The sequence below is a fragment of the Triticum aestivum genome, chromosome 5D (genome assembly GCF_018294505.1).
Source record: "Triticum aestivum cultivar Chinese Spring chromosome 5D, IWGSC CS RefSeq v2.1, whole genome shotgun sequence".
NCBI lineage: Eukaryota > Viridiplantae > Streptophyta > Magnoliopsida > Poales > Poaceae > Triticum > Triticum aestivum.
Genome location: NC_057808.1, coordinates 470,931,037 through 471,003,125, shown reverse-complemented (window position 1 = coordinate 471,003,125; position 72,089 = coordinate 470,931,037).

The window sequence follows — 72,089 nt, the reverse complement described above, 5'->3', positions numbered from 1 at the left end:
CTCCTACATGGCCTCTCACCGCTACCTTTACCAAATCGTGTTCACACACTTAGCTCTCAACAGTAGGACATGTTCACCATATTCCAATTCATTCCCGATGAATCAGACCTGACACAACTCTAAGCAATAGCAGGCATGACAAACAAGCATGAATGAGTAGGCACATCAGGGCTCAAACAACTCCTACTCATGCTAGTGGGTTTCATCTATTTACTATGGCAATGACAGGTCATGCAGAGGAAAGGGGTTCAACTACCGCAGCATGTAACAGTTGAAACGTTGTTGTCCTAATGCAGTAAAAGAGAGCAGGAGCGAGAGAGTGGGATTGTATCGGAATGGGCAAGGGGGTTTTGCTTGCCTGGCACTTCTGAAGATAGCATTGAGTCTTCATTAGTGTCAACGATCACAACGCCGGAACATCGTCTACCGAGAGGGGACAAATACCGGCAAACAGAGAAGAACACGATCAATGCAATGCACAATATGATGCATGCTATGACATGGCAATATGCTGTGGTTTGGGCTAATGCAACTAGCAGCAAGTTAAATGGAGTTGGCTTGAATCAAAGATTCAAATTCAAACTCCATATGTGGAAATTCAAATGCCATTTACATGATTTGTCCTAAACAGTAGTCATAAGTTGTTCTAACATGCATGGAAATGGTACAGATGGATAGATTGGATTTTTCTGATCATTTTTCATATATAAATTATTTCATTTGGAGTTACGGTTGATTTTCTATGATTTTTAGAAGTTTATAGGATTTTCTGGAATTTTCTGTATAAGAATAAATCCAGAAAATGATTTATAGCGTCAGCATTACATCACAGCGACGTCAGCAGGTCAACTGGGCGGTCCAGGTCAAACCTGGACGGTGGGGTCCGCACGTCAGTGTCACTGTTAATTAACTAACCAATTTAGAGTTAATTAAAGGTAAACCCAGGTTAATTATCAGGCGGCCCCACTTGTCATTGACTCAGGGGAGGGGGTCAGCCTGGTCAAACGAGGTCAACTCACCGACGTTTAGCCGCCGGCGAGGCCAGACGCGGCGGCGAGCCGCGGGTTTGCCCTACGGGGCGCCGTTTGGCGCGCGGAGCACAGCTACGGGATGAGGGCGGAGTTGCGCATCCAACGGTGGCGGTTGCGGGCGCTGGGGTGGCCGGGAGCAGCGCCGGCGACGAGGTTTGCGGCGGCCGGAGTTCGGGTCTCGGCGGTTTCGGTGTGGCGAAGCACGGCAGGAGCAGTGGGTGAGTGCTAGGGACTCCTGACGGCGTGCTGAGCATGGTGACACGCTCAGTTGCGGCTATAGGTGACGGTGACCACGGCGGCGACATGGCCGGCGGCGAAGAGCTCTCGGCTCCGACGGGCATCGATGTTAGAGGAAGAAAACGAGCAAGGGGAGAGGGGGAAACGACACAGAAGCTCACAGCGGGTGCAGCGGTGGCCTCGGCGAGCTCGGGGAGGCACCGGAGCGAGCAGAGCATCGAGGGGGATCTCCGGCGGCCGGCGGTGGAAACGAAGACGGTGGCGTCGTTTCAGGCGTCCCGCGGGTGCGTCCTTCGGCTTGGTGAAGCGGTGATCGACGGCGGACCAGTGGGACACGGCAACGGGGCTCGGCGAGGGCAGTAGCTACGGCGACGGCGAGCGGCGTTCGGGCGGTGCAGGGGAGAGAATCAGAGAGGGGATGGGGACGAGGCAGTGAGCGAGGGGGGTTCCAAGGGGTGCGGGGTGACGAGGAGGAGCTCATCCACGCGTCCAGCGGCTCGGCGGCAAGCAGGTGACGGCGTGGCTCCTCGCGCGCGCTGTCTCCCTCCTCTGCCTACTTGCAGAGGTAGGCGATGACTGGCACCAGGCCAGTGGGCTGGGCTGGCCAGGTAAGTGGCCCAGGTAACTCTCTTCCTCTCTTTTCTCTAATTTAGTTTCTGTTTTCTATTTTATTATTTTGTTCTGGGCTTTGTTAAAAATGCCAGGGCATTTCCAAAAATCATGAAACTAATCATGGCTATTGTTTAGAATATATCCAACAGTAGACATTTTAGTTTATGATTATTTGAGCATTTAAAATATTTAATAGCATTTAAATGCCCAAATGCAAATACTATATGATTTAATTCAGAGCCCAAATATGTCATGGAAAAATGTGCGACACGTCTGGTTATTGCTTCCAGCATTTCCCAGAAATGATGAACATTTTTGAAAGCCATTTGGAGTCACTGAGAATATTTTAGTTGAACCTAGTGAATTCCTTTAATGCTAGGGTTTAGGCAATCCCCATTTCAAATTCATTTGAAACTTAAACATGATGCACACCTGACTAGCTAGCCTAGAGCAAACCAGAACTAGGGATGTGACATGGTTATTGACCGGAGACGTGTCTCGGTCATGTCTACATAGTTCTCGAACCCGTAGGGTCCGCACGCTTAACGTTCGGTGACGATCGGTATTATGAGTTTATGTGTTTTGGTGTACCGAAGATAGTTCGGAGTCCCAGATGTGATCACAGACATGACGATGAGTCTCGAAATGGTCGAGACATAAAGATTGATATATTGGATGACCATATTCGGACACCGGATGAGTTCCGGGGGTCACCGGAAAATTATCGGAGTGCCGGGGGGTTATCGGAACCCCCGGGGGAACTAATGGGCCAACATGGGCCTTGTGAGAGAGAGCGGAGGGGGCCTTAGGGCTGGCTGCGCGCCCCCTTGGGGAGTCCGAATTGGACAAGGAGGGGGGCGGCGCCCCTCTTGCCCTCCCTCTCTCCCTCTCCTTCCTTCCCCCTTCCTCCTCCTCGTTGGACTAGGAAAGGGGGAGTCCTACTCCTACTAGGAGGAGGACTCCTCCCCTCCTTTATATATGGGGGAGGGGGCACCCCATCGAGACACACAAGTTGATCATGATCTGTTAGCCGTGTGCAGTGCCCCCCTCCACCATAATCCACCTCGGTCATATCGTTGCAGTGCTTAGGCGAAGCCCTGCGCCGGTAGCTTCATCATCACCGTCATCACGCCGTCGTGCTGACAAAGCTCTCCCTCGACACTCAGCTGGATCGAGAGTTCGTGGGACGTCACCGAGCCAACCGTGTGCAGATCGCGGAGGTGCCGTACTTTCGGTACTAGGATCGGTCGGATCGTGAAGACGTACGACTACATCAACCGTGTTGTCATAACGCTTCCGCTTACGGTCTACGAGGGTACGTAGACAACACTCTCCCCTCTCGTTGCTACGCATCACCATGATCTTGCGTGTGCGTAGGAATTTTTTTGAAATTACTACGTTCCCCAACAGTGGCATCCCAGCCCGGTTTATGCGTAGATGTTATATGCACGAGTAGAACACAAATGAGTTGTGGGCGATAATAGTCATACTGCTTATCAGCATGTGATACTTTGATTCGGCGGTATTGTTGGATGAAGCGGCCCGGACCGACATTACGCGTACGCTTATGCGAGACTGGTTCTACCGACGTGCTTCACACACAGGTGGCTGGCGGGTGTCAGTTTCTCCAACTTTAGTTGAATCGAGTGTGGCTACGCCCGGTCCTTGTTGAAGGTTAAAACAACACATACTTGACGAAAAATCGTTGTGGTTTTGATGCGTAGGTAAGAACGGTTCTTGCTCAGCCCGTAGCAGCCACGTAAAACTTGCAACAACAAAGTAGAGGACGTCTAACTTGTTTTTGCAGGGCATGTTGTGATATGGTCAAGACATGATGTTAAATTTTATTGTATAAGATGATCATGTTTTGTAACAGAGTTATCGGCTACTGGCAGGAGCCATATGGTTGTCGTTTTATTGTATGAAATGTAATCGCCATGTAATTGTTTTACTTTATCACTAAGCAGTAGCGATAGTCATAGAAGCAATAGTTGGCGAGACGACAACGATGCTACGATGGAGATCAAGGTGTCGTGCCGGTGACGATGGTGATCATGACGGTGTTTTGGAGATGGAGATCAAAGGCACAAGATGATGATGGCCATATCATATCACTTATATTGATTGCATGTGATGTTATCCTTTATGCATCTTATTTTGCTTAGTTCGGCGGTAGCATTATAAGATGATCTCTCACTAAATTTCAAGGTACTAGTGTTCTCCCTGAGTATGCACCGTTGCGAAAGTTCGTCGTGCCGAAACACCACGTGATGATCGGGTGTGATAAGCTCTATGTTCACATACAACGGGTGCAAGCCAGTTTTGCACACACAGAATACTCGGGTTAAACTTGACGAGCCTAGCATATGCAGATATGGCCTCGGAACACTGAGACCGAAAGGTCGAGCGTGAATCTTATAGTAGATATGATCAACATAGTGATGTTCACCATTGAAAACTACCCCATCTCACGTGATGATCGGACATGGTTTAGTTGATTTGGATCACGTGATCACTTAGATGATTAGAGGGATGTCTATCTAAGTGGGAGTTCTTAAGTAATTTGATTAATTGAACTTTAATTTATCATAAAAAAACTTAGTACCTGATAGTATTTTGCATCTCTATGTTCTTCTAGATAGATGGCCCGTGTTGTTGTTCCGTTGAATTTTAATGCGTTCCTAGAGAAAGCTAAGTTGAAATATGATGGTAGCAACTACACGGACTGGGTCCATAACTTGAGGATTATCCTCATTGCTGCACAGAAGAATTACGTCCTGGAAGCACCGCTAGGTGCCAAACCCGCTGCAGGAGGAACACCAGATGTTATGAACGTCTGGTAGAGCAAAGCTGGTGACTACTCGATAGTTCAGTGTGCCATGCTTTACGGCCTAGAACCGGGACTTCAACGACGTTTTGAATGTCATGGAGCATATGAGATGTTCCAGGAGTTGAAGTTAATATTTCAAGCAAATGCCCAGATTGAGAGATATGAAGTCTCCAATAAGTTCTACAGCTGCAAGATGGAGGAGAATAGTTCTGTCAGTGAGCATATACTCAAAATGTCTGGTATAACAATCACTTGATTCAACTGGGAGTTAATCTTCCTGATGATAGTGTCATTGACAGAATTCTTCAATCATTGCCACCAAGCTACAAGAGCTTCGTGATGAACTATAATATGCAAGGGATGGATAAGACAATTCTCGAGCTCTTCGCAATGCTAAAGGCTGCGGAGGTAGAAATCAAGAAGGAGCATCAAGTGTTGATGGTCAACAAGACCACCAGTTTCAAGAAAAAGGGTAAAGGGAAGAAGGGGAACTTCAAGAAGAATGACACGCAAGTTGCTGCTCAAGTGAAGAAGCCCAAGTCTGGACCTAAGCCTGAGACTAAGTGCTTCTACTGCAAAGGCACTGGTCACTGGAAGCGGAACTGCCCCAAGTATTTGGCGGATAAGAAGGATGGAAAGGTGAACAAAGGTATATGTGATATACATGTTATTGTTGTGTACCTTACTAATGCTCGCAGTAGCACCTGGGTATTTGATACTGGTTCTGTTGCTAATATTTGCAACTGGAAACAGGGACTATGGATTAAGCGAAGATTGGCTAAGGACGAGGTGACGATGCGCGTGGGAAATGGTTCCAAAGTCGATGTGATCGCGGTCGGCACGCTACCTCTACATCTACCTTCGGGATTAGTTTTAGACCTGAGTAATTGTTATTTGGTGCCAGCGTTAAGCATGAACATTATATCTGGATCTTATTTGATACGAGATGGTTATTCATTTAAATCAGAGAATAATGGTTGTTCTATTTATATGAGTAATATCTTTTATGGTCATGCACCCTTGAAGAGTGGTCTATTCTTGTTGAATCTCGATAGTAGTGACACACATATTCATAATATTGAAGCCAAAAGATGTAGAGTTGATAATGATAGTGCAACATATTTGTGGCACTGCCGTTTAGGTCATATTGGTGTAAAGCGCATGAAGAAACTCCATTCTGATGGACTTTTGGAATCACTTGATTATGAATCACTTGGTACTTGCGAACCATGCCTCATGGGCAAGATGACTAAAACTCCGTTCTCCGGAACAATGGAGCGAGCAACAGATTTGTTGGAAATCATACATACTGATGTATGTGGTCCGATGAATGTTGAGGCTCGCGGAGGGTATCATTATTTTCTCACCCTCACAGATGATTTGAGCAGATATGGGTATATCTACTTGATGAAACATAAGTCTAAAACACTTGAAAAGTTCAAAGAATTTCAGAGTGAAGTGGAAAATCATCGTAACAAGAAAATAAAGTTTCTACGATCTGATCGTGGAGGAGAATATTTGAGTTATGAGTTTGGTCTTCATTTGAAACAATGCGGAATAGTTTCGCAACTCACGCCACCCGGAACACCACAACGTAATGGTGTGTCCGAACGTCGTAATCGTACTTTACTAGATATGGTGCGATCTATGATGTCTCTTACTGATTTACCGCTATCGTTTTGGGGTTATGCTTTAGAGACGGCTGCATTCACGTTAAATAGGGCACCATCTAAATCCGTTGAGATGACACCTTATGAACCGTTTGTCGTTTCTTAAGTTTGGGGCTGCGATGCTTATGTGAACCGGAGGCCCAACCCAAATTGTTGTTTTCTTGCCTATTTCAGTGTTTCAAAGAAAAGGAATATCAAACGGAGTCCAAATGGAATGAAACCTTCGGGAGAGTTATTTTTGGAACGGAAGCAATCCAGGAGACTTGGAGTAGACGTCAGGGAAGCTTCGAGGAAGCCACAAGGCAGGGAGGCACGCCCTACCCCCCTGGGTGCACCCCCACCCTCGTGGGCCCCTCGTGGCTCCCCTGACCGACTTTCTTTCGCCTATATATATCCATATACCCTAAAAACATCGGAGAACATAATAGATCGGGAGTTCCGCCGCCGCAAGCCTCTGTAGCCACCAAAAACCAATCGGGACCCTGTTCCGGCACCCTGCCGGAGGGGGGATCCATCACCGGCGGCCATCTTCATCATCCCATCGCTCTTCATGACGAGGAGGGAGTAGTTCACCCTCGGGGCTGAGGGTATGTACCAGTAGCTATGTGTTTGATCTCTCTCTCCCGTGTTCTTGAGGTGGTACGATCTTGATGTATCGCGAGCTTTGCTATTATAGTTGGATCTTATGATATTTCTCCCCCTCTACTCTCTTGTAATGGATTGAGTTTTCCCTTTGAAGTTATCTTATCGGATGGAGTCTTTAAGGATTTGAGAACACTTGATGTATGTCTTGCATGTGCTTATCTGTGGTGACAATGGGATATCACATGATCTACTTGATGTATGTTTTGGTGATCAACTTGCGGGTTCCGTGACCTCGTGAACTTATGCATAGGGGTTGGCACACGTTTTCGTCTTGGCTCTCCGGTAGAAACTTTGGGGCACTCTTTGAAGTACTTTGTGTTGGTTTGAATAGATGAATCTGAGATTGTGTGATGCATATAGTATAATCTTACCCATGGATACTTGAGGTGGCATTGGAGTATCTAGGTGACATTAGGGTTTTGGTTGATATGTGTCTTAAGGTGTTATTCTAGTACGAACTCTTGAATAGATCGATCCGAAAGAATAACTTTAAGGTGGTTTCGTACCCTACAATAATCTCTTCGTTTGTTCTCCGCTATTAGTGACTTTGGAGTGACTCTTTGTTGCATGTTGAGGGATAGTTATATGATCCAATTATGTTATTATTGTTGAGAGAACTTGCACTAGTGAAAGTATGAACCCTAGGCCTTGTTTCAACGCATTGCAATACCGTTCGTGCTCACTTTTATTATTAGTTACCTTGCTGTTTTTATATTTTCAGATTACAAAAACCTATATCTACCATCCATATTGCACTTGTATCACCATCTCTTCGCCGAACTAGTGCACCTATACAATTTACCATTGTATTGGGTGTGTTGGGGACACAAGAGACTCTTTGTTATTTGGTTGCAGGGTTGCTTGAGAGAGACCATCTTCATCCTATGCCTCCCACGGATTGATAAACCTTAGGTCATCCACTTGAGGGAAATTTGCCACTGTCCTACAAACCTCTGCACTTGGAGGCCCAACAACGTCTACAAGAAGAAGGTTGTGTAGTAGACATCAAGCAGTTTCTAGCGCCGTTGTCGGGGAGGTGAGTGCTTGAAGGTATATCTTTAGATCTTGCAATTGAATCTTTTAGTTTCTTGTTTTATCACTAGTTTAGTTTATAAAAGAAAAATACAAAAAAAATGGAATTGAGTTTGCCTCATACGCTTCATCTTTTTAATATCTTTCGTGAGAATGATGGAAAGGAAAATTGTGCTCAAGTGCTAGAAGAAGAAGTCTATAAAATGTTTGGCACTAAATCTTTGAATGATGAGCATGATTGCAATGTTGTTAGTATGAACTCCTTGAATATCCATATTACTAATGATGATTGCACTAGTCATGATGAAAATGTCTCTTATAAGCATGTCAATTTCTGTGGAGTGCATAGAGCTTGCAAGTACACACCAAATAGGGAAAAGAGATTTTGCAAGAGGCATAAGTATTTGGAAACTAAATGGTTGCAAGAAAGGCTAGATGTTTGTGCTGAGAATTTAAACTTTCTTTGCCGTCCTTGTGAACTTTGCAATGAACATGATAATTTCAATACCAATGCAAATTGTTTCATGATCGTATCGTGTCCAAAGATTGTGATGACTTGATTTCCCTTGCACATCATAATGAAATTAGTTTGCTTTTGGGTTATGAAGAAATGAAACGTATAACTAAGGATCTTCCAGAATTTGTCCTTGATAAAGTTCTTGGTTTTGATCTAGAAGAAATTTTTATGTATTGCACGGTGAATTGCATTGAAAATCCTTATATTGCCAATTACATAAAGACAAGAAAACAAATGGAAGATGAAGAAAATACTAATGAAAGGGAAGATACTTCCCAATATCCTCCTATTATTTCTTATGATGAATCAGGTAGCGAGGAGGAGCCTTCTATCCAACCAATCTCATCAATAAGTAGCTCAAAAAAGAGGGTTAAACCCACACATGATGTGAAGAAGAAAAAAAAAAGACGGAGGAGCAAAGGTAGAAAGGTATCCCTCCCAAATGATGTTGCTCCTATTACTCATTGTGATGATGATAATTGCTATACTATTGGTGCTATCCATACTATTAATGATGAGAGTGATTATGCTTATGATATGAAAAGGCCCAAGCTTGGGGATGCTATGTTTGAGAATATATTTTCTGCAATTAATGTTTGTCCCAATCTTGGGGATGCTATGTTTAATGAAGATGATATTTTTAGCCTCCCAAGTTTTGATGAGCAAATTTATTATGATGATAGCATGCCTCCTGCTTATGATGATTATATTGATGAAAGTGGGTTTGGAAGAGTGTCAACTTTAGGAAGTAATGATCCCACTATTTTGGAGGGTGTTGAATCTTATAATATTTATGAAAGTGGATTTGGAGAGGTCATGACTTTATTTAGTGATGAATCCACTATTTCGGAAGAGGTTTCAATTGATTATGATGAGAACAAAGTTGCTACTTATGATGATTATTGTGATGAAACTTATGCTATAAAAAGTAGTGATGATTATATTTATAAAACTTGTCATGATTATGATTACCCTTTTTCTGAAGATTACTCTTTCAATATGGAAACAATTTATAGTATTCGAGTTTCTTATGATACTCCCACTATTCCGAATGAGAAGAATTTTGCTTATGTGGAGAGTAATAAAATTTCTATGCTTGTGGATCATGAAAAGAATTCTTTATGTGATGGTTATATTGTTGAATTCATTCATGATGCTACTGAAAATTATTATGAGGGAGGAATATATGCTTGTAGGAATTGCAATAATATCAAGTTTCCTCTCTATGTGCTTAAAGTTTTGAAGCTATGCTTGTTTTGCCTTCCTATGCTAGTTGATTATTGTTCCCATAAGTTGTTTGCTCACAAAATCCCTATGCATAGGAAGTGGGTTAGAATTAAATGTGCTAGTCATATTCTTCATGATGCTCTCTTTATATTTCAATTCTTATCTTTTAGGTGAGCATCATCGAAATCATCATGCCTAGCTAGGGGGCGTTAAACGTTAGCGCTTGTTGGGAGGCAACCCAATTTTATTTTTGTTTCTTGCTTTTTGGTTCTGTTTAGTAATAAATAATTCATCTAGCTTCTGTTAAGATGTGTTCTCGTGTTTAAATTAGTGTTTGTACCAAGTAGAACCTTTGGGAAGACTTGGGTGAAGTCTTTTTGATCTTGCTGTAAAAAATAGAAACTTTAGCGCTCACGAGATTAGCTACAACTTTTTACTGTAGAGTGCTATTTAGTTTATTGTTTTTGCAGACGATTAATAGACAAATTCCTCAGGTCCACAAATTTATTTTAGAATTTTTGGAGTTCCAGAAGTATACGTTTGATACAGATTACTACAGACTGTTCTGTTTTTGACAGATTCTGTTTTCTATGTGTTGTTTGCTTATTTTGATGAATCTATGAGTAGTATCAGAGGGTATGAACCATAGAGAAGTTGGAATACAATAGATATTACACCAATATGAATTTAGAATGAGTTCACAACAGTACCTAAGTGGTAATTTATTTTCTTATACTAACGGAGCTTACAAGTTTTCTGTTAAGTTTTGTGTTGTGAAGTTTTCAAGTTTTGGGTAAAGATTCGATGGACTATGGAATAAGGAGTGGCAAGAGCCTAATCTTGGGGACTCCCAAGGCACCCCAAGGTAATATTCAAGGACAACCAAGAGCCTAAGCTTGGGGATGCCCCGGAAGGCATCCCCTCTTTCGTCTTCGTTCATCGGTAACTTTACTTGGAGCTATATTTTTATTCACCACATGATGTGTGTTTTGCTTGGAGCGTCATTTTATTTTGTTAGTATTTGCTTGATGTTATTTAGAATAATGTTTTGCATCTCTATTTTCAATGAGAATGTCAAGGATAGCTTTTACCATGCTTATTTTGCAAGTCTACATGTTGCTGTTTGAAAACTTAAAGTTTACCACTGTTGCAAAAATTCCCTAGAAAAGTCAGAATGTGATAAAATGTTGAAACCTTTTGCATAATAAGCTCTGATAAATTTACTACAGTGGGAATTTTCTTTCATAATGGTTGGAGCTAGGGAAGTATGGATCTTGCTGCATTCTTTACAGACTATCCTGTTTAGGCAGATTGCTGTTATGTTTGCATTGTTTGCATATGTTTGCTTCTTTAATGATTCTATTTGAGGATAGGACTATTAAATATGCAGAGGCATTTAGTATTCAATGTTGAATAATAATTTTAGTGATTTGCTACAGTATAATATGATAAGGTTTTTGCATTGGTTTATACTAACTTATCTCACGAGTCCTCGTTGAGTTTTGTGTGGATGAAGCTTTTGAGATTTAGGGAGACCGTGATATGAGAGGAATTAAGGAGACACAAAAGTTCAAGCTTGTGGATGCCCAAGGCATCCCAAGATAATATTTCAAGAAGTCTCAAGCGTCTAAGCTTGGGGATGCCCCGGTTGGCATCCCACCTTTCTTCTTCGACAACTATCGGTTAGTATCGGTTGATCCTAAGTTTTTCTTCTTCACATGATGTTTGCTATTCTTAGATGTCATTTTATTTTGTTTGGCTTGCTGTTTGAATAAAGTATCAAGATCTAAAATTATTAAATGGGAGAGTCTTCACATAGCTAAATAATTATTTAACTGCTCATTGATCTTCACTTATATCTTTTTGGAGTAGTTTGTCATTTACTCGTGTGCTTCACTTATATCCTATGAGTAAATAGTTGAATGATTTGAATATCATAAATCTGAAATTATATATGTTTTATATGCTTATCCCATGGGGAGTAATGACTTCACATATAAGAAGTAGAGGTGGTAAATTTATTGAAGGTTAGCAAACATTGTATTGGTCACTTGAACAATTCATGAAAAAATGTTGAGGGAAGAGAGATTTCACATATAAATATACTATCTTGGACATCTTTTATGATTGTGAGCACTCATTAAAATATGACATGCTAAAAGGTTGATGTTGACAAGGAAGACAACGTAATGGGTTATGTTTTCTTATATCCGAAATAAAGTATATTGTCATGGATCATTCAACATGTTGAGCTTGCCTTTCCCCCTCATGCTAGCCAAATTATTTTGCACCAAGTAGAGATACTACTTGTGCTTCCAAACATCCCTTAAACCAGTATTGCCATGAAAGTCCACCATACCTACCTATGGATTGAGTAAGATCCTTCAAGTAAGTTGTCATCGGTGCATGCAATAAAAATTGCTCTCTAAATATGTATGATCTTTTAGGGTGGAGAAAATAAGCTTTATACGATCTTGTGATATGGAAGCAATAAAAGCGACGGACTGCATAATAAAGGTCCCTATCACAAGTGGCAATATAAAGTGACATTCTTTCACACAAAGATTTTGTGCATCCAACTATAAAAGCGCATGACAACCTCTGCTTCCCTCTGCGAAGGGCCTATCTTTTATTCTTGTCTTATACCTTATGCAAGAGTCATGGTGATCTTCACCTTTCCTTTTACATTTTATCCTTTGGCAAGCACATTGCGTTGGAAAGATCCTGATATATATATCTAATTGGATGTAAGGCATCATGAACTATTATTGTTGACATTACCCTTGAGGTAAAAGGTTGGGAGGCGAATCTATAAGCCCCTATCTTTCTCTGTGTCTGATTAAAACTTTGAACCCATAAATATCGCGTGAGTGTTAGCAATTGTGAAAGACTAAATGATAGTTGAGTATGTGAAGTTTGCTGAATCAAAGCTCTGACATAGACTCTTCCTGAAAATAAGATGAATTGTAATTGTTTGATGACTAATGACACAGTTTGTTAGTTTTCAAGAAAGTTTATGATCTATACTTTAACATGTGAATAGTTTGTTACTTGATCATGAAAAGTTTTATGAGATGAGCTACTGTTATGACATATGATGATGCTAGAAAAGGTGATTGAAATTATCATTGATCAAACTTGTGCACCTGCTAGCATTCACACTTCATAAATTATTTCTTTTATCATTTACCTACTTGAGGACGAGCAGGAATTAAGCTTGGGGATGCTGATACGTCTCCAACGTGTCTATAATTTATGAAGTATTCATGCTATTATATTATCTGTTTTGGATGTTTATGGGCTTTACTAAACACTTTTATATTATTTTTGGGACTAACCTATTAACCGGAGGCCCAGCCCAAATTGTTGTTTTCTTGCCTATTTCAGTGTTTCGAAGAAAAGGAATATCAAACAGAGTCCAAACGGAATGAAACCTTCGGGAGAGTTATTTTTGGAACGGAAGCAATCCAGGAGACTTGGAGTAGACGTCAGGGAAGCTTCGAGGAAGCCACGAGGCAGGGAGGCGCGCCCTACCCCCTGGGCGCACCCCCACCCTCGTGGGCCCCTCGTGGCTCCCCTGACCGACTTCTTTCGCCTATATATATCCATATACCCTAAAAACATCGGTGAACAGAATAGATCGGGAGTTCCGCCGCCGCAAGCCTCTGTAGCCACCAAAAACCAATCGGGACCCTGTTCCGGCACCCTGCCGGAGGGGGGATCCATCACCGGTGGCCATCTTCATCATCCCGACGCTCTTCATGACGAGGAGGGAGTAGTTCACCCTCGGGGCTGAGGGTATGTACCAGTAGCTATGTGTTTGATCTCTCTCTCCCGTGTTCTTGAGGTGGTACGATCTTGATGTATCGCGAGCTTTGCTATTATAGTTGGATCTTATGATGTTTCTCCCCCTCTACTCTCTTGTAATGGATTGAGTTTTCCCTTTGAAGTTATCTTATCGGATTGAGTCTTTAAGGATTTGAGAACACTTGATGTATGTCTTGCATGTGCTTATCTGTGGTGACAATGGGATATCACATGATCTACTTGATGTATGTTTTGGTGATCAACTTGCGGGTTCCGTGACCTCGTGAACTTATGCATAGGGGTTGGCACACGTTTTCGTCTTGACTCTCCGGTAGAAACTTTGGGGCACTCTTTGAAGTACTTTGTGTTGGTTTGAATAGATGAATATGAGATTGTGTGATGCATATCGTATAATCTTACCCATGGATACTTGAGGTGACATTGGAGTATCTAGGTGACATTAGGGTTTTGGTTGATATGTGTCTTAAGGTGTTATTCTAGTACAAACTCTTGAATAGATCGTTCCGAAAGAATAACTTTGAGGTGGTTTCGTACCCTACAATAATCTCTTCGTTTGTTCTCCGCTATTAGTGACTTTGGAGTGACTCTTTGTTGCATGTTGAGGGATAGTTATATGATCCAATTATGTTATTATTGTTGAGAGAACTTGCACTAGTGAAAGTATGAACCCTAGGCCTTGTTTCAACGCATTGCAATACCGTTCGTGCTCACTTTTATTATTAGTTACCTTGCTGTTTTTATATTTTCAGATTACAAAAACCTATATCTACCATCCATATTGCACTTGTATCACCATCTCTTCGCCGAACTAGTGCACCTATACAATTTACCATTGTATTGGGTGTGTTGGGGACACAAGAGACTCTTTGTTATTTGGTTGCAGGGTTGCTTGAGAGAGACCATCTTCATCCTACGCCTCCCACGGATTGATAAACCTTAGGTCATCCACTTGAGGGAAATTTGCTACTGTCCTACAAACCTCTGCACTTGGAGGCCCAACAACGTCTACAAGAAGAAGGTTGTGTAGTAGACATCACTAAGCAAAGCGTCGTGGCAGGATCTACGTGTGAAGCGGAGTACATAGCTGCTTCGGAAGCAGCAAATGAAGGAGTCTGGATGAAGGAGTTCATACCCGATCTAGGTGTCATACCTAGTGCATCGGGTCCAATGAAAATCTTTTGTGACAATACTGGTGCAATTGCCTTGGCAAAGGAATCCAGATTTCACAAGAGAACCAAGCACATCAAGAGACGCTTCAATTCCATCTGTGATCAAGTCAAGGAGGGAGACATAGAGATTTGCAAGATACATACGGATCTGAATGTTGCAGACCCGTTAACTAAGCCTCTCTCACGAGCAAAACATGATCATCACCAAGACTCCATGGGTGTTAGAATCATTACTGTGTAATCTAGATTATTGACTCTAGTGCAAGTGGGAGACTGAAGGAAATATGCCCTAGAGGCAATAATAAAGTTGTTACTTATATTTCCTTATATCATGATAAATGTTTATTATTCATGCTAGAATTGTATTAACCGGAAACTTAGTACATGTGTGAATACATAGACAAACAGAGTGTCACTAGTATGCCTCTACTTGACTAGCTCGTTGAATCAAAGATGGTTAAGTTTCCTAGCCATAGACATGAGTTGTCATTTGATTAACGGGATCACATCATTAGAGAATCATGTGATTGACTTGACCCATTCCGTTAGCTTAGCACTTGATCGTTTAGTATGTTGCTAGTGCTTTCTTCATGACTTATACATATTCCTATGACTATGAGATTATGCAACTCCCGAATACAGGAGGAACACTTTGTGTGCTACCGAACATCACAACGTAACTGGGTGATTATAAAGGTGCTCTAAAGGTGTCTCCGATGGTACTTGTTGAGTGGGCATAGATCGAGATTAGGATTTGTCACTCCGATTGTCGGAGAGGTATCTCTGGGCCCTCTCGGTATGCACGTCACTATAAGCCTTGCAAGCAATGTGACTAATGAGTTAGTTGCGGGATGATGCATTACGGAACGAGTAAAGAGACTTGCCGGTAACGAGATTGAACTAGGTATTGAGATACCGACGATCGAATCTCGGGCAAGTAACTGCTACCTCTTGAGCACTTCGTTGGTTTTCCCTTGAAAAGGAAAGGGTGATGCAGTAAAGTAGCGTAAGTATTTCCCTCAATTTTTGAGAACCAAGGTATCAATCCAGTAGGAGGCCACGCACGAGTCCCTCGCACCTACACAAACAAATAAAAGCCTCGCAACCAACGCAATAAAGGGGTTGTCAATCCCTTCACGGTCACTTACGAAACTGAGATCTGATAGATATGATAAGATAATATTTTTGGTATTTTTATGATAAAGATGCAAAGTAAAATAAAAGGCAATAAAAATAACTAAGTGTTGGAAGATTAATATGATGGAAAATATACCCGGGGGCCATAGGTTCCACTAGTGGCTTCTCTCAAGAGCATAAGTATTACGGTGGGTGAACAAATTACTGTTGAGCAATTGATAGAATTGAGCATAGTTATGAGAATATCTAGGTATGTTCATATATATAGGCATCACGTCCGCGACAAGTAGACTGACTCCTGCCTGCATCTACTACTATTACTCCACACATCGACCGCTATCCAGCATGCATCTAGAGTATTAAGTTCAAGAGAACAGAGTAACGCTTTAAGTAAGATGACATGATGTAGAGGGATAAACTCATGCAATATGATATAAACCCCATCTTGTTATCCTCGATGGCCACAATACAATACATGCCTTGCTGCCCCCGCTGTCACTGGGAAAGGACACCGCAAGATTGAACCCAAAGCTAAGCACTTCTCCCATTGCAAGAAAGATCAATCTAGTAGGCCAAACCAAACTGATAATTCGAAGAGACTTGCAAAGATAACCAATCATACATAAAAGAATTCAGAGAAGATTCAAATATAGTTCATAGATAAACTTGATCATAAACCCACAATTCATTGGTCTCAACAAACACACGCAAAAGAAGATTACATCGAATAGATCTCCACGAGAATCGTGGAGAACTTTGTATTGAGATCCAAAGATGGAGAAGAAGCCATCTAGCTAATAACTATGGACCCGAAGGTCTGAGGTAAACTACTCACACATCATCGGAGAGGCTATGGTGTTGATGTAGAAGCCCTCCGTGATCAATGCCCCCTCTGGCGGAGCGCTGGAAAAGGCCCCAAGATGGGATCTCACGGGTACAGAAGGTTGCGGCGGTGGAATTAGGTTTTTGGCTCCGTATCTGGTAGTTTGGGGGTACGTAGGTATATATATGAGGAAGAAGTACGTCGGTGGAGCAACGTGGGCCCCACGAGGGTGGAGGGCGCGCCCAGGGGGGGTAGGCGCGCCCCCCTACCTCGTGCCTTCCTGGTTGCTTTCTTGACGTAGGGTCCAAGTCCTCTGGATCACGTTTGTTCCAAAAATCACGCTCCTGAAGGTTTCATTCCGTTTGGACTCCGTTTGATATTCTTTTTCTGCGAAACTCTGAAATAGGCAAAAAACAACAATTCTGGGCTGGGCCTCCGGTTAATAGGTTAGTCCCAAAAATAATATAAAAGTGTATAATAAAGCCCATTAAACATCCAAAACAAAATATAACATAGCATGGAACAATCAAAAATTATAGATACGTTGGAGACGTGTCAAGCATCCCCAAGCTTAATTCCTGCTCGTCCTCGAGTAGGTAAATGATAAAAATAGAATTTTTGATGTGGAATGCTACTTAGCATAATTTCAATGTAATCTTCTTATTGTGGCACGAATGTTCAGATTTGATATGATTCAAGATAAAAGTTTAATGTTGACATAAAAACAATAATACTTCAAGCATGCTAACCAAGCAATTATGTCTTATCAAAACAACATAGCCAAAGCAAGCTATCCCTACAAAATCATATAGTCTGGCTATGCTCCATCTTCCCCACACAAAATATTCATATCATGTACAACCCTGGTTTTAGCCAAGCAATTGGTTCATACTTTTTAACGCGCTTCAACCTTTTCAACTTTTACGCAATACATGAGCGCAAGCCATGGATATAGCACTATGGTGGAATAAGGTATAATGATAGGGGTTATGTGGGAAGATAAAAAAGGAGAAGATCTCACATCAACGAGGCTAATCAACGGGCTATGGAGATGCCCATCAATTGATGTCAATGCAAGGAGTAGGGATTGCCATGCAACGGATGCACTTAGAGCTATAAGTGTACGAAAGCTCAAACAACAGAAACTAAGTGGGTGTGTATCCAACTTGCTTGCTCACGAAGACCTCGGGCATTTGAGGAAGCCCATCATTGGAATATACAAGCCAAGTTCTATAATGAAATTTCCCACTTAGTATATGAAAGTGACAAAATGAGAGACTCTCTATCATGAAGATCACGGTGCTACTTTGAAGCACAAGTGTGGTAAAAGGATAGTAACATTGTCCCTTCTCTCTTTTTCTCTCATTTTTTATATTTTTTTATTTGGGCCTTTTTTTATGGCCTCTTTTTTTTAGTCCGGAGTCTCATCCCGACTTGTGGGGGAATCATAGTCTCCATCATCCTTTCCTCACTTGGGACAATGCTCTAATAATGATGATCATCACACTTTTATTTACTTACAACTCATGAATTACAACTCAATACTTAGAACAAAATATGACTCTATGTGGATGCCTCCGGCGGTGTACTGGGATATGCAATGAATCAAGAGCGACATGTATGAAAGAATTATGAACGGTGGCTTTGCCGCAAATACAATGTCAACTACATGATCATGCAAAGCAATATGACAATGATGGAGCATGTCATGATAAACGAAACGGTGGAAAGTTGCATGGCAATATATCTTGGAATGGCTATGGAAATGCCATAATAGGTAGGTATGGTGGCTGTTTTGAGGAAGATATAAGGAGTTTTATGTGTGATAGAGCGTATCTTATCATGAGGTATGGATGCACCGCCGAAGTTTGCACCAACTCTCAAGGTGAGAAAGGGCAATGCACGGTACCGAAGAGGCTAGAAAATTGCGGAAAGGTAAGTGTGCGTATAATCCATGGACTCACATTAGTCATAAAGAACTCATATACTTATTGCAAAAATTTATTAGCCCTCGAAGCAAAGTACTACTACGCATGCTCATAGGGGAAGGGTTGGTAGGAGTTAACCATCGCGCGATCCCGACCGCCACACAAAGGATGACAATCAATAAATACTGTTGGGAATCGTAGCATAATTTTAAAATTTTCCTACGCTCACCAAGATGCATCTATGGAGTATACTAGCAACGAGGGGAAAGGAGTGCATCTACATACCCTTGTAGATCGCGAGCGGAAGCGTTCCAATGAACGTGGATGACGGAGTCGTACTCGCCGTGATTCAAATCACCGATGACCGAGTGCCGAACGGACGGCACCTCCGCGTTCAACACACGTACGGTGCAGCGACATCTTCTAAGCCGGCACGGACGGGAGCCGTGTAGCACCACGCTGGTAGACGGTGCCACCCTCCTCCTCAAGATCAGTCGGCTCCCCGCCATCATCAGCATGGCCACTCGGCTCATCGGGCTGATCCGGCCAGGTACCCCATCCGGACGTGTGCTCCTCCGGGGTCTCGTGGGCCGAACTCTCGTGGGCCGAAGGCCAGTCGACCCGAGGCTCGTGGGCCCAAGACCCGTAGACCGGAGGCTCGTGGACCGGAGTCCGTGTAGCCTCCTCCTCGGACGAGTCCACCCTAGCAGTCACGTGCTCGGGTGAAACAGCTGGGGGTGGCGGCGAGGAAGGCGCCGTAGCAGTCACCCTACCTCCTCTCCCGCGACCACGTGCCCCACCTCCTCTCTTCCTACCTCGTCCCCTGCTGGGCACCGCGGTCGACGAAGAAGGGCCCGGCGGTGTGGACATACTGTCCAGCAACGCTCGGCGGAGAGGTACGTCTGGAATCGAAGACCTCAGACCACGCGCCGACGAAGAAGGGGCCTTGGCGCGCTCCCGACCAGCGCCCACCATCTTTCAACACCTGCCATGACAAACAGTAAACGAAATTAGTACAACATAAAAAAAAGACCGACATGAATAATAATATGTGTATCACTTAAGTGTATCATCATCAAGTACAACATTAAAAAATTTAATACCTGACACTACTAATAATCTCGATCAGTATCATCAATAAATGCATAATCATCATCATCACTATAATCAATGACGGGCTCATAGGGTTCAGTGGCATCAACATGTGCAAGGCCACCTTGACGTAATCGGTCAAGCAATGACAGGTCATCCGCAGCAGTAACCTCTTCTTGTTCCGGCTCTTCTTGTTCCTCCTCTGGGGTGATGTCGGATTCACTGTCGCTGTCTACTTCAATGTTTTGGGGTGAAGTATAGCGGTTCTTGAAACGCTTTTTGGAAAGACGTGTCTCTTGGAAGAATTCTCCTTCATATGTGCCTGGGTTAATGTGAGGTTCATAATCCTCTTCCTTTGGGGGAGATAGTCTAGCACGTGGCGGCACTTCATAAACGACATCCCAACCTTTCAGATTTGGATTAGTTTGGCAGGCCCACGGTAGATAGAATACTTGGGTCGCCTGTTCAGCCGTAATATAGACATCAGGAACATCTAAATGGGTGCTTTGGTTGATTTCAACTAGCCCTATATGTTCATGAGTCCTTCTAGTCTCCTTCGGCTGAAACCAATAACATTTGAAGACTACGACATTCGGTGGGTTTTCACCATAGAATAGAAGTTCATAAATTGCTTCAACTCTCCCATAATACTCGGTACCTCCTTCGCCGATAGCAGATACACAACAATTTGTAGACTTTCGGTCGGCCATAGATAGCTCTTTGCCATAGGTACGAAAGCGATACCCGTTGATGTCGTATTTGTCAAATGAACGGACCTTATAGTCAAAACCATTAGCGACTTGTCTCAATTCGGCGTCCATAGACTCTGAATTAGCCTACAAGTTTAATATGAAAGGATTGTTGCATTACGCACAAATTAGCGAATGAAACCGGGATAGCCGCCTACAAATTAGCCCACAAGTCTAATAGAAATTACCGTTTGTTTGAACCAAGAGATGAAACCGGGATAGCCGCCTCCTTGCTTTGCGAGAAGCTCATACTCTTCGACAGAATCCTTTTGGATCACCGCTCCATACGAGAATAAGGCGACATATCGACTGTATGAAATATCCAGGAATAAGAGCAGTTCAAAGGAAATAGAAGTTGTGAAACTATGTACCGAGAACTTACTCGATGTACGGCCGCACTTCTATCAGGTTGTTGAAGATATACAACGAAATGGTCCGCCATTGTTCGTTATCCAAAGATACTGGATTTGAAACACTGGCTGGTGCGAGATTCCCTTTGAATAGGCTGAGGTTGGATCCACCCTTTTTAGGGTCGTCAGCATTGTACCGAGGCTTCGGATTATGCAAATGACGATTTTTGGCTTCGTAGTGTGCTGTCACGAAGTTTGCCGCCTCCTCAGTGATGAATGCCTCAGCCATCGATGCTTCAATTCTACGTTTATTTTTACATTTTTGTCGAAGCGTCTTCTGCATCCTCTCAGTTGGGTAGCACCAACGATTTTGCACGGGCCCCCCCAATCTTGCCTCGGTCGGGAGATGCAAAATCAAATGTTGCATTGGATTAAGGAAGCCCGGTGGAAAGATCTACTCTAACTTGCAGATCAACTCCGGCGCCAACTCTTCCATTTCTTCTAGCACGCCAGGCGATAGTTCTTTCGCACAAAGAACACGGAAGAAATAGCTGAGTTCTGCCAGTACTAGCCATTCATCCTCAGGGATGAAGCCACGCAACATCACCGGCATTACCCGCTCAATCCATATGTGCCAATCATGACTCTTGAGACTAAATATCTTCAATTTATCAAGACTGGCTCCCCTCTGTAGATTCGCTGCATACCCATCGGGGAACATCAACTACATTTTCACCCACAAGATAATTTCCCTCATAGCTGGCCTTCCAAGATTGAACCATGCCTTTGGCTTCGTCCAGTTCTGCTTTCCTTTCGGTTCTTTCATGTTTTGTAACGGCCTATCACATAGCGCCTCCAGATCGACTCTAGCCTTAGTATTATCCTTTGACTTCCCATCTATGCCGAACAATGTACCAAAAAGTGCCTCGGCGATATTCTTCTCAGTGTGCATCACGTCGATGTTGTGTGGGCAAAGGAGGTCTTTGAAGTAAGGCAGATCCCATAAGCATGTTTTGTGAGTCCAGGCGTGCTTAGAATTATACCCCTTGAAGTACCCTGGACGCTCTGGATCTGGCTCGAGAGCGTTTAACTGATCCAGGGTCTGTTGGCCTGCCAATGCATGTGGTGCAGAGTTTTTGACAACTCTACCTCTGATGAAGTTCTTCTTGTCTTTCCTGAACTTATGGCGAGGATTCAGGAACTGTCTATGCATGTCGAAGCAAGAAAACTTGCGACCGGCCTGAAGCCAACGAAACTCAAGAGCTCCCTTGCATGTGGGGCACGGGAACCTTCCATGCACACACCAGCCAACGAATAGCGCATACGCCGGCAAGTCATGCGTCGAGTACATGTACCAGACACGCATTATGAAGTTCCGTTTGCTATAGGCATCGTATGTCTTGAACCCATTATCCCAGGCTTCTTGCAATTCGTCCTTAAGCGGTTGCATGTACACATTCATATTTTTCCCCGGATAGTTGGGCCCTGGAATTATCAACGTTAGGAAAATGTTCTTTCTTTGCATAATCTGTCCGGGGGGGAGATTGAGTGGAAAGACAAATACGGGCCAACAACTGTATTGGGCTGCCGTCATACCAAACACACTGAACCCATCCGTGCTGATGCCGACTCGAGGATGCCTCGGATCTGCCGCTTTGTCACCATGTAATTCATCAAACTTTTTCCACGCAACACCATCCGATGTGTGTACAATCATCAGATTCCCATCTGCATCTAGTTCGGTTCTTTTGCCCGTTTTGTGCCATGTCATCTGTCTGGCCGTCTCTTCGACCATGAAAAGACGTTGAAGTCTTGGTACGATTGGCATATACCGAAGAACACTAACGGGGATTTTGGTCTGTGTCTTCTCACCCATACCGTTGTCTACCACAACATACCTGGAAGACTTGCAAATGGGACAATAGTTCAAGTCCGCATAGTCAAGCCTAAACAAGACACATCCTTTCTCACAGGCATGTATCTTATCATAGGGCATCTTCAGTGCACGGAGGATTTTGTCCGACTGGTACAGGTTTGCAGGCATTACATGGCCTTTGGGTAGAAAGCGTCCAAATACTGTCATCATTGCATCGTAGCATTCTCTGCCCAAGTTGAACTGAGCCTTCAGAGCCATTACTTGTGAGATGGCATCCAACTGACAAAGCTCAGTGTGCTCATGGAGCGGACGTTTTGAAGACTCCAACATTTCATTGAAGGCCTTTGCAGATTCCTCCATCTCCTCGTCCGAATCCCGAGCATCATCAAAGTCTTGCACCATGTTTTCCATCCCGGTACCATGCTCGTCGGTGCGACGACGATCCACCTCAGCTCGGTCACGTTGGGCAGACTCACCATGAAATGTCCACACAGTATAATCGGGCGTAAAACCACTCTTCTGCAGGTGTTTGCCCATTTCAGCCTCTGTCCTCTTTTCCCAATTGCCGCACCGTAAACAGGGGCACCAGGTTTTCCTCTGGCCATTTGCAAATGCGGCTCGCACAAACCCCTTGGTTTTTGTGAACCATTCAGTGCTCCATTTGTTCTGACCAGTGTGACCGGTGTACATCCACGCACGATCACTCATCTTGACTTTCAGAGCTACTACACACAACAAATATATATATATATATATATATATAATTCACCATGTATGTATTCATCAGTTGATCTACTTTGTCAATTTTATTACGTCCATGCAACCTACACTCTAATAGGTAATGATAGGTCCTAATCCCACCCGAGTATGTTTAGATTGGGTTCATTTTCCCATGCTATGCCCCGGATCCTACGCAAAATTTCGGCAGCACCTCCCCACTGTTCTCCTGATACACGTCTCTGCAATAAACAGAGAGGATGTGTACCCGGAGAACAACAGGGGAGGCACTGACGAAATTTATGCGTCGGATCCGGAGCAAAGCATATGGGAAAACGAACCCAATCTAAACATACTCGGGCTGTCCATGGATAGCGTTGGACAATTCAAAAGAATCAAGGTTATAAATATGCAAATGCATGCATATTTATAACTATGACGCTTTCGAACGGGAGACACATATTGGTTACGCATACTGATGATTCAAGACACATATATATCTAGCTATCAAGTTTCATCGGAATAGATCAAATAATTAATGGGGGAGGAGGACATGTCATTTGTGCTCACCCACGAACGAAGGGGCAGAGCTCATCAAACGCACGGCGAGGTCGTCGAACACCAAACCTCGCAGCGATGAAACAACTGCACATTTAAAACTACCTGATCAACACAATTATATATGATGTTTTTCATAACAAAATCGAAAGATATATGACCTAACTAATAATTCACAAATATATGACCCCGTCGGCTTCTGGAAGGCCAAAGAACACCTTTTCAGGAGGTGTCGGGGGTCGGGGTGTCGTGTCGGTCTCGGGGTGCCGTGTCGGGGTCGGGGTCTCGGGGTCGGGGTGTCGGGTCGGGGTGCCGGGTCGGGGTCGGGGTGCCGTGTCGGTGTCGGGGTCGGGGTGTCGAGTCAGGCTCGGGGTCGGGGTGTCGGGGTCGGGGTCGGGGTCGGGGTCGGGGTCTCGGGGTCGGGGTGTCGGGGGTGTCGTGTCGGGGGTCGGGGTGTCGTGTCGGTGTCGGGGTGCCGTGTCGGGGTCGGGGTGCTGTTTCGGGGTCGGGGTGTCGTGTCGGGGTCAGGGGGTTAGGGGGTCGGGGGGTCGGGGTGTCGTGTCGGGGTCAGGGGGTTAGGGGGTCGGGTGTCGGGGTGGAGTCGGGGTCGGGTGTCGGGGTGTGGTGTCGGGGTTGGGGGGTCAGGGGGTCTTCTCATTCTTCTACTACTTCTACTTCTTCTCATTCTTCTACTTCTTCTCATCCCCCGTCTTCTTCTTCTTCTTTCTCCTCCTCCTCCTCCTCCTCCTCCTCCTCCTCTTCTTCTTCGTCTTCTTCTTCTTCTTCTTCTTCTTCTTTCTCCTCCTCCTCCTCCTCCTCCTCCTCCTCCTCCTCTTCTTCTTCTTCTTCTTCTTCTTCTTCTTCTTCTTCCCCCTTCTACTTAACCTAAACCTAAACTAAAAACCTAAACTAATTAAAACTAAACTATTTAAACTAATTAAACCTAAACTAATTAAACTAAATAACCTAAACTAATTAATTCTAAACTAAAAAAACTTAAACTAAAAAACCTTATCTAAACAGAAAAGAAAAACAAAAAAACAGAAAAAAATGGGAGGGGCTCACTGTGGGGGGCGGCGACGGGTCGGGGAGGGGCCGGCGATGGGGGGCCGGGGCGGGGCGGTGGAGGAGGCGGGGCGGCGGGGGCCCGGCCGGCGGGGGGCCCGGGCGGCGGGGGGCCCGGGCGGCGGGGGGCCGGGGCGGGGCGGTGGAGGAGGCGGGCGGCGGGGGGGGCCGGGCGGCGGGGGGCCGGGGCGGCGGGGGGCCGGGGCTGGGGGGGCGACGGGGCGGTGGGGCGGCGGGGAGCCGGGGCGGTGGGGCGACGGGGCGGCGGCGCGCGGCGGCGGCGGCGGCGGGGTGGGAGGAGAAGGGCGAGGAGGAAGTGAGTAACGGGCGGGGGGTACCTGCCGTTAGTCAAGTGCCCTCTTTGCCGTCCGCCTTTTTGCCTCTTTGCCGTCTGCTAGCGGACGGCAAAGAGGTGGGCCGTTAAGATTTTTTTAAACGAGCGGGGGGTGGGGGCCACCACACTCTTTGCCGTCTGCTGGTAGACGGCAAAGAGCTGGCAGATGGCAAAGAGCTTCTTTGCCGTCTGCTTTTGGGTAGCTGATGGCAAAGAGCTTCTTTGCCGTCAGCTAGCAGACGGCAAAGAGCTGGCAGATGGCAAATTAGCTGATTCCAGTAGTGATGGCGTTATTCAATGACACGCAGGTCATACAAAATAATAAAGACAACTCCTATGGCTCCTGCCGGTTGTCATACTCATCGACATGCAAGTCGTGATTCCTATTACAAGAATATGATCAATCTCATACATCACATATATCATTCATCACATCTTCTGGCCATATCACATCACATAGCACTTGCTGCAAAAACAAGTTAGACGTCTTCTAATTGTTGTTGCAAGTTTTTACGTGGTTTGTCGGTTTCTAGCAAGAACGTTTTCTTACCTACGTATGACCACAACGTGATTTGCCAATTTCTATTTACCCTTCATAAGGACCCTTTTCATCGAATCCGTTCCGACTAAAGTAGGAGAGACAGACACCCGCTAGCCACCTTATGCAACTAGTGCATGTCAATCGGTGGAACCTGTCTCACGTAAGCGTACGTGTAAGGTCGGTCCGGGCCGCTTCATCCTACAATGCCGCCGAAACAAGAAACGGCTAGTAGCGGCAAGAAGAATTGGCAAACTCAACGCCCACAACTGCTTTGTGTTCTACTCGTGCATAGTAACTACGCATAGGCCTGGCTCATGATGCCACTGTTGGGAATCGTAGCATAATTTTAAAATTTTCCTACGCTCACCAAGATGCATCTATGGAGTATACTAGCAACGAGGGGAAAGGAGTGCATCTACATACCCTTGTAGATCGCGAGCGGAAGCGTTCCAATGAACGTGGATGACGGAGTCGTACTCGCCGTGATTCAAATCACCGATAACCGAGTGCCGAACGGACGGCACCTCCGCGTTCAACACACGTACGGTGCAGCGACGTCTCCTCCTTCTTGATCCAGCAAGGGGGAAGGAGAGGTTGATGAAGATCCAGCAGCACGACGGCGTGATGGTGGATGTAGCGGGATGCCGGCAGGGCTTCGCCGAGCATATACGAGAGAGAGAGAGGTGTAGCAGGGGAGAGGGAGGCGCCCAAGGCTGTGATATTCTGCCCTCCCTCCCCCCCACTTTATATAGGCCCCCTGGGAAGGGGGGGCGCCGGCCACAACCCATCTAGGGCAAGGGGCGGCGGCCAAGGGGGGAACTTGCCCCCCAAGGCAAGTGGGGCGCCCCCCACCCTAGGGTTTCCAACCCTAGGCGCAGGGGGAAGGCCCATGGGGGGCGCCCCAGCCCACTAGGGGCTGGTTACCCTCCCACTTCAGCCCATGGGGCCCTCCGGGATAGGTGGCCCCACCCGGTGGACCCCCGGGACCCTTCCGGTGGTCCCGGTACAATACCGGTAACCCCCGAAACTTTCCCGGTGGCCGAAACTTGACTTCCTATATATAATTCTTCACCCCCGGACCATTCCGGAACTCCTCGTGACGTCCGGGATCTCATCCGGGACTCCGAACAACTTTCGGGTTTCCGCATACACATATCTCTACAACCCTAGCGTCACCGAACCTTAAGTGTGTAGACCCTACGGGTTCGGGAGACATGCAGACATGACCGAGACGCCTCTCCGGTCAATAACCAACAGCGGGATCTGGATACCCATGTTGGCTCCCACATGTTCCACGATGATCTCATCGGATGAACCATGGTGTCGAGGATTCAATCAATCCCGTATGCAATTCCCTTTGTCAATCGGTATGTTACTTGCCCGAGATTCGATCGTCGGTATCCCAATACCTTGTTCAATCTCGTTACCGGAAAGTCTCTTTACTCGTACCGCAATGCATGATCCCGTGACTAACGCCTTAGTCACATAGAGCTCAATATGATGATGCATTACCGAGTGGGCCCAGAGATACCTCTCCGTCATACGGAGTGACAAATCCCAGTCTCGATCCGTGCCAACCCAACAGACACTTTCGGAGATACCCGTAGTGCACCTTTATAGTCACCCAGTTACGTTGTGACGTTTGGCACACCCAAAGCACTCCTACGGTATCCGGGAGTTGCACGATCTCATGGTCTAAGGAAAAGATACTTGACATTGGAAAAGCTCTAGCAAACGAAACTACACGATCTTTTATGCTATGCTTAGGATTGGGTCTTGTCCATCACATCATTCTCCTAATGATGTGATCCCGTTATCAATGACATCCAATGTCCATAGTCAGGAAACCATGACTATCTGTTGATCAACGAGCTAGTCAACTAGAGGCTTACTAGGGACACGTTGTGGTCTATGTATTCACACATGTATTATGATTTCCGGACAATACAATTATAGCATGAATAATAGACAATTACCATGAACAAAGAAATATAATAATAACCATTTATTATTGCCTCTAGGGCATATTTCCAACAAATACCTCATGCTCCAACTTCGTTACATAACAGTTCACCATACGTGCATGCTATGGGAATCACAAACTCCAACACAAGTATTTCTCAATTTCACAATTACTCAACTAGCACAACTATGATATTACCACCTTTATATCTCAAAACAATTATCAAGCATCAAATTTCTCATGATATTATAATTAAAGCAAATTTCCATGCTGTTTTAAGACTCTCAAAATAATATAAGTGAAGCATGAGAGATCAATAATTTCTATAAAACAAATCCACCGCCGTGCTCTAAAATATATAAGTGAAGCACTAGAGCAAAACTATATAGCTCAAAAAATATAAGTGAAGCACATAGAGTATTCTAATAAATTCCAATTTATGTGTGTCTCTCTGAAAAGGTGTGTACAGCAAGGATGATTGTGGTAAACTAAAAAGCAAAGACTCAAATCATACAAGACGCTCCAAGCAAAACACATATCATGTGGTGAATAAAAATATAGCTCCAAGTAAAGTTACTGATGGAAGTAGACGAAAGAGGGGATGCCTTCCGGGGCATCGCCAAGCTTTGGCTTTTTGGTGTCCTTAGATTATCTTGGGGTGCCATGGGCATCCCCAAGCTTAGGCTCTTGCCACTCCTTGTTCCATAATCCATCAAATCTTTTACCCAAAACTTGAAAACTTCACAACACAAAACTTAACAGAAAATCTCGTGAGCTCCGTTAGCGAAAGAAAACAAAACACCACTTCAAGGTACTGTAATAAACTCATTATTTATTTATATTTGTGTTAAACCTACTGTATTCCAACTTATCTATGGTTTATAAACTCTTTTACTAGCCATAGATTCATCAAAATAAGCAAACAACACACGAAAAACAGAACAGTCTGTAGTAATCTGTAACTAACGCAAACTTCTGGAACTCCAAAAAATCTACCAAAATAGGACGACCTAGACAATTTTTTATTGATCAGAAGAAATTGGAATCAATATTTTATCACGTTATGGTGATTTTTAACAATTGTTTTCGTGAACAGAAAGTTTCTGGAATTTTCAGCAAGATCAAATAACTATCATCCAAGAAGATCCTATAGGTTTAACTTGGCACACACACTAATTAAAACATAAAAACAAATCTAACCAGAGGCTAGATCAAATATTTATTCCTAAATAGAAGCAAAAAAGCAAAAAACTAAAAATAAAATTGGGTTGCCTCCCAACAAGCGCTATCGTTTAACGCCCCTAGCTAGGCATAAAAGCAAGGATAGATCTAGGTATTGCCATCTTTGGTGGGCAATTTCTTAATTGAGTTATGCTCGGTGATCCTTTGATCTAAAGCATCCAGCCGCTTGTGACAAAGTGTAATCAGGTTATTCATGCGGTTGATATTCCCACCAATATTCTTAAGAAGTTCTACAATTTTCTGCAATTCACATAATTTCTCTAGGATTTGAGTTCCTTCTTGGGTAAGGGATGATTCTTTTTGTAGGGGGAGTACTCCCACTATTCCTTCTATAATTTCATAAGCGAAACCGGGATCAATATCAATAAAACTGCCTTTTGCGGAAAAATCGAGGAGTTGTCTATGGGACAAAGTTAGCCCAACATAAAAATTGCGAAGCAAAATTTTGAAATCTCCCTCTATATTGCAACTATGATAAGATTCTAGCATCCTAAACCAAGCATCTTTTAAGATTTCCCTTGTCTTTGCTTGAAGTGCAGGACTTCAAAGTCGGGAGACGAAGGGATAAAGACCGAGCTGGCCATAGCAACGAGCACACACAAGAGGCGAGCGAAAAAGAGGCGAACGAAAAGAGAGGGCGAATAAAACGGCAAGGGTGAAGTGGGGGAGAGGAAAATGAGAGGCAAATGGCAAATAATGTAATGCGGGAGATAAGAGTTTGTGATGGGTACTTGGTATGTTGACTTTTGCGTAGACTCCCCGGCAATGGCGCCAGAAATCCTTCTTGCTACCTCTTGAGCACTACGTTGGTTTTCCCTTGAAGAGGAAAGGGTGATGCAATAAAGTAGCGTAAGTATTTCCCTCAGTTTTTGAGAACCAAGGTATCAATCCAGTAGGAGGCCATGCACGAGTCCCTCGCACCTACACAAACAAATAAAAGCCTCGCAACCAACGCAATAAAGGGGTTGTCAATCCCTTCACGGTCACTTACGAAAGTGAGATATGATAGATATGATAAGATAATATTTTTGGTATTTTTATGATAAAGATGCAAAGTAAAATAAAAGGCAATAAAAATAACTAAGTGTTGGAAGATTAATATGATGGAAAATAGACCCGGGGGCCATAGGTTTCACTAGTGGCTTCTCTCAAGAGCATAAGTATTACGGTGGGTGAACAAATTACTGTTGAGCAATTGATAGAATTGAGCATAGTTATGAGAATATCTAGGTATGATCATGTATATAGGCATCACATCAGCGACAAGTAGACCGACTCCTGCCTGCATCTATTACTATTACTCCACACATCGACCGCTATCCAGCATGCATCTAGAGTATTAAGTTCAAGAGAACAGAGTAACGCTTTAAGTAAGATGACATGATGTAGAGGGATAAACTCATGCAATATGATATAAACCCCATCTTATTATCCTTGATGGCAACAATACAATACGTGCCTTGCTGCCCCTGCTGTCACTGGGAAAGGGCATCGCAAGATTGAACCCAAAGCTAAGCACTTCTCCCATTGCAAGAAAGATCAATCTAGTAGGGCAAACCAAACTGATAATTCGAAGAGACTTGCAAAGATAACCAATCATACATAAAAGAATTCAGAGAAGATTCAAATATTGTTCATAGATAATCTTGATCATAAACCCACAATTCATCGGTCTCAACAAACACACCGCAAAAAGAAGATTACATCGAATAGATCTCCACGAGAGAGGGGGAGAACATTGTATTGAGATCCAAAAAGAGAGAAGAAGCCATCTAGCTACTAATTATGGACCCGAAGGTCTGAGGTAAACTACTCACACTTCATCGGAGAGGCTATGGTGATGATGTAGAAGCCCTCCGTGATGGATGCCCCCTCCGGGGAGCTCCGGAACAGGCCCCAAGATGGGATCTCGTGGGTACAGAAGGTTGTGGCAGTGGAATTAGGTTTTTGGCTCCGTATCTGGTAGTTTGGGGGTACGTAGGTATATATAGGAGGATGAAATACGTCCGTGGAGCAACATGGGCCCCATGAGGGTGGAGGGCGTGCCCAGGGGGGTAGGCGCGCCCCTACCTCATGGCTTCCTGGTTGCTTTCTTGACGTAGGATCCAAGTCCTCTGGATCACGTTTGTTCCAAAAATCACGTTCCCGAAGGTTTCATTTCGTTTGGACTCCGTTTGATATTCTTTTTCTGCGAAACTCTGAAATAGGCAAAAAATAGCAGTTCTGGGCCGGGCCTCCGGTTAATAGGTTAGTCCCAAAATTAATATAAAAGTGTATAATAAAGCCCATTAAACATCCAAAACAGAATATAACATAGCATGGAACAATCAAAAATTAAAGATACGTTGGAGACGTATCAGTAACATACCGATGACAAAGGGAACAACGTATGTTGTTATGCGATTTGACCGATAAAGATCTTCGTAGAATATGTGGGAGCCAATATGAGCATCCAGGTTCCACTATTGGTTATTGACCGGAGACGTGTCTCGGTCATGTCTACATAGCTCTCGAACCCGTAGGGTCCGCACGCTTAACGTTCAGTGACGATCGGTATTATGAGTTTATGTGTTTTGATGTACCGTAGATAATTCGGAGTCCCGGATGTGATCACGGACATGACAAGGAGTCTCGAAATGGTCGAGACATAAATATTGATATATTTGATGACTATATCCAGACACCGGATGAGTTCCGGGGGTCACCGAATAATTATTGGAGTGCCGGGGGGTTATCGGAACCCCCCGGGGAACTAATGGGCCAACATGGGCCTTGTGTGTGAGAGAGAGAGGAGGGGGCCTTAGGTCTGGCCGCGCCCCCTCCCCCCCTTGGGGAGTCCGAATTGGACAAGGAGGGGGGGCGACGCCCCTCTTTCCCTCACTCTCTCCCTCTCCTTCCTTCCCCCTTCCTCCTCCTAGTTGGACTAGGAAAGGGGAAGTCCTACTCCTACTAGGAGAAGGACTCCTCCCCTCCCTTGGCGCGCCCCTAGAGCCGGCCGGCCTCCTCCTCCCCTCCTTTATATACGGGGGAGGGGGCACCATAGAGACACACAAGTTGATCATTGATCTCTTAGTCGTGTGCGGTACCCCCTCCACCATAATCCACCTCGGTCATATCGTTGCAGTGCTTAGGCGAAGCCCTGCGCTGGTAGCTTCATCATCACCGTCATCACGCCATCGTGCTTACGAAGCTCTCCCTCGACACTCAGCTGGATCAAGTGTTCGTGGGACGTCACCGAGCCGAACGTGTGCAGATCGCGGAGGTGCCGTACTTTCGGTACTAGGATCGGTCGGATCATGAAGACGTACGACTACATCAACCGCATTTTCATAACGCTTCCGCTTACGGTCTACGAGGGTACGTAGACAACACTCTCCCCTCTCGTTGATATGCATCAGCATGATCTTGCGTGTGCGTAGGATTTTTTTTGAAATTACTACGTTCCCCAACACTTGGCATCGTCCGCCTCGCGAGGCTTGGCCACTTGCGAGGGTCTTGTCTTGCTGGTGCTGAAGATGGGTCGTACCAGGCCGTCGATGGAGCCACGCCATGGGCCGCATGCAGGCAAGTCTGGGTATCCCGGTTCCCAGAACGCCGACAAGGTGAATTCCATCGAGGGTGATTCTTTGGATTCCCCCGTGGTGTTTTGGACACACGTTACTTTGAATTTACCATAGAACCATGTTGAAGTCGGGTCGGCCCTGAGGGGTACCCACGAGTTGATGTGTAGAAGGGTTGACCTGGAGGGGCGATGGGGTCACATGATCGTGAGTCTCTGCTCGTTACCGCGTGCTCCCAATACACTAATGGATTTGGGTATTTGATCTGAGTTGGCCACTGGCCTATACGCAATAACCACCACGCGGGAACAGATATGGGCACTAGGCATCGTAGTATCAGCCGAAGCTCTTCAGACGTCAGTGTGGAGCGGCGCGCGCCGGCTTGGAGTGGTTATGTCTGCCCTTGTATAAGGGGGCTAGGTCTGCTCACTAGCCGTCCTCACAACGCGCAGGAGTGCAAAGGGCAATGGGCCCAAGACCCCTGAGCGCTTAGGATGTAGACCAACGTGCTAGCCTCTCTGTTGCCTAGGTAGGGCTACGACGTGTTGATCTTCCGAGGCCGGGCAACACCCAGGAAAGTGTGCCCGGCCAGAGTGATCGAGCGTGTTGGGTAATGTGGTGCACCCCTACAGGGAAGTTTATCTATTCGAATAGCCGTGTCCACGGTAACACGATGGCTTGGAGTTGTATCCCAATCTTTACAACTAGAACTGGATACTGAGATGTGGATTGGATATGATGGCTCCGGGATTGCTTTCTCGCAGGGAGTCAAGAAAGGATCTCTGGGCGTTAGTGCTACAGCATGCTTGCTAATTATAAAATGCTATTCTATACTCTTTTAAATGCTGCAAGATGGTGGCTTCAAGAAGATGCTAGTCTTCGATAGGCTATGCTTTCCCCTCTATTCTGGTATTTTGCAGTATAGTCCACATATACAGCCCCTTCCTTTTGATACCATTCCATATGTAGTGTTGATCCAGTCTTGCGAGTAATTTGGATGAGTACTCACGGTTGTTTTGCTACCTTTTCCCCCTTTTCCATTCTTCTTGGTTGCTGCGACCAGATGACGGATCCCAGTAGCCAGATGCCACCACCGACGACTACTACTATCCCGATGGAGCCTACTACTACATGGAGGCCGCTGACGACCAGGAGTAGTTAGGAGGCTCCCAGGCAGGAGGCCATGCCTTATCGATCTATATCCCTATTTGTGTTAGCCTTCTTAAGGCAGTCTTGTTTAACTTATGTTTGTACTCAGATATTGTTGATTTCGTTGACTCATTTGTATTTGAGCTTATGTATTCGAGCCTTTGAGGCCCCTGGCTTGTAATATAAAGCTTGTTTTATTTTGATTTGTGTCTATAGTTGTGTTGTGATATCTTCCCGTGAGTCCCTGATCTTGATCGTACACATTTGCGTGTATGATTAGTGTACGATTGAATTGGGGGCGTCACAGCCAGCTTAGCGTACTACTTGATGAAGATTAGTTTTTTAACTAGCTAGTCCATCTTATTAGTTGATGACGATCGAGTAACTAGAGTACTTGAACAGCAACTTTTGTAAAGTTTAATTAACTTGTTAAGTTCATGAGCGTCTTCTGTTAATGATTATCTATTAAGTATTTAGCTAGTGTTGATAAGTATATTGTGTTAATGAGTATCTATTAAGTAAGTAGCTAGTGTAATGAGAAATTTTTTTATTACCAAAAAAACATTTCCTGGCGTTGGCCAAGGAGGCACGCCAGAGGTAAGATGAACTTACTGCTGGCATTGGAAAGGTGAGACGCCAGCATCACATAGGATACCGCTGACGTGTTCTCCAACGCCACCACTACTTTTTAGCAATGGTGCCATATATTAGTGGCGTCATGTGTCCACACCAGCAGGGCTATTTTTGGCACGCCATAGCTAAGGCTTTTCTGCACTAGTGGTTTGAGTATCCCATTTAAGCTTTCGAAGGGGAACATATTGTGGAGGAATAGTGGACGAGGCCTATGATTTCTCCAATAACGTGGACAAGCAGATGCACTATGATATCAAAAAATGAGGACGGGGAGTACACCGAAAGCTCACATAGTATGAAAACAATCTCTTCTTGTAGTTTTTGGCAAGGCTCAACGTTGATCGGTTTATGAGAGATGACGTCAAAAAAGTTACACCGGTCTTGGAGTGTCTTTCTGACATGCGGTTCCATTATTCCTCTAATTGCAACCGGTGATATCTGTGTAATCATCACATGACAGTCATGCGACTTCATGCTAGACAAAGTTTCTTTCTCATGTAACAAATATTTGTGTATGTTTGATGAGTGCCTTGAACTGACTCAAACATTAGCAAGGCAGTTGAATATCTTATCAAGCTCCTTTGGAGACAGACTGTAGCCAACGAGTTTGAATTTTGACACTATTTTCTTAGCCTCGCCAGCGTCGCTTTCCTCCACATCAACCCACAAAGTATGTTTTTTCTTGTCTGGGGTGTTCAATATGGTAGCAACCAAACTCTCCCATACATTCTTTGCGATATGCATGACATCGATATAATGGGGTGTGGAGAGATACTTTCAATATTTCAAGTCCTAAAATGAACTCCCCATTTTCGTTTAAGAGTGGCTCCACTCTCTTCTGCTTCTTTCTAGGCTCTGAACACTCTTCCTAGTTGCTCAACATTTATAAGATTTCTACTCCACTCCTCTTGCGTGGCTTCCCTCGCTTTTCTTATGTATTATCAAACAAATCTTCTATGTTTCTCCATTCATGCCCCATGTAAACTATTTTATGAGAGGCCTTCAGACATAGAGAATGAGTTTCATACATACACCTAACACATGCACAGTTCCCATGGCAAACCTGACCCGAATTATAATAGTTTGACGGGTAGTCTTGCACCGTCGTGAGCAGCACAACTTTCATAGGGAAATATTTACCCGTTAAAGCGCCATATGTCCACATCCCTTCATCTGACAATAAAATATCTATCCTCTCCTTAAGTAGCCGCATATACAGGTTCAGATCACTACCCGGTTGGCTTGGCCCTTGAATTAGCATGACCATGTGTAGATGCATTCGCTTCTTGCCACCCACGGGGGGAGGTTGTAGATGCATACAACCACGAACCCAGGTGTTGTGCATGTTGTTTTGGTTGCTAAAGGGATTCAGACCGTCCATGCTATAGCCTAGCCTGACATTCCTATCATCTCCACGGAAATGAGGGAACTCATCATCGATTGCTTTCAACTGGCGACCATCCGCAACGTGTCTAATCACTCGGTCATCCTTGTTCTTTCACGTAGAATGCCAAAGCATAAGCTTTGCCTACTTCTTGTTTGCTTACAAACGCCTTAGGCGTGGAATGATTGGAAAGTACCATACAACCTTATAAGGAGTACTGCTAGTGGGTGCTCTATCATCATCATCATTGTCTTCCCGACTGTTATTTCCCAGCTTGAATCGGGGAAAATTGCATGTTGTACACTTTGTTAGCTTGGAGTGCTCGTTCCGGTAAATGATGCAGTCATTTTTGCATGCATGATATTTTATCGACTCCATATCAAGAGGACACAATACCTTCCTTGCATCATCGATACTTTTTGGCAACACATTTCCTTCAGGAAGAACATCATGCAAAATACTTCAAGTTCATATCGACGGAAGTGTCTGTGCTATTGCTTTTTGCCTTAATGTCCAAAAGATTCATCATGACACTTAGTCAGGTGTGTTTTGGTTTGCAACCATCGTATAATGGAGTTGTTGAGTCTTTCACGAGAGTTGCCAGCTTGGCAGCCTCTCTACGAGAAGCTATCTTGATGCTAGTCTCTTCCACGATCAACTCTTGCATGTATTCGCCGTGCACCATTCCCGCCAATTTGCCCCCCCCCGATGATTGCCTCATTCACTTCGGCCTCTTCAGTTTCGTCGGATTCTTCACTCGACTTGTCAACTTCATCATTGTCGGACTGTTTAGCATGTCCATCCATCATCCATTCTTATTCCTCGTCATGTTTTGCTCCTTCACATGACATCCCATCCTCACCATGACTTGTCCATGTCGTATAACTGAGCATGAAACCACTAGCCAACAAGTGCTTATGCAACTCTCCCGATTCAATTGTGTACATAACATCATTCTCACAAATAACACATGGACATTATATTTTCTTCCAACCCTTTTTTCTCACATATTCCTTTGCAAACTCTAAGAACTACATCAAACCATTAACAAAATCATTGGACCCCCGTTGTATGGAGTACATCCAACTACGATCCATCATGCAACGCCAAAACCTGCAAGATACATACATAACGTAATCGATTACTATTCGTTCCAAGAATATGAAAAATTCAAAAAAATTGGCATGACCTTTGCTAAAAATGGGACACATTGAGTGACATCAACTCGACGAAACGAAAATTAATCAACATTTCGACGAGATTCGACACTCATTTGTACTCCCTGAAAAATGCAACAAAGCATGCGACCAACCGAATGTTGAATCGCCCTCACGTCCATCGCGCCACACCAACAATCAACTACGCATGCATGCTCATACAATGATATATACTACTCAAATTTAAGCCTATAGAGATACAATTTAGAAAACAATTCTCACCTAAAACGTGTCTCCTTCGTCTCTCCCAATGTCGTGTCCGATCTGATGAAAGCAAGAAGAGAGAGATGTGGTGGTTGGAGGTGTTTAATTTCGTGCGCCTACTTCTAGAGGGCTAGAGTGGGTGGTGGAGTCGACGAATGCTAATTAATTAGGGTGGAGGTGGGTCCGGGGAGTAAATATGCCATGAAAAGTGGGTCCCATAAGGCTAAGACTACCCACAATGGGAGTAACATAGGTGATAGCATTATACATCTCTAGAAAAAACAGATGATGTGGCGAGTAATCTTCTATTATATAATTAAGAGAAGAGTCAAATAAGCCATCACGTTAGATCCACACAGATTAAATTATCTCGACCATGAATGTTTAGATATAAACGGCTGAGATTTAAAGACATAACGTTACATACAAATATTATGTGCACGTAAAAGCGCTACATCATGTCACGTTAGTCCCTTTTTTTCTTGAAAAGAAGATTAGTCCTTTTTTAGGGGCACGTAAGAGTAGTCTGACCAAGATTTCCAACTTTTGGGAAGAGCGGGCCTGGATTTTTTTTTAGAAAGAGCGTGACCAAGTTTCCTGCTTTTAGACATAAAAACGACAAGTTTTTTTCCAATTAATACAGCTTGCATACGTGGAACAATGTCTCCATGATTTCTTTTGAATGAAATCTCTGGACAAGATTAAAGTATCTTGAGTCCGATTCAAGTCAGATCCTTGCATGGACTTTTTTTTTACGGGATTGCACAGGCCTTTAAAAAAAGAACCTTGCGGTTGCGGTACTACAGTATGTTACAGAAAATACTAATTGGAAGGTGTACTACAGTATGTGGAATCCCCTGTTTGCTCAAGGACACCATCGCCAACCCAAGTAATTCGTGTTTTCAAACCACGGTCATGCATGCAGTGATGATGTCAACAATGAGTTTCCACTGATCGGAATACTGAAACACATGTTTATATTTGATTTTCTGTAGATGTATTTTCCGGCTTATAACAAAAGGGATAGAATTCAGAAGAATAAGGCGTGAACACACAAAGTTAACTCCCGGCAAAAGAAACACAAAGTTAACTGTATATTACAATTATTTGACAGAATACCTTTAATAAATTATGTATTAGTGTCTCAATGCTACTTCACCAAAAAAAAAATCAAAGTTACTGTGATCAATGATGAGACATGTGCTTCCGCAAAAAAATGTGACATGTGCAGACAGAAAAAACAAGTTCTAAATACAAGTCGTCCTTTAGATTGAATTCTTGGAAAACAATTATAATAATTAAGAAATTAAGCATGAGTTGTTATTTGGATTAAAACCCCAAGAATTATGTTATATCAAAATTTATAGGTAACTTACCCGCAAAAAAAATTATAGGTAACTCGGATAGACACCTAGCAATAAATTTGTCGAAGACAAAAATTCTCAGACCTTATTGATACATTAGCAATCTAATTTTTATGTGTAGCATAAAAGGGATAAAACTCATTTTTAATTATTTCTCATTGATGATATATCAATTATTATGTAACTTTAAACTAAATAAACGAAGTAAAAAATGGTCATTGCATAAAGAGAGAAATAAATCTTGATGTGGAAGTATCCAAGTCACCTATACAAGTCTATTTTCAAAAGCCGTAGTAAATCTAGGCTTAAATGTATCAGCATGCATATTATATTATTAAGCCATCACGTTCGTTCACATAGATTAAATTATCTTGACCGTCAATATTAGAAATTAACGGTTGAGATATAAAAGATATAGGTATAGCATTACATACAAAAATATTATCGCGTACAAACAGTTTAACACGTCCCGTCTCACGTACCAAAAGTCCACCATAAGGAAAAGTACCGAAGCCATATAATGAAGAGTCATTTTTGAAAAAAAAGAACATAAAATAGTCACGTACGAACAGGTCCACCATTGGCACATGTCCAACATGAGCATGTGCAGAGTAAATTGCACAAAACCATCACTTTAAAGGCTAGGTTTGCAAAAAACACTACGATACATTTTTTTGCAAAAAACACCGTGTCTACCGTAATCTTTTTGCAAATAACACTGATCGGCGGATTTGCCTCCGTTGAGTGTGTTTATGACAGATGGGGCCCGTTAGTCAGGCTGACGTGGCACAAATTTCTCACACCGTTGAATTGAATCGTTTTGCTGGACATGGGACCCGCTTGTTAGTGTAACACTCTCTATTGAGAATTTCATCGAGCAGTTTGCATGCAGCACACATGCCATTCTCGTTGCACCCACTGCACTGGACCGTCTCCTTCCGCTCGTCGTCGAGGCGCACCTTGCGGCTGCCGTTGCAGTCCCTGCACATGACGAATCCCACGCCGGCGCAGCTCGCGAGTCCGCGATTGCCCGTGGAGTAGGGCCTTGAGCTTCCCCTCCTCCATCCTCGTCACCTCGGGCGCGCCGCCGATGTGCTTGCCCCGAACAACTGCAACTCCTCCCGGTAGTGGATTCATCCCGCTTGATGGCCGTTAGGCGGCTAGGGCACGTCGGGCGTCGCCATTGCCGTGCGTGCACGCCATCAACGGAGCCGAGTAGGGGCTTCCCTGCTCAATGATGCGCTGGCCTATGCCTCGGCCGGGAGCGGGGCGCGCTGTGGCGTCTGGTGCGGTGCGCGTGAGTAGCAGCAAAGGCGGAGGTGCGCTAGCAGCAGCAGCAGGGGCGCAGGTGCGTGCGAGCAGTAGCAGGTTCAGCTCCTGGTGGTGTTGCATGTGCAGGCGCTGGAGCTTGCAGTCGCGGCCGGCAAGCCCATCTGCTAGCCCCACTTCCATGAGCACCCTTGCGCAGCCTACCCTCTCCAGCACCGACGTGGGTGGAAAGCGTCCGCCGAGCACCGAAGGCGACCGCGACCACTGAGGGAGTCCTGGACTAAGGGGTCCTCGGGCGTCCGGCCTATTATCAATGGGCCGGACTGGTGGGTTGTGAAGACATGAAGGCCGAAGACTGTACCCGTGTCCGGATTGGACTCTCCTTGGCGTGGAAGGCAAGCTTGGCGACCAACTATGAAGATTCCTTCTTATGTAACCGACTCTATGTAACCCTAGATCTCCCCGGTGTCTATATAAACTGGAGGGTGTAGTCCGGAAAGGATATACTCATTACCATAGTCATACAGGCTAGGCTTCTAGGGTTTAGCCATTACAATCTCGTGGTAGATCAACTCTTGTAATACTCATATTCATCAAGATCAATCAAGCAGGAAGTAGGGTATTACCTCCATAGAGAGGGCCCGAACCTGGGTAAACATCATGTCCCCTGTCTCCTGTAACCATCGACCTTAGACGCATAGTTCGGGACCCCCTACCCGAGATCCTCCGATTTTGACACCGACATTGGTGCTTTCATTGAGAGTTCCACTGTGACATCGATGAAAGGTTCGATGGCTCGCCTTGTCCTTAAAGACAACATCACCTCCGGGGGAGTCCTGGCCCCAGGCCAAATCCTCCGGCTGGGCGGCTTTACCATGATCGCCCGTTCGGCCGTTGAGCCGACGATGACCTCTCGGGCCATCGAAAACCCCCTTCGCATCAACTCCGAACACTCCAAGCAGATGGATCCGGCAGAGTTTTCGTCCTTGAACGAGCTCCTAGATCGCATCGCCGCTTTGGGAATCGCCACAAATTACGATCGGATCGGGCCTAAAACCGATCAAGGACAAATCAAAACTCCACCGGTTACCAACCAGATAGCAGTAGTCGAGGAGCGGGACGGCGAGTCTTCTTTTATATCGAAGACGGATTATGTTCGGGTCGCCGATCAGGAAGAACCGGATACCCACCAGCGAAAGGATGCGACCAGCCCTCCGAACATAGAATCGGATGGCAGTCCTAAACAATCAAAAGATACTCCGGAGCCCGGACTGTTGAGTCTGGAAGGTCTTCAGACTCTGGATAATCGGTCAAGTCAGGGTTCGGATTTAATTCCACCCACCCACCCGGACATAGACGCTCTCATGAGCATAAAACAGCAGTCTCAGGAAACGGTCCACCACTTCTGGGCCAGATTCCTCCTTGTCAAAGACAAGGTAAAAGATTGCCGCGACGAGGACGCGATATCAGTGTTCTGCAACAATTGCGCGGACGAAGGAATCCTCAACGCCATCAATCGCCGCCGCATACTGAAGTTCGCTGACTTAGCAACTATCATACAAAAGTACAGCGCGATGGAAAGCGCCTGGAAAACTCAGGCAGCTTGCTGGGAACCGTCGGTCCCAACTCAAATCCTCCTATAGGCGAAGAGGGCGCACCCCCGTGGCACGCCCAGTCCAATAGTCAAGAAACATAAACCCATTACGCGGCACGGCGCCGTTCTGGAGGGATGGCTCGATGGACCATGCAAAATACACACGACACCAGATACCGTGGCAACCCACAGCCTTAAAGCATGTTGGATACTCCGGCAGGTAGCCAAGAGCGGCGAGGACATCCTTATCAAGGACACCCCAGAACAGCACCCTCCAGAAAATGACGACACAAGAGTATTGACGGTCTTCGAGACATTCGCTTCAAACAACAAGCGCAAAAGGGCACTTCGCGACCTCGCCGAAGTCTGCCAAATTGCTGCAATAAACCCTTGGAACGACACGGCTATAACATTTAATGCCGGTGACGAACCGACGTATAGGACAGTCCGAGTGCCAGCCGCATTAGTCCTCAGTCCCATCGTGGACGGGTTTCGACTTACCAAGGTCCTCATGGACGGCGACCGCGGACTAAACCTCATTTATGAGGACACTCCACAAAATGGAAATAGACAGGAGCCGCATCAAGCAAAGTAGCACAACCTTCCGAGGAATCATTCCCAGTCGAGAGGCGCGATGCGTGGGAGAAATCACACTTGACGTGGTATTCGGCACGCCGGAGAATTATCGGTCCGAAGAAATCACCTTCCAAGTGGCCCCTTTCAGCAGCGGATACCACACCCTGTTGGGGCGGGACGCTTTCACACGCTTCCAAGCTATACCTCATCTACTGGTCATGGTGGACAAATTCACTAAGTGGATAGAGGCTAAACCGGTCAAAACGGCTGAGTCCGGCCCGGTGATAGAATTCATATCCGGTGTTGTGCACCGTTATGCTGTCCCACACAGCATCATCACCGACAATGGCTCTAATTTCACAGCCGACGAGGTAAAAACCTGGTGTACTAATCTTGGCATTAAACTCGATTACGCCTCCGTCTACCACCCGCAAACCAACGGTCAAGTCGAACGAGCCAATGGTCTTATTATGAGCGGCATCAAGCCCAGACTAGTGCGGTCTTTGAGAGAATCAGACAAGCACTAGGTTGAGGATCTCGACTCCGTACTCTGGGGGTTGCGGACCACGCCCAACCGTACTACCGGATACACACCTTTCTTCATGGTGTATGGCGCGGAGGCTATATTGCCCTGCGATATTATCCACGACTCACCTCGAGTGCATATGTACGAAGAGAGAGAAGCTGAGCTTGATCGGCAGGACAACCTAGATGCCCTGGAAGAGGAGCGCGATGTCGCAAAAGCCCGTTCAGCATTTTACCAACAGCAGGCTCGAAGATATCAAAGCAGAGAAGTACGGGCCAAGACCTACAACATTGGCGAACTCGTTCTACGCCTGCCGGAGAAGAAAAAGGAGAAACTCAAGCCCAAATGGGAGGGTCCCTTCATAATTGACAAAGTTCTCACCGGAGGGGCGTACCGTCTTTGCGATGCATCAGACAATCGCCTCGAGCCGAACCCCTGGAACGCGGCCAGACTCCGAAGATTCTATGCCTAGCGCCGAACTCCTTGTTCGTCTCTTTCTCCCGTGTAGTTTCCATTAATTTTTCTCTCTTTTCTGATTACTTTTTTCTTTCTCGCTTTAAAGCTTTCGTACGGCTAGATCGCACACCCCTGAGGCATACATCTTTAAATATGTACGTCCATTATACCTAGGGGCTTCTTGGACAGAAGCTTTTTATTATTATTCCTTGAGCATCAAGCTCTTCACATATGAGTTCTTCCATATGTACCTTTTCTTCGCCACTATATGCATCGATATGACTTAAGTTTTGGCCAAGCTGGGTTGCCTGGATCCTGTGCTTATGCCCTACGTTTCCGTTAGTTCGGCTAGGGCATAAAGGGAGCACCTCTGCGATTGTTACTGCCGGGTCATCCAGATGTGTACCTCAGACTGGGTGAAGCCGAAAGCTAGCGTTCTTAAGGGAATATTCGGTCGGTGAATTAAAGATGTTTTTTGCACTCACTCCATTGTGAACCCCCAGAAGCTATACACACTGTGATTTTCACATCACAATTCAGACATGCACACTAATGCATGCACACCCAGGGAAAGGAACCCTTAACGGAACTATTCTCTCTGGAAGATGTTTCTTACAATCTCAATGTAATATAACATAGCTAGCCGGATACAACTTGTTTGTTCAAGCAACTATGACCCCTACGCCTAGTTTCCGCGCATACCCCGGTCTATTCGGCCGTGCGGGTATTCGGAAACACTCCACACCTTTGGGTCCGGAGGTTGAAGTGAAAAGGTCTGCCATGACAAATGCTATACAATTCAGCTAGAGTTAAATATATCAAGGAAAGTACATAGTCACTTGGACTCAAACACTTCCTCCTCTACACCGTCCAAAAGGCGGTCTAACTTACAATCCTGTTGGAAATATTTCGCGGCCACCTCTACTTGGTCATATACTAAACTAACGGAAATTTCTTCCCCATTCGACCCTAGCGGTCCGACACGGGCCATGTGATTAGGATCCAGCTTGGTATATCGCGTCTTCACCATGGCCCAGGCCTCTCGCGCACCCTCTCGGCAGGCCGATATCTTCCATAGTCGGATACGCCGCCGCGCTCCTGTGAACAGCTCTACAAGGTCCTCCATACTTCCCGGAGGGGAGGCGGATGGCCATAGGGCCTTGGCAACACTCCGCATCGCCAGCCGAGCCTGTTCGTGCACTTGCGACAGCCCTTGCAGCAGATCACTTGATGATCCGGACACCTCCTCTTCAGGACGACCCGTCAATATACTTGCAATCATAACTATATCAGTTCCATTTATCTCTGAACTACTTTAAAAATAGTTCAGACACATACTGAATATGCCGCCCCGCAGCTTCTTGTTCTCCTTCACGGAGTCGGCTAGCTGGGCTCGCACATCTTTCAATTCTTCACCCAATGTAGTGTTGGAATCCTGTAGCTTGTTTTTCTCCCCTCTGACTCGGGTCAGCACACGCTTGCCTGCGGCGTGTAGCCTTTTCGCCTCCTTTTCTCCCTCTTGGGCGATCTTCAACTTCTCTTCAAGTTGATCGGGCGATCCTATTATGCGATCAACAACAGTATTAGTACAGTTGGTATACAATTATTGTTCCTCGATGGAGGGGAATTTTACCAAAAGACGCCTTCTTGAAGTTTTCCAGTTCGGCGGTAGCAGCATTTAGCTGCGCCCGACACTGCTCCAGCTCTTGGGCTAGCAGGCCATTCTTCTCTGTAAGGACCTGGTTATACAATGATTTTTAAATCAGTTGTACAAACTGCTTTCAGTCTCGGGGGCTACGGGCATATGGTTATCCTTTTCGGACAAAGAAAAACTTACCTACACATCTGTCAAATGTTTCTTTGTGGATTTTCTAAGCCCATCTCGAGCAGCTTGGATGTATGCGTCAGCTGAGCTGAAGGCATTGAATGCCTCTCCCGAGAACTTGGGGTCTCATAAGACAGCCCTGCAGTGCCAATGATTCATGGCGCTCTCTACTTCCGAGTTGGTAACGGACATGTCTTCTGAACCCTCGGCCGAAGGACAGTCCGGCGTTGTCCCCATAGCGGCCCCCACCTTTCCGGTGGGATCTAAATCCCGGTTGTTGGGAGTGCGACCAGCCGAATCCCCGGACATAGTCCGGCGGACCTTTTTCCTGATACAGGACCAACATAACAATCACGGTTGGGTACGACTGCCAAAGCATACCTTCAAATCCATACCTCTTCGACGAAGGACCGGCCTTGTCTTCGCCGACCTTCCTTTTTGAGGCCTTGCTCGGCGCGGGAGCCGCTCTTCTTGGAGTCATCCCCGGCGTAGCATGACGTGCCGAACGCCTCCCCTTTGAAGCATGAGACAGTGCGGTGGGTGAGGCAGTGCGAGGAAACTCTTTCGAGGGGGATTTCTCCTGATTACTTACGTGGGAAGCTGGAAGAAGACCAGGATAATCGGCAATGATGGCCACTTCTGTGCCGTCATAGCTCGCCTGGTAAAACACCCCTTCCGCGAGTACCACGAATATATCCGGGTCCTCTTCGAACCCAGGATCAAGCTCCCGGTCGTGGTTCTCCGGCTGTGGGGCAGGGCTATTAAGCCCCTCGGTTACCTTCCGCCAGTGCTGTTTCAAAATAGACGGATTGGGAATTCGTTAAAGATGGCTAAGAGAGCGGAGTGAATAAAAGCAAAGGGGTTAGGACTTACCCAGCTGGGAGGGTTGTACATGGAGTACCCGTCTCTGCGATTGATGCGGAGAAATTCTTCTTACTCCCATTTAAACAGCTCGGCCAGTATCTTGGCTAGAGCGGCGGGGGTGTCCGGACCTTTCCGACCACAACGAGAGGCATCATCCTCCCCATTGTAGTGCCACATTGGGAGCCCTCTGTATTGAAGTGGCTGAACCCCTCGCACTATGGAGGTCGCCATTACCTCTACTATTGTAAAACCAGACTGGACAAGCATCCTTATCTTGCCCAGGAGCTGACAAACCTCCGCACTGTCCTCCTCTTCAAGACTTCGGGGACGCCAGCTGTGACGTTTCTTCAACGGAACGCTTGCAAATTCTGGGAGACCCTTGCGGACTGGGTCGGGAAGAGCGACGTCTTCTATATAGAACCATTCGGAAGGCCATTCTTCAGATGCCTTCCTTGGTGTGCCGGACAGGTATCCGGTATCGGCGACGCGCCATACTTCGGCTCCGCCCACTTCAAATATTGACCCCTGGTGGTTGCGCGGGACAAGACAGAACAACTTTCTCCACAGTTCGAAATGGGCCTCAATGCCCAGGAACAGTTCGCACAAAGCGACGTAGCCCGCAATATGTAGAATGGAGGCGGGAGTAAAGTTATGCAGCTGAAGGCCATAGTATTCCAGAAGCCCCCGGAGGAACGGATGGATTGGAAACCCAACGCCCCTTAGCAGATAAGGGACGAAACAAACTCGCTCCCTCCCGGATGGATTGGGAAAATCCTCCGCCTGGGTCTCACCGTTAAGGGAAGCTTGCCCTGCTCGAACAGGGACCAGATCTGCAGGGGGAGGAATCCCTGCGTTTGCAGCTTCTCTAATTGGCTATGGGCCACTGAGCACCTCTCCCACTCGCCTCTCTCTGAGTCAGAGGAGGAACTGGGAATGCTAGCCATGTTGGAATGGCTTCTCCTAGTAGTCTTTGGGGATTTTTCTCCACGAGATATTGAATGGATCTAAGATCCGATCTCTTTAAATAGGCGCTCTTCCTGGCCTGAACGGGGTGTTATTTGCAAAAATATTCTGACCCCCCGGCATTCGCTCGACACGTGGAAGATGAGGCTATTAACGCGCAGAAGCCGAGGGGAGACACTGAATATACAGCCGAATACACTACTTGAAAATCATTAAAGGAGGAACCCGCCTTGCAATGCCGAGGACAATTTGTGTGCCGAACACCTCGCTATTGAAGACTGATTCGGGGGCTACTGAGGGAGTCCTGGACTAAGGGGTCGTCGGGCGTCCGGCCTATTATCAATGGGCCGGACTGGTGGGCTGTGAAGACATGAAGGCCGAAGACTGTACCCGTGTCTGGATTGGACTCTCCTTGGCGTGGAAGGCAAGTTTGGCGACCAACTATGAAGATTCCTTCTTATGTAACCAACTCTATGTAACCCTAGATCCCCCGATGTCTATATAAACCAGAGGGTGTAGTCCGGAAAGGATATACTCATTACCATAGTCATACAGGCTAGGCTTCTAGGGTTTAGCCATTACGATCTCGTGGTAGATCAACTCTTGTAATACTCATATTCATCAAGATCAATCAAGCAGGAAGTAGGGTATTACCTCCATAGAGAGGGCCCGAACCTGGGTAAACATCGTCTCCCCTGTCTCCTGTAACCATCAACCTTAGACGCACAGTTCGGGACCCCCTACCCGAGATCCGCCGGTTTTGACACCGACAACCACGTCGGAGCAGCAGCCGGACGGGGACGGATCTCGCCGGATCCGGTGTCTGGTGGGGCAGGTGAGGTGGGTATGGCCGGATCCAGCGTGCGGCACGACGGCGGCGGCGGCGGGAGCACCGGAGGAGCGGTGGCGGCGCTGGGATTTTGAGGGATTTTCTTTATGCACTGGAGAGGAAGATAACACGAGCATGAACCATTTTTAAATTTTTTTCTTCCAATGACAGGTGGACCCCATACAGCCACACATGCTGACAACGTTAGCCAACCTCGCCGTTACATGTGGGATGTTAAATGGTGCCATGTCATCCTGACTAGCGGGCCCCATCTGTCATAAACACACTCAACGGAGGCAAATTTGCCGATCAGTGTTATTTGGAAAAAGATTACGGTAGACACGCCGTTTTTTGTTAAAAAAAATGTATTGTAGTGTTTTATGCAAATCTAGCCTTCAAAGTGGTGGTTTTGTGCAATTTACTTGTACGTGCAAGATCATGCCACATACATATTATGAATAAAAGGAAACATGCGGGTTGCTCTTTCCAGGAAAAATAATATGCATAAACTGGTAAAGTACAAGAAAAGATAAAGGAAAGTCTAGCGCCCTCTCTTTCCTAAAAAAGATAGTCACGCTCTCCCTCAACAAAGAAAGTCTCAAGTTGCACCTATATATGCATGAGCTAAACGATGCGATCGTTATGACGTTTTGAAGACTCTTGGAGCATGGCTTGGTTGGCACAAAGTTAAATTGGGTGGGAGTGCTCGCCGGAGATCTGGGATGGCAGGACTGCAGGAAGAAGCATGGTGCTAGCACGACACCAACGTAACTTGTGACAAGGCTCATCACGGAAGCCGTCGACATCGTGGTCGCAAGCACGAAGAAAACACCAGGTTGTCGGCATTGTCGGCCATCCGTACAGTCAATTCAAAAAATTGCGCTAGCGCTCGATATCAAGGTCGCAAGCATGAAGACTCGGCTAGGTTGTCGGCCACGGCCAGATAGTCACTTGCATAGCAGCATAGATTGTGCCGTCGAGACCGTAATGGGGTGATGCACCAGTCCGATCAAGGAGTTTTCCTTCTCTTGATGATGAGGCGCTTCCTCGGCCTCTGTGACCGCGGACAAGACTATGGGTAGAACGAGATGCTACTCTGCCAGTCTATGTACTACGACATGTCGACGCCCTTGGGATTGCAGTGCACTCCACAGGTGAGAAGCAGCGATGGGTGCATTGCAGGACATTCAGGTAGCTACACATTCTTGATTGCTTCACACGTACTTCCACAAAGTCTTCTCATCCTAGGAAACATTGCACGTATAATCTACAACCACCTGTTTGAATTTGAATGCATAAAAGACATGTGTATACGTACATGTGTACCCGGACTGGGCGACGCAAATCTACGACAAGCAACGGCGGCTTACGAAATAAAACTACAAGAACATTACCTAAATTGGAGCTTCAGATACATGCATGTCAAGAAGGCAAATTTGACAATTTTGACCTCTGGACGAAATCAATTCACAGAATGAACTGCCCATGAAACTATTTCACGCTGATGACCTTTTTGTGTAGCGCCCGCCACGCAGGCGCCACACCCTACGGTGCAGCGCCTACCTCTGGGGCGTTGCACGCTAGTCCACCGTGGCAGTCCCTGGGCCCGCACCCAGCAGTGCAGCGCCTCCCAGCTAGACGCCACACATTTAAAGTGCAGTGCCACCTCTTGAGCACTGCGTTGGTTTTCCCTTGAAGAGGAAAGGGTGATGCAGCAAAGTAGCGTAAGTATTTCCCTCAGTTTTTGAGAACCAAGGTATCAATCCAGTAGGAGGCTACGCGCGAGTCCCTCGCACCTACACAAAACAAATAACTCCTCGCAACCAACGCGATAAGGGGTTGTCAATCCCTTCACGGTCACTTATGAGAGTGAGATCTGGTAGATATGATAGGATAATATTTTTGGTATTTTTGTGATAAAGATGCAAAGTAAAATAAAAGCAAAGTAAAAAGCAAAGGAAATAACTAAGTGTTGGAAGATTAATATGATGAAGATAGACCCGGGGGCCATAGGTTTCACTAGTAGCTTCTCTCAAGAGCATAAGTATTTTATGGTGGGTGAACGAATTACTGCTGAGCAATAGACAAAATTGAGCATAGTTATGAGAATATCTAGGTATGATCATGTATATAGGCATCACGTCCGAGACAAGTAGACCGACTCCTGCCTGCATCTACTACTATTACTCCACTCATCGAGCGCTATCCAGCATGCATCTAGAGTATTAAGTTCATGGAAACAGAGTAACGCCTTAAGCAAGATGACATGATGTAGAGGGATAAATTCATGCAATATGATAAAAACCCCATCTTGTTGTCCTCGATGGCAACAATACAATACGTGCCTTGCTGCCCCTACTGTCACTGGGAAAGGACACCGCAAGATTGAACCAAAGCTAAGCACTTCTCCCATTGCAAGAAAGATCAATCTAGTAGGGCAAACCAAACTGATAATTCGAAGAGACTTGCAAAGATAACCAATCATACATAAAAGAATTCAGAGAAGATTCAAATATTGTTCATAGATAATCTTGATCATAAACCCACAATTCATCGGTCTCAACAAACACACCGCAAAAAGAAGATTACATCGAATAGATCTCCACGAGAGAGGGGGAGAACATTGTATTGAGATCCAAAAAGAGAGAAGAAGCCATCTAGCTACTAACTATGGACCCGAAGGTCTGAGGTAAACTACTCACACTTCATCGGAGAGGCTATGGTGATGATGTAGAAGCCCTCCGTGATGGATGCCCCCTCCGGGGAGCTCCGGAACAGGCCCCAAGATGGGATCTCGTGGGTACAGAAGGTTGCGGCGGTGGAATTAGGTTTTTGGCTCCGTATCTGATCGTTTGGGGGTACGTAGGTATATATAGGAGGAAGGAGTACGTCGGTGGAGCAACAGGGGGCCCACGAGGGTGGAGGGCGCGCCTCCTACCTCGTGGCCTCCTCTTTTGTTTCTTGACGTAGGGTCCAAGTCTCCTGGATCATAATCTTCCTAAAAATCACGTTCCCGAAGGTTTCATTCCGTTTGGACTCCGTTTGATATTCCTTTTGTGCGAAACTCTGAAATAGGCAAAAAACAACAATTCTGGGCTGGGCCTCCGGTTAATATGTTAGTCCCAAAAATAATATAGAAGTGAATAATAAAGCCTAATAATGTCCAAAATAGTAGATAATATAGCATGGAGCAATCAAAAATTATAGATACGTTGGAGACGTATCATGCAGCGCCTAGCGCTCGGGTGCTGCACTGTGACTTATCCAACCACTTGGCTGGCCCCCCTCCCCCACTCCCCCCACCCCACACACCCCAACCCGAGCTTTGCCCCCTCTCCCACTCTCTCCCCCTCCCAAATCCTCTCCCAAATCTTGCAAATTTGAAGAATTTGTCCATGGATTTCGAAGTCAAACCCTCCCTCAAGGTAATCTTCTCCGATCCCATTGTTTTGATCCAAGTAATGTTATCAAATTGCTCATTTGTTGCTAGTTTGGGGAAACCCTAGTTTTGTTTGGATCTACAGATTTGCATGGAGATGTGAGATGTTTGTTTGCCAATTTCCTATGATTAGGCTTTGTTAGTATGTTAGGGTTATTCTTATGGGTGTTCTTATGTTGGTGCTAGGGTTAGGTTTAGGGCTAGGGTTATGGTTATGGTTAGGGTTAGGGTTGTTGTTTGATATATATTTTAGGGTTTGTATTCCGTGTTGTAAGTGCATCTAGTGCCCCTTAGTGATTTCGGTGTATTGAAGACTTATAGGTTAAGGGACTAATGTGTTTGTGAGTGTACACAGGTCTATAAGTCTATGAGGAGTTTAATATTTACAGAGAAAGTCGACCCATAAAAATGAAGTTCTTCGACTGAAGACTTTGGGTTTCCGAAGACTTTCTGAAGACATTGAAAGTGAAGAAATTGGTGTGACCTTGAAGACTTGGTATTCATTCGAGGAACATGGAGCGTGAAGACTTTTGTTTTCGTAGTTTCATTTTCTCTTTCTTGAGTCATAGGAAACACCGTACTGTTAAAGGGGGTCGAGGAAAGACTAAGGAAAAATTTCCATGTGATGCTCAACTCAAAATCCTACACCTACCAATCCCTTTGAGTGAAGCCATTGGAAATCTCATACAGTTCAGTCATATTCTTCAGCGACAGAGACGAAGTTCTTCTGGTCTCTGAGGAATTTGTTCTGACTAAGGAGTTAGGAATTCGCCAGTGCGGATTGCCTACACAGTGAGGAACATGATAGCCCTGAGGAATTTGAGCCTCAAATTTCCGACCGTTGCTGTGCTACGCGCTAGCTGTCCCAAAATATCTTATCCACCTAACGGTCATATCATTGAAGGGCATTTATGTCTTATGATGTCGGGCTGCTCCCTAGGCTATAAATAGCCGCCCCCTACAACCACTAGCTGGTTGGCTGCTCCGAGAGAAACTGACACTTGTCATTTGAGAGCATCCCATCCTCCGAGGACTTTGAGCGAAAATCATCGAGTGAGGAAAACCCAAACCCAAACACCTACAAACCCAAAGTGATTGAGCATCACTGAAGAGATTGATCCTGCGTGGATCCGACGCTTGTTACCTTTGAAGACTGTGCTTCTTCCAGACGGTTAGGCGTCATGGTCTAGAGCATCCAAGAGTAATTGTGGATCACCGAGTGACCGAGTTTGTGAAGGTTCGAAAGTCACCTGAAGACTTACCACGAGTGATTGGGCGAGGTCTGTGTGACCTTAGCTCAAGGAGAATACGGTGAGGACTGTGTGTCCTCAGGTTTAAATACCTAGCCGCTCCAACCAGATGTACAACTGAGACATCAGTTGGAACTAGTCTACCAAATCATTGTCTTCACCAAGCTTACTGGTTCTATTTCTTCAACCCTTCCATTTCCTCATTATAGTTGTTGTGTGCTTGTTCATATCTTTTTGAAGACTTTGACTGAAGACTTTCTCAATTTCCTCAGTTCAATTTCTTCAGTCTGTTTGTCTTCATCCTGTGTTATCCTGTGATTACGTGTTCTGTACTCTGTGCTTGTCTTCATTTCATCATGATGACCATGCTTGTGTTCTGTTATGTTTACTTTTGAGTACTTATTCCGCTGCTAGTAGTTCTTCGCTAAGGAATTTCCTCACCGGCAAATTCCTCAGTGAAGAATTCATAAAAATCGCCTATTCACCCCCCTCTAGTCGATATAACGCACTTTCAATTGGTATCAGAGCAAGGTACTCCCTTGTTCTATGTGATTTTGGTTTAACCGCCTGGAGTTTTAGTTATATTGACCGCAGGTATGATCAAGGTCTCTGCTGGGTGTCCTGCCTTCGATGGGACGGACTACCCCTACTGGAAGAATAAGATGCGAATGCATCTTGAGGCAATTGATAACGATCTCTGTTATGTTGTGGAAAATGGTGTTCCCTCAGTCACACCTTCTCTGAATGCTGCTGATGTGAAGAGATTCAAGCAACTCGATTCTGAAGCGAAGAATATCATATGTGGCCATCTTAGCAAAGGACAATATGGAAGAGTGAGTGCTTTGGAAACTGCTAAGCTTATCTGGGATAGGCTGTCCAAAATCAATGAAGGAGTCTCAACACAGCGTGACTCTCGAGTTGATGTTCTTCGCAATCTCTTCAACCGCTTCAAAAGACTCGACAATGAAAATGTTCAGCAAACCTTTGATCGCTTCACTGACATCTCAAATGAGCTTCAAGCACTTGGTGCCACTGACATCACCAACCATGAGGTGGTGAAGAAATTGCTGAGATCGCTTGATTCCTCATTTGATACTCTGGCACTGATGACACAAGAGCGTGCTGACTACAAGTCACTTGAACCCGCTGATATCCTCGAGAGGCTAAATACTCATGAGTTCCAGCTTGCTGAAAAGAGAGATCTCTATGGTTCGATCTATGGCAGATCATGTGCCCTGAAGGCCAAGGCAGTGTCTGAATCTGAAGATGAAGATTCTGGTAGCAGCCTTGGTGATCCTGAAGAACTGAGCCATGAGCTAGCACTGCTCGTGAAGAAATTCCAGAAGTTCTCAAGACGTGGTCGCTTTGGAAAACCCTCAAGGAGCAATGATTCCTCATCCAGTGAGTACAAGAAGAGGCTTTGCCACAAATGCAAGAAACCTGGACCCGACATTCAAGATTGTCCTCAGTGGGAAAAGGAATCAAAGAAGAAGAAATACAAGGATTACAGTTCTGATGATGCGAAGAAAAAGAAGAAATCCTCAAAATCTTCATCATCAAAATCCTCGAAGTCTTCGTCTCACAAGAGAAGCTCCAAGAAGGCCCGGGCATTCATTGGCAAGGAAATGGACTCTGAGGCTGAATCTGAGGAACATGAGGAAGAGGAGGCATCTGAGGAGTCCGAGTCTGGTGTGGCGAGCCTAGCCCTCGCTACTGCATTCGTCAGCAAGTCTATCTTCAACTCTGAAGAAACTGACCTCACCAACAAGGCTGATGAAGGCAATGATGACTACGCTCCCACCTATTGCTTCGTGGCAAAGGGTGCCAAGGTACTCAAATATACCTCCTCTGAATCAAGTGAGAATGAATCTGATGAAAACCTCAAACCCAACTACTCTAAACTTGCTAAGATTGCCGTGAAACAACAAAAGACTTTTGAAAAGGTTCAACACATGCTAGACAAAAGTGATGATATGTTGGGTGAAGAAATGGATCGCACTAAAACCTTGACTGAAAATCTTCAGAGACTTCAGTCTAGGTTTGACAATCTTAAAAAGCAGATCCTCAACAGGAACCCTAGGAAAGAGGGTATTGCCTTTGAAAGGAAACTCAATGCTGATGGTACATATTGGAAGCCTGAGCAGTACCCCAAAACCTCATGGGTTGCTGCAAAGGGACCTCCAGTTGATCCATCTAATTATCTGGCTTTACATGTGAATCTCCTCATTCTTCTGATGAGTCATTTGACTCCAACTATAAACTGTTCAAAAATCAGAATGGTGAAGTATTTGCTAGATATGTTGGCACTAACTGCAGGAACGGTTCTCCTATGAAGAAAATTTGGGTTCCCAAAAGGTGCCTTGAAAGTCTTCAGGTGAATGTCCTCATGACACCACCTGTGAAGAATAGGAACCCCAGATCAAATTCTTCATATGGACCAAATTCTTCATATGGATCCAAGTCCTCATACGGACCAAATTCCTCACATGGATCAAATTCCTCAAAAGGATCAAAGTCCTCATATGATCATCATCGTGCTAACAACTCTGTTTCATAGGGAAGAGCTAAGGGCTATGAATATGAGCATTATTCCTCTAACCATTATGTTCATAAGTACTCTAAGAATTTCTCTGCTTATTCATATGCTTATCCTAGCTCCTCTTATGTGAAATGAAATGGACTGGTTTCTATGCCACCTTTCTCGTTAAGAGCTCGTAGAGTGATGAACTCTTTGCCACCCCTTCAGATGTGGGTGGTGAAGAAAAAGAACTAATCTCTTATGCAGGGTCAGGTCTCCAGATGTGCGTAAACGTCTGAAGAATTTGCTGGAGACCTGAGAGTGCCTGAAAGGACGCAGGCTAATCATGAAGAAATGAACCTTCATTTCTCACGTCCTCATACTGCTTTATCTATTCTATTACTTGATGAAATTGATCTGATGAATTGATGTCATATTCTTCACTGATGAAGTATATGAGTTCGTAAGCTGCACTAATTCATCCGCATGATGATCAACCCAAAGCCACTGAGTGGGTCCTCGATAGTGGATGTACAAATCACATGACTGGTGACAAGAATCTATTGATGGATGCTCCCTTATCTCCATCGCATCTGAAACATATCATCTTCGCTGACAAAGGCAAAAGTCAGGTATTGGGTCTAGGTAAGGTTGCGATCTCAAAGGATCGACACATGGACAAAGTCATGCTTGTCGAGTCCTTAGGATACAACCTCATGTCTGTCTCAATACTTTGCGATCTTGATATGATTGTATCATTGTGTTGTGATCATGGAAGCTGACAATCCCAAAGTCTTCGAAGGCTTTAGGAGAGGAGACTTGTATATTGTTGATTTCTCTTCAGGACCACAACCAGCCGTGTGCCTACTTGCAAAAGCTTCAGAAGGCTGGCTATGGCATCGACGACTTGGTCATGCAGGCATGAGGAATTTTCACACGCTTGCGAAGAAGAAGCATGTCATTGGCATTGAGAATGTTAAATTCCTCAAGGATCACTTGTGTGGAGCCTGTGAAGCTGGAAAGATGACCAAGGCCAAGCATCCAGCGAAGACTATCATGACCACTACTCGACCATTTGAATTGCTTCACATGGATCTCTTCGGTCCTAACCATTATTCTGCAGTTTCAATTGAAGCATCTCAATATGGCTTTGTTATTGTTGATGATTACTCTCGTTACACATGGGTACACATTGTTACTTTCAAACATGAAGTGCAGGAAGTCTTCAAACGATTTTCCTCGAGGGCTTCAACCAACTTTGGTGTGAAGATCAAGCACATCAGAAGTGACAATGGAACTGAGTTCAAGAATTTTGGTCTTGATGACTATCTTGATGAACTTAGTATTACTCATGAGTTATCTGCTCCTTATACTCCTCAGCAGAATGGTGTCGTGGAGCGCAAGAATAGGACTCTTGCTGAGATGGCTCGCACTATGCTTGATGAATACAAAACGCCTCGTCGTTTCTGGATTGATGCAATTGATATGCGTGCCACATCATCAACAGAGTATATCTTCACAAATTCTTCAAGAAGACTGCCTATGAACTCCTCACTGACAAGAAATCTAATGTAAGTTATTTCAAAGTCTTCGGTGCTAAATGCTGGATTAGAGATCCTCATCACAACTCTAAATTTGCACCGAAAGCACATGAAGGTTTCATGCTTGGTTACGGAAAGGACTCACACACCTACAGAGTCTTCAACAACGTTCTTCACAAGGTTGTTGGAACTGTAGATGTGCGGTTCGATGAAACTAATGGCTCGCAAAGAGAGCACCTACCTTCTATGATAGATGAACCAGCTCCTGAGGAATCCATCAAATTCAAGGCTACTGAGGATGTCATTCCTACCGAAGAATCTGCTGAAGAATTCATTCCAGAACATGAAGAACGTCGAGCTGAGGCACCTGAAGAAAATGGTGCTGAAGAAAATGCTGATCAAATTCCTCGACGACAACCAGCTCATCCTCACGTTGCAAAAGAAGTGCAAATTGAGAAGATCATTGATGACATTAAAGCACCAGGTCCTCTCACACGCTCAAAAGCTTCACATTTATCTAACTTTTGTGGGCACTTTGCTTTTGTCTCTATCACAGAGCCCGCTAAGGTAGATGAAGCATTTCTGGAGCCTGAGTGGATTCAGGCCATGCAAGAAGAATTACATCAGTTCGAGCTCAACAATGTCCGGGAACTGGTCAAACGTCCAGATCCTCGCAAGCACAATATCATTGGCACAAAGTGGATCTACCGCAACAAGCAAGATGAAAATGGCCTGGTGGTGAGGAATAAGGCACGGCTTGTAGCTCAAGGCTACACACAGGTTGAAGGAATTGATTTCGATGAAACTTTTGCACCTGTTGCTAGACTTGAGGCTATTCACATATTACTTGCTTATGCTAACCATCATGATATCACTCTATATCAAATGGATGTGAAAAGTGCATTCCTCAATGGTAAGCTTGAGGAAGAAGTATATGTTGCTCAACCCCCAGGTTTTGAAGATCCAAAGCATCCTGACAAAGTCTTCAGACTCAATAAGGCCCTCTATGGCCTCAAGCAGGCCCCTCGGGCGTGGTATGATACTTTGAAGGAATTCCTCATGAAGAAAGGCTACAAACTCGGTTCACTTGATCCTACTCTTTTCACTCCTACTCTTTTCACTAAGTCTTATGATGGTGAATTATTTGTGTGCCAAATATATGTTGATGATATTATCTTTGGCTGTACTGACCAATGTTACACTGACGAATTTGGTTATATGATGAGAGAGGAATATGAAATGTCTATGACGGGAGAGTTGAAATTCTTCTTAGGTCTTCAAATTCGTCAACAGCGCAATGGCATATTCATATCTCAGGAGAAATACCTCAAGGATGTACCGAGGAAATTCGGCATGCAAGATTGCAAAGGCGTCAAAATTCCTATGCCCACAAATGGCCATCTATGCACTGATGAAAATGGTATTGACTTCGATCAAAAGGTATACCGCTCCATGATTGGTTCTTTATTGTATTTATGTGCATCTAGGCCAGATATTATGCTTAGTGTTTGCATGTGTGCCCGATTTCAAGCTACACCGAAGGAATCACACCATAAGGCTGTGAAGCATATTCTTCGATATCTAGCTCACACACCAACACTTGGATTATGGTACCCCAAGGGCTCGGATTTTGATCTCATTGGATATTCAGGCTCTGACTATGCTGGTGATCGTGTGGACCGCAAGTCAACATCTGGTACATGTCATTTCCTCGGACGATCTTTGGTCTGTTGGTCCTCGAAGAAACAGAACTGCGTATCACTGTCTATTGCTGAAGCTGAGTACATTGCTGCTGGTTCTTGCTGTGCTCAATTGCTGTGGATGAAGCAAACTCTCAAGGACTATGGCGTCAACGTGAAGAATGTGCCTCTCTTCTGTGACAATGAGAGTGCCATCAAGATTTCTCACAACCCAGTTCAGCACTCGAAGACAAAGCACATTCAGATTCGTCATCATTTTCTTTGTGATCATGTGTTGAAGGGCGACATTTCTATTGAGCATGTGAAGACTGAAGAACAGCTAGCCGATATCTTCACAAAGCCCTTGGATGAGAAGAGATTTAGCAAGTTGCGGTGTGAGCTAAATATCCTAGAATCTTCGAATGTTCTTTGAAAAGGACACTCATCCTAACACTTATGCAAAATTGATGACTTAGATGTGCAACACATGAAGAAAAGTTTTTCTTGAATTAATGAAGAATAACACTCTAAGTGTGAAGAAATTAACGAAGAATTTGATTCTCAGAACCCTACGACAATTGTACGCGGTGTCTGAAATCATCATTCTTATACGGTGGGTCACGCCACCACCAAAGTTGAAAATCTTCAATTTGAGTTTTTCCTCAGATTTGAATTTCCTCAGTTGTTCATTTTCTTCAACTTTGCGTTGTCTTCACCATTTCCGTTGTTTTTCTTCATTTACTATATATATATATGAGTTTATGTCCTCTACAGCATTCACTTATTGCTAATTCTTCAAGTTGCTATTTCTGCTAAGTGAATGTGATCGGACCCTTCCCCCTCTATCAGTAGTAGAAAACAGGGCTTTGGTTCGGCCAGAAAAGAGCATTAATCTCGGGTGCATTATGAACCGGGACTAATATGAGCATTAGTCCCGGTTCGAGCGGCTAGGGCACCGTACATGCATTAGTCCCGGTTGAAATGGGACCTTTAGTCCCGGTTGGTGCCACGAACCGGGACTAAAGGGTGCGATGCCCATTAGTACCGGTTCGTGGCACCAACCGGTACTAAAGGTTAGACCTTTAGTCCCGATTCGAGCCACCAACCGGTACTAATGGGGTTTGAGGCATTAGTACCGGTTCATGGCACGAACCGGTACTAAAGGTCCCATTTTCAAACTCTACCCCCCCTGTGGATCGCCGTTTCAGTTTTGTAAAAAGCAAAAGAAAATGATAAAAACTTCAAAAATTAGAATCCTTCCAGATGTAGTTATGTTACTACATGTACTAGTTAGGAAAATTAAAAAACTTAAATTTGGACATGTTTTGCAAAAAGTGTAGGGAAAATGTAAAACGGCTATAACTTTTGCATACGATGTCAGAAAAAACGTATAATATATCAAAATGTTCAGCACGAAAATCCGCATTCGATTTTGACAGCCTACGGCCTATTTGCAAATTTTTAGAATCCTCAAATTCTAAAAGGAAAAAAGTTATGCTCAAATTTCAGTTTTTTTTGAATTTTTGTTAAATCTGGTCAAACTACTTATTCAAGAAGTATTAGTGTTACTAAATAATTATTCAAGAATATTATTGTTACTAAATAATTATTTCAGTTTTTTTGAAATGTTGTCAAATCTGGTCAAACTGTGGTCAAACAATGGTCAAACTAATTATTCAAGAAATATTAGTGTTACTAAATAATTATTTTAGTTTTTTTTGAATTTTGGTCAAATCTAGTCAAACTGTGGTCAAACTACTTATTCAAGAAATATTAGTGTTACTAAATAATTATTGTTTTTTAGAACAATATTTTCAAACTCGAACAGTGAAATGTGTGACTTCATGCTCAAGCTAAATTCCTGAGGGTTAATAGGATTGACATCTTACTATTGTCAGGAAAACAACAAGTGCAGACTTGTAAACGAGGGACAATAGAACCCGGAAGTTAAGCGTGCTCAGGCTGGAGTAGTGAGAGGATGGGTGACCGTCCGGGAAGTTAGATGATTTGGAATGATGAGGGGTGATTAGAGATTAGAGGTTAAATTGAGCAGTGATGAGGGGTGATTAGAGATTAGAGGTTAAAATAATTCAGAAATTTGAAAATCAAAAAAAAGTTCAAAAAAAATCATAAAATTTCCTTTAGTACCGGTTGGTGTTACCAACCGGGACTAAAGGTGGACCTCCAGGCAGCGGCCACGTGGAGGGCCTTTAGTCTCGGTTTGTGTAAGAACCGGGACTAAAGGGGGAGGCTTTAGTAACGACTTTTAGTCCCGGTTCCAGAACCGGGACTAAAGGCCCTTATGAACCAGGACTAAAGGCCCTTTTTCTACTAGTGTATGCTAAACTCAACCCAATATATTCACAAATTCCTCATGTGCGTTCTATTTGAAACTCGTTCAAAATCTTCACTGTGTCCTTGGCAGCTGAAGAATTTGCGAATGCAACGTTAAAACTTATCTTATCCAAAATTTTCGGTTTTGCCGCTCAAACTGTTTCTAATCCCACGATAACACTTATCTATTCACCCACGATCTCACACGATTTCCACTTCTCAGTACGTGGGTGACACATGTCAAGCGAATGAGAAGGGCCAGGGGCACGTTCGTCCAATTTCTTCGGGCGAACATTTTTTCACCGTGGCTATAAATACCCCTCCCCTTCCTCACTTCTCTTTTACTCCGCTCGACCTCACTCCAGATCGAGCTTCTCAAACCCTAGCGCCGCCGCTACTTCATCGTCGTCGGTGAGGAAGAACTTCACTGCCTCGACCTCGTCGCCGTCGTACTCGCGCCGGCCGCGGATTTCTTCACTCCGCCGCCGCCGTAGCTGTCTTCCTCTGCCGAGTTAGGGCGTGGAAGATCTACACTGACGAACTTCACATCTCGACTTCCCAGTTCATCGTGTTCTTCGTCCAGGGTAATTAAAAGTTACTTTTACTGCCCTCTTTGATTCAAATGATTACTACAAAATCTTCAAATGTTTTTATTCTTCAAATTCCTCACACACTACACACCTCACATGTCACCTGTTCTTGATTCATTTCTCTAAGCTATATTTTTCTTCAAGATTCCTCAATTGTGTGGATTTCTGATATGTACAACTCTGGAACCTAAGACAAAGAACGCTTAGTGAAATTCTTCAAGACTCATCTGGTCAAATTCCTCAAACTTGTTCTTTTTACAAAACCTTCTGAGAACGCATATGACCTCTCCAAATTCCTCGCAACTATACTCTGTTCACAGGTACTCATGTCCGCTGCTGAATCACTAGGTTCTCATCAACTCAACTCATTTGAAGCGTTCCTCGAAGGAAAGTTGCATACATCTTCAGAGAATTCCATCGTTCAAATTCCTCATCTGAAGAAAATGGCTGATGGAAAGAAGCCACAGAAAGGAGGAAAGAGGCCTATGGTCAACACTGCTTTTGAAATCCCTGAGGACATCTATGCTGGGTACTGCACACCCCCTGAGGAAGATAAAAATCAGCGCAAGGTGCGCATTCAAAAGATTGAGAGGAGATGGGCAAGAGAGAGGAGGGAGTACAGATATGTTACTCCAAAATACATGAAGAAATTCGCTGTTACCCCTCCATGCTTAAGACCTCCATTGTGTCGGATGTGGGGTTCCGGCAAACCCTTAAGGTTCGAACTCTGGGGTGCGCGCGAAGTCTGTCCCTCCCACCGATCCATGCCCTAGCTCGCTAAGATCTCGCAGACGAACTCGATGAACTCGTAACACAGAAAGACACGAGATTTATACTGGTTCGGGCCACCGTTGTGGTGTAATACCCTACTCCAGTGTGGTGGTGGTGGATTGCCTCTTGGGCTGATGATGAACAGTACAAGAGGAAGAACAACCTCTTGAGGTTGAGGTGTTCTTGTGCTCGGTGAACTGGTGGATGAGAACTCTCCCTTCGGTCCCCTCTACTGTGGTGGCTAGCTCTACTTATATAGGCCCTGGTCCTCTCCCCAAATATTGAGCGGGAAGGGAGCCAACAATCGGCGGGCAAATTGGAAGGGGGACAGCTAGTACAAGCTATCCTGACAAAAGTGGTCTTCGCCTGCGAAAGGCTCTGGTGGTGACGCCGTCTTGGGTCCACGATGACCTCTGTCCTGCCGTCCTTCTGGTCTTGGTCTCGTTGCACCGATATGGCAACCTTTGCCTGATGCCTCGGTACTCCTCGCATGTGCTTGCCTCCTTAGCACCAAAGAGGAAACAAGGACACTACGAGCTGGCGCCCGCCTGGCACCGATCGTCATGGCTCACGTCACGAAAGCCTCATGAGGTTTGCCCTGCCTTGATATCTCTGCTCCTCGTGAGCCTGCCTGGCTAGGCCACTCCTGAGGAGGTCCTGCGTCGTCCGCCTCGCGAGGCTTGGCCCCTCGCGAGTGTCTTGGATGCCTTGTTGATGGAGATGGGCCGTACGGCCCGCTGACTTAGCCATGCCGTGGGCCGCAGGCAGGCAAGTCTGGGGACCCCCGTTCCCAGAACACCGACAGTAGCCCCCGGGCCCAAGGTGCGCTCGGGCTTGGCTTCACGGCGAAGCCAAGGGTCAAGTATGGAGCGCCGCGGGCCCCCAAAGCCTGCGGCCTCGGTTGACGCGTGGCGGTTGATTGGACGTGGGCGTCTCCGCTTCCCCACGCTGCCTTGGCAACTACTCGATTGGACAAAAGGCTGGCGCAGACGGCGCTTGCCCTCATTGTTTCTTCCTCGCCTTGCTCCAGATCCCCTTTCTCGCTCCTCGCCACCGCTACCTCCAGATCTGCTCCAATCCCGCTCCGCATCTGCGACCCATGGCGCCGCGCAAGGTCAGGTGGAGGCCCTGCTGGAGAGGTTCCGCGGCTTTGCCTCCTCACCCTTGTCTGGCGATGCCGCCGACCCTGCGGCTGGTGGTGCAGGTGAAGGCGTCGCTACCCGGGCTGGAGCACCTTCTGCAGGCGACGACGGCGTCCAGGGGTGACCTGCGGCTAGTTTCCTGTTTTGTTCCTGCAACATGCATCAGGCCTCGTGGAGGCGTTTAGACTTTTCATTTGATATTGTGAGGACAATATGTTTGTAATATTTTGCTTCGAGATTTTGTGCTTTCCTTCCTATCTGCTTTGTGTTCTACGTCGGCAGAGCCCGGCCCCGCGCATACCTCAACCGCCATTGGGCCGACCGGAGACCAGGACGGACCAAGGAGTGAGGGGATATGTGACCAGTTAGGCTCCTGAGTCGCCATGCTTAGGAGCCCCCCTTGACGTGCAAACAGCATATAGGGAGAGTTCAGGAGGATAGGTTGATGTTCTACGTCGGCAGAGCCCGGCCCCGCGCATACCTCTACCGCCATTGGGCCGACCGGAGACCAGGACGGACCAAGGAGTGAGGGGCTACGTGACCAGTTAGGCTCCTGAGTCGCGATGCTCAGAAGTCCCCCTTGACGTACAAACAATCTCCATACCTTTCCTCGCCGAGGCCTTGGGTGGGGCGTGCGACGACCAGGTCCGGGAGACCTGTTTGGGCGGCGTGCGCTTGGGCGTGACCCGAGAGCAGCCCCCAGGCCCGGGAGACCTGGTTGGGTGGCGTACGCTTGGGTGTGACTCGAGTGCAGCCCCCGTGTCCAGCCCCCTCGCGTGGCTCTCCCGAGGGAAGGCGTTGCGGTGAGGCCGGATGCTGAGCTCTGGGGCTCCCTGAGGTTGGTACGACCGTGGAGCCGCCCTTAGTTGTTTATCACCAGCGTGGAGCATAGTGCTTCCGCTTGTGCACGGGAGGGGCCCCCCCTCCGGGAGGAGCCCCCGGGGCATGTACAGCTCCGCCCTGACACGTGGCTTGCACGGCAGGGCTGCGAGGTGTATCTGGGCACTCGTGAGCCAGCACGGGACTCACGAGGCCCTACCTGGTCTTGAGTCTTGGTTGCTGCGTGTACCTGCAACGCGGTTAGGTGCAAGCACTCTGCGTCCTCAGGTCCCGGCCCTCGAGTGAGCTCAGCCGCCGCTGGTATGCCAGGTCGCGATGTCGTGGTCAAGGCCAGGGGTGAGGGCTGGAGAGCCGGTAAGAGCTCCTGAGTCGCGATGCTCAAGAGCCCCCCTTTTAACGCGCAAGCGAATTGCACGGGATGAATGGACCCGTGGCGGGTGGCGATCGAGTAGGTGATAACCGTAGGCAGGTTAATCATGGAAGGCAAATCAGCTTGGGTAAATGCAGGAAGGTACATGCCGCTGGGTCCGGCCCGAGTGGCTTGGGGATGATGCAGCCCGACGGGCGCCCCCAGCAAGGTAAGCTAAAGACATAAGCAAAAGGGATACATGCCACAGGGACGGACCCATGCGGCCTGGGAATAATGCAGCCCGAGGGGCGCTCCCAGCTAAACGAGCTTGGAAGATGTCACCTGGTTCTGTAGACGAAGTAGAGTTGGTGCAGCTGAAGGCGTGCGTCGAAGGAATGACTCTTCACGAGCCACCAGGGCCCTGAGCCTCGGGAGGCTCTGGGGGCTCGGGAGGTTCCTTGAAGATCGTCTCCATTTCTTCCGGGATGGCGTGGTACCTGGCCGCCCGAGCCGCCAGGACGCGCCGCATGTTGCGCTGATAGGCTAACACCACGCTCGGCAAGCCGAAGGGCATGCGAACGTAGCTGTGTGGCGGGCCCTCGCAACGGCCCACACACGAAGGCCAGAAACGCTCCTGAGATGCGGCCCTGTTGAGCCCTGGGACGTCGATGTAGACACGCAGCCCAGCATCCTCGCCTGGATGGGGAGCTGCGCCTCGTGAGCGGCTGTCGCCGCGCATGGCTCTCGCATCTTGCAGTTCCTGAGTTGTCTTGGTGATGAACTCCTGAGCGGTGGGCACTCCTTGCCCTGTGTTCTCCTAAGGGAAACGTGTCGCGAAGCACGCCTCCAAGTGGTGCCCAAGCGCCTCCCTCGTGAGGTTGGCAAGGTCTGAGGCCATCCAAAAGAGAGCCCCCGAGCCCTGCCCGAGGAGGGCGCCGGGCGTGCCTTCCTATGTGATGGAGGGAGGCGCGCTAGAAGCGGGCGCTAATCCTGATGAGGCTCCAGCTGCGTCGCCGCCCTCCTGAGGCCCGGCGCGGCGCAATTGCTTCTTCTTGGGGATGGCCTCCGGAGGGTCCTCACTTCTACTGTCGGGGTCGTCGATTGCTGCAGCTTGGAAGGCGCGCTCGAGGGAGCACACCGCATCTCTCTCTTCACACGGGACCGTGATGATTCCTCCGCTTCCCGGCATCTTGAGGACGTTGTAGCCGTGATGGGTGACTGCCATGAACTTGGCCAGGGCCGGATACCCGAGGATGGCGTTGTACGGCAGGCGGATGTGCGCGACGTCGAAGTCGATGAGCTCGGTGCGGTAGTTCTTGCGCTCTCCGAAGGTGACAGGCAGGAGGACCTGCCCTATCGGTGTGGTGGAATCGTCGGTCACTCCTGAGAAAGGCTTGGTAGGCTGAAGCTGCTCATATGGCACTTGGAGGTTGTCGAACGTGTCGACAGACAAGACGTTGAGCCCTGCGCCACCGTCAATGAGGGTCTTGGTAACTTGCACATTGCTGATGACTGGTGAACATAGCATCGGGAGAGCGCCAGTGGTGGCTGCGCACTTGAGCTGATCTGCCGAGTTGAAAGTGATGGTGCACTGGGACCACTTGAGCGGGCGCGTGGCCTCGAGCTTGGGGAGCACCGCGTTCACTTCACGAGCGAACTGTTTGAAGATGCGTTGAGAGGCTGGGGCCTGCGCGCCGCCCAAGATGCAGGCGATTGCACGCGGCTCCTGGAAGCCCCCAGCCCCCTTATCCTGATGGTGATCGTTGTTCCTTCTTGGTGGCTGCAGCGGGGGAAGACCGGCGTTGCCCTGGGGGTGATCCTCATGAGGCTGGTCCCTCCAGGCGCCTTCGCGAGGATGGTCCTGCCAGCGGTCCTCACGAGGCCTGTCGCGCCACTCCTGGCGCGGGCCACGGTCGTCCCAGCGTCCGCCTCCACGTCCTCCTCCACACCCGTAGCCCCGATCGCTACGCTCGAGGCGTCGACCGAAACGTCCTTCACGGATGGCTCTGAGCTCTTGACAGTCACTGGTGTTGTGGGTGTTCAGATTGTGGAAGGCGCAGAACAGTCAGCTGTTCTTGGATGGCTCAGGCTGATCTCTGCCCCGCTTGGTGTCGGGCTCCGCTACGAGCACTGTCGCTTCCTTGCGCTTCACGCCCGTGGCCTTGGCTTTCTTCTCCTCTGTGCCCACGGCTGGCAGCTCGAGGAGGGAGAGGCGCCCCTCCTAAGCTCTTGCTCACTTGGTCGCCAGGTTGAACAGCTCCTGAGAGGTGCACAGCTCCTCGTGGATAGTGAGCTCTTCCTTCATCTTGACGTCACGGACGCCGTCTGAGAACGCGGAGATGATGGCCTCGTCCGTGACCTTGGGGATCTTGAGGCGAGTGTTGTTGAAGCGCTGGATGTACTTCTGCAGGGTCTCCCCTGGCTGTTGCTTGATGCGGCGCAGGTCACCCGCAGCCGGCGGGCGGTCGCGGGTGCCCTGGAAGTTGGCGACGAAGTGGTCGCGCATCTCATCCCAGGAGGAGATCGAGCCATGCTACAGGTTCAGGAGCCAGGAGCGGGCAGCATCCTTGAGAGCCATAGGGAACCAGTTCGCCATGACTTTCTCGTCGCGGTTGGCTGCTTCAATGCTCAGCTCGTAGAGCTGCAGGAACTCCGCGAGGTCGGAGGTGCTGTCATAGCGGGGAGGCAGATCGGGCTTGAAATTGCCTGGCCAGGCGACGCTACGCAGCTCGGGGGTGAAGGCGCGGCAGCCGGCCGTGGTCGCCGTGGCCGGCCTCGGAGGTGGAGCTTGGTCTTGATGAGGTCCGCGCGGCGCCACCGCAGGCGGTGCGCGGTCTTGACGAGGCGGCGCGGGGAGCGCAGGTGCAGCTTCTCGCGGCCGTGGGATTTCTTGGCAGCTTCTCTCTTTGCGCGCGGGCACCGGACATGGCGGATCACGCCGTGGGGCCGCGCGCCTTGGCGCCAAGGCGCAGTCTTGGGGCAAAGGTGGTGGGGGCGCGCCATGAGCCACGTCGCCTGTGGCTGGCGGAGGGTGAGGCAGAGAGAGGGACGGCACCGGGGATCCCCCTGCTGTCGGGTGGTAGGTGCGACATATGCCAACGGGTGGCTTATCATTGTGGGAGCCAGTAATACATCGCCGGTGCCTGGAAATGGGATAAGGCGAAGACATGCATGCCGGCGAATCTTACCCAGGTTCGGGGCTCTCCGTGGGGATAACACCCCTAGTCCTGCTTTGTGGGGTCTCCGCATGATCACTAGATCAACACAAGTGGCTACAAGTGGCTCCTTGAGCTGTTTGGCTAGAGGAAGAAGAAGGGCAAGGCTAGCTCTCCTCTTCTCTCTATGTGGTGTCTAAAACTCTAAGAGATCAACCCTTTGCATGGGTGCCCCGGGGGGTTTATATAGGCCTACCCCCCAGGGGTACAATGGTAATCCGGCTGGACGCGAGTCCTAGCCGTCAGTGTCTGTATTCGCCGGCTTCTCCGCCGACCGCTGGGGCCCGCCGACTGGTGGGTCCCGCCGGCTGCCGGCCTCTTGGCCGACAGACCGGCCCCACCGCCTGGGGGTCTTGTCGGTGGCTAGTTACTGTAGCCTCGCCCCTGATGACGAGGGCTTTGTCGAGGTAAGCATGGCTACAGTGCCACCGCCTGGCGGGCTCTCATTGTAGCCTTACCTCGTCTTGTCTCCTTAATGACGCGCATACTTCGAGGGTGGGAGGTAGCCGGCTACACCCCAGGCCGACTGGGGGAGGCTTGGCCGTCTTCGAGCTTCTCTCTGGCTGAAGGGGCCCGCCGCCCGCGGGCCGTACTGACAGCCTGTCGTGGGTGGCGTCATGGTCAACAGGGCAACAGTGTCGTGCTGGACGGGGGATGGCCGACCCGTACGGCGCACTATGGCCACGCGTGCTCCGAGATTCGGGGGTGGCAGGCTGTACTGTAGCCACGCCCCGTCTCGTCACCGTTATGTGGGTGCAGCCCTTGAGGGTGCAGTCTTGGCCGGCTTCTGGGAGTCGGTCCTCTTGTGGCCGGCTTCTTGGAGTCGGCCATCTTGTAGCTCTCTTCGGGAGGGTCTTTAGGGCCGGGTCGCCTTCCAGTAGTCGGCCTGCGAGATAGCTGGCCAGGGGAAGGCGTCCCTGTGCTTTGGGTGCTTGAAGGCTTGATCGGCCCGACAATTTTTGAAGAACCAGGGGGAGTCGGTTAGGCTACCTGTGGTCATTTACTCCGACAGTAGTCCCCGAAGCTGGTTGGGCTTCGAGGCTGAAAGGAGGACGAGAAGCTAAATCAGCTTCCTATCTTGAAGAGCCAGCAGCTAGGAGCCGGCTTCGATCAGGTGCGCCGTCTTGGTGAGGTTTTGAAGTCTGAAGGCGGGAGCCAGCTGGCGTGCACGCCGGGTTGCGAGCCGGCCACTTGCCGCCCGCGTGCCACATGGCACCCTCCGGCCGGAAAAGCCTGCCAGCCCACGCGCGCGACGGGACGCCGCCGCAGGCCGGGGCCCACCACTTCCACGCCTAGGCCTAGGTGTGGATCTTCTGTGGCCCAAAATGGGCCGTTCGCCTTCCAACGGCGATTTCCGCATGCCGTTAGGGCGCAATGATCACGGGACGTGGGGGAGTGGGCGCAGTTAATCCCACGTTCTCCCCCACGCCTCGCCTCCTCGGCTCCGCCGCACGAGGCTATAAATAGGGGGAGGAGGGGGAGCGGCAGACGCTCGCACGCTCACCCTCGCTCCGCCATCTTCTTCTTCTTTCTCTCCGTCGCTGCAGCCCCTCGCCGCCGCGCCGCCCCTCTAGTCTTCGCACTACCCCACAGCTTCGCCGCCGCGGGACCGTGGTTTCGTCGCCGCAGCGCCCTTTCTTCATCAGCTTCTTGCCGTCATGCAACACGGCGGAGACTGGGACGGCTCCAACGTCCACATGGACCCATCGACTTCCTCCGCGAGACGCGGCGGTTGCCCGGCGAGGACCAGGTGCGGGTCCGTCTTGCGCCGAAGAAGGAGATCTCGCCGGTGCCGGAGGAAGGCGAGCGGGTAATATTCCGCTCGCACTTCCTGCGCGGCCTCGGCCTGCTCGCGAGTGCCTTCTTCCGCTCCTTCCTCGAATTCTACCAGCTCCAGCCGCACCACCTCACTCCAAACACGGTGGTGCTGCTGTCTGCCTTCGTCACTCTGTGTGAGGGCTTCCTTGGCGTCCTTCCCACCCTCGAGCTCTGGGGGGAATTCTTCCAGTCCAATCTCGGCACCCGCATGCAAGGCGTGCCGGCTCAGAGCGGCGCCTTCATCGCGGTGCGGAGGCCGGTAGCCGACAACCCCTTCCCTGCCATCACGTTGATCCAGTCGGTGAAGCTCTGGCAGAAATCCTACTTCTACGTGAAGAACGTCGCCCCGCAAGGCGACTACGTCAACTTGCCGGCTTACGTAGCCGGCCCGCCGGCTGGGAGGTGGCCCCAGTGGTCCTATCAGGCCAGGACGCTGTCGCCAGCTGGAGCCGCCGCCGTCGCCCGACTCCGGGTAATGATCCAGTCGGAGGGCCTGACTGGGTCCGACCTGCTGGCCGCCTTCGTGGTGCGCCGGGTGCTCCCGCTCCAAGGCCGCCCTCATTTGATCTGTCAAATGAGCAACCAACTCGATCCGAGTCGGATGTGCACCAAGGAGATGCCTCACTCCGAGGTAGCTCCCATGGTGAACTACCTCGCGAACTGCAAGCTCACTGACGAGTGGCAGTTTGGCAAGGAGCCATACTCCCGTGCCCATCCCCCGCCTATGGTAAGTTTTCTTTATCTTCTCTTCTTTACTTTTGTCACCAAGTTTCTCTTGGCCGACTCTGACCAGTCGGTTTGTCTTGGCAGAGCCCTCTCCTTCGGCCGGCGGCCGGGGCAACGGGGGCGGATCGCCAATTTCTCCCCGACCGGGTGGCGCATGACTTGGACGACCCCGACTTGGGGGCGGCCGCTATGGACGACAACACCGAGGGGGGAGGCAGCGAAGCAGGCGGCTCCGGGCTTGGAGCCAGCTTCGACGACTGGCCGGATGATGATGAGGCGGAAATCGTCCCGCGCCGCCAGCCGGCGCCCGACCATGGCGCGGGCTCGTCTACCGCGCCGGCTGCCCGAGGCGGTGCGCAGAAGCGCTGGGCCGCGCCGAGCCTATTCGGCAGTCGGTCGAAGAGGCTCAAGAGCGGGGCGGTGGCGACCAAGCGGGACAAGGCGGCCGCGAAGGCTGCCCGCTTCCGCAAGGTGGTGAAGCAGCCACAAAAGGTTTCGGCGTAAGTGTCGATTCTCTCGCATATTCCTTCTTCTTTTTCGTCGATACTCTTCTTCTAAGTCTTTGTCTTGATTCATCAAACAGGGCTCCGCTCTCTCTTGAGAGGACCGCTGCCGCCTCCGTGGTTGGATCGGCGGGAGGATCCGCAAGCACCCGCCATGTGGACCCCCGCGCCGAGCTTCAAGCGGCGACGGGGCGGAACGCGCGGGAGGCACGGGAGGAGCGGGAGGCGGAGGAGCTGAGGGCGGCCGCCGCCAAGGCGGCGCAGGAGATGGCGGAGGAGTCGGCGAAGGCACAAGCCGACGCAGCGGCCAAGTCTCAGGCGGAGGCTGCGGCCGCAGAGGCGGCGGCGGGGGCCTTGCTTGTCACCCCCCTGCGCGCCGTGGCACCCGAGATCCCGGAGCCCCCGCCGAAGGAAGCCGGTGGCGACCTACCGGGGATGGAGAGGAAGGAGGACGACGTCGTCGTCCGGGAGAGGGAGGCGGCACCGCCATCGCCGACTGGGGCGGACCAGGGCAGCCGGCCTAACGCGTGCCCATGCAACCGGCTGGAGGCGAGCTGGCTATGAGGACAGACCTTGTGGTCCGGTCGCCATCGCGCCGACACGCGGGGAAGGCGACTTCGGCGCCGGACCCGCAGAAGGCCGCGGGCTCTAGCTCGTCAGCCCAGGATCTGGAGACGGCCAGCGCCAGCTCGGGGTGGATGCCGGGTGGTGGGACGGCCGTGGTGAACGTGGCAGCGCAAGAAGTCCGGAACCGGCTTCAGTCCCATGCCGCCGTGCTGAGGCAGTACAATCAAGAGTTCCTCGCGACACGGACGGCCATTCGGGTGAGTCTTCCCACTTTTCTGTTTCTTGATCTTGATTTGTTCCGTGGGGGCGCGTCAGCGCACCCACTGGGTGTAGTCCCCGAGTTCCGAGTCGGCTGCTGAGCAGGCGGCTTGGAACTTCTTAGTAGACTTTGATTGCTTATCTTGCTCTTGTTCGCTTCTCTGCCCGACTTGCAGGACTACCATAACCTCCGCGCGGCTGCCTTCAACTCCCAAGCTCGGGAGGTGACCCATAAGACCGCTGATCTAACTGAGAGCCAGAGTAAGTGCTTCATCTTTTATCTCACGTGGGGGCGCGTCAGCGCACCCACTGGGTGTAGTCACCGAGATTCGGGCCGACTGCTGAGCAGTCGGGTCGAATCTTTCCTGGCGACTTCTTTCTTATTGCTTTTTTTTCTTCTTTGCCATATCTGCAGAGGCCAATGCCAACCTGAGGGAGCAGCTGGGTGGGACCCAGACCGCCCTTCGCACCAAGGAAGCCGAGTTCGACGCCTTGGCTCAGGAGCGTGACCGCTTGGTCAAGAGGCTGGCCGACCAGGAGGAGAGCTACAAGGCGGCCCTGAAGGCGGTGCAGGACAGTGAGGCCGCCCTCCAAGCCGAGTACGAGACCGAGGCGGCGAGCTGGGCTGAGGCGAGGCAATCGCTGATCAACGGCTACGGCCAAATCGAAGACTTGGTTGATGGTAGGCCGCCTTCTTCTTCGCTCCTTCGCTTGCTGCTTGCCATTTGGTCCATTCTCTGACTTTGTATTTTTTTTCTTTTCCTTTCTTACTCGTGCAGAGTACTTCCCTGGTTACTCTACTGCCGCCAACCAGGTCATCGAGGCCCACCGCGAGGCACGAAGGCAGGCTGGTGTTGAGATCGCGTCGAATGCTCGTCGGTCGCTTGAGGAGCAGCTTCTGGCGATCCAAGCCCGTCTCCAGCCGGCTCACCGCATGCTCCGCCGTCCTCAGCGCGTTGGGGC